Below are 72089 nucleotides of genomic sequence, written 5' to 3' on the forward strand. Positions count from 1 at the left end.
CAGCTAGTATATATTCATTCACAATAGTGTTTGAACTTGTGTCTCTTGCTTCCAAGTCTAGTGTCCATTTTTGCTATCTCATGCTGATGCAGTTTATATTTTATTATCATTGTCATCAAACAAAGCCCGGGATCCAAATAACTAGAACCTTCAATTAGCCAGAATTTTTCTGGATTCAAATTTAAAGAAAATTGTAAAAAATAATAATAATAAATTCTCATCAAGCATCTGGTTAAAACCATCCTCTAAGATATGCCTTGAAATCTAGAGATTCATTTCTTCAGAAAAGAAACTGTTAAGGGCCTTCTACATGTCTTGCACTATATAAGGTAGGGCCTGAAGAAGACACAGAGATAAATCAGAGAATCTCAGAGCCAGAAAAAATCTCAGATATCATCTATTTCAATCTGAACCTGAATATCAAACCCCTGAGTGACAAACATGAGGTCAGGAAGACTCATCTCTCTGAATTCAAAGTCTGGCTATGTGACCCCAGGCAAGTCACTGTTTGCCTTAGTTTTCTTATCTATACAATGTGCTGGAAAAGGAAATGTCAAAACAGCTCTAATGTCATTGTTCCCCAGCTCCCCCCAAACAAACAAACATATTAGATCACAAAGAACCAGACACAACAAATCAAACCCTTCTACAAAATATGGACCAGAGCTCATCCAACATTTACTTGAACCTTTTTTAGCAACGGTCGGCTTACTACAAAAACAAATAGTACAAATATTTATTAAGGGCCTGCTCTATATAGATTGTCAAGTTTCATTCTAGGCAACATGCAAAATTTTTCAATGACATTCTACCTGATAGACCTCCCTTAAGAACCTACTATATGCACTGGGCTATGCTAGGAATACAAAATCAGAACAATTGTTGCCCTTATTGGATTTATGTTTAACTAGAGGTCAGTAGTGATTTGGAAATAACAGAGAGAGCCACATAGACATATAGGTGTTATTGTTGTTATTGTTTATTTGTCCTTTACTCTCCAAGAGAATCATGACATCAGGAAGGAGATGCCATGACATGCAAGTGAGTTGGATTTAAATGAGGGCAGGCTGTGCAAAGTCAACAACCTCACTTTCTCTAATCCAGATCTTTTTAAGGGAGTGGTCCCAGAAGAGATTCTTGGGCTTCCTGAGAAGGACTGTATGAGGGGGACAGATGGGGGATTCCTTGCCCCTGGAGGAGTAGAAAAGAGAGGGACAACTGAGAGGTCAGTGTCTCTCACTCAATTCTTCTCTAGTAGATTTAAAGATAGAAGTGAACTGCCCTATCTTTGCCAAAAGCCTTAGAATTCCTAATCCTTTAGCCCATTGCCTCTGCTATCATCCCAGGGAGGGTGAAAAAGTGGCAAAGGTTCCTTAGTCAATGTGTGGAATGGAAAGATAAAGTGAAGAACTTACAGGAATGTTTAAATTCTTTTTCTGTATTTTTAAAAATTATTTCTATGTCTCTCTGATCTGCCTAAGTACGGTGTGTGCAAACCAAAATTTACTTAAAACTTTAGATATATTTACTTAACCAGAAATGATGACATTTATCCTTGTTCAATGTTATCAATATTTAGATTATTAAATGCTGTCAGCTCAGTAATTTGAAGTTTGAAGGTCTGATGAATGATTTCTCTCAGAACCAAGGAAACTGAAAGCATTCTGTTCTAATCTGACTTTGGCACCAATGTTTAACATTCAATTAGGGGAGAGGATACCTATTTCTCAATAATTCCCAACCTATGATGTAATCCTTTGTAACCAAACCTATAAAAACTTTATATCTTTCCTAAGTCTTTAGCCCTTCTATTGCGAGCTTTCTCTTTTTCCCTCCTTGCAGTGGAGGTCATTCTCATGAGAATTTATTAATAAAACAACTTTTCTGCCTTCTACTGAGTGATCTCTAAGTAGTCATTTTGGGTGAAGATCTTCTACAACCCATCACATCAAGAAGAAACTTTCCCAAGAAATGGCAAGAAATTCCAAGTCCAAGCATCCCTGATCAAGGAAAATTTGCAGAGCATGGAATTCCCAACAACCCAGAAAAGCCTTCCTAGGTGCTTGTGGTATCCCCAGCTATAAGGGTGAAAAGGCCTTACCTTAATAAAGAGGGCATAAATTTGGGGGCCCATATTGGGCACTAAAAATGTTGAGGTGGAAAGTACCCTAACAATATTAGAGTTCTCTGATTGATGTCGAGAGTTTGGCAAATGAATTCACACATTGTTAGTCTCCAAGTTAAGGGGCAAAGATTTATTATATTGTTTGACAGCAGGCTAATTCCAAGGGAATCTAGCAAAGAGTCAAACAAGGAGATAATTTTATAGGAAAGAGAAACGAAGGTTAGTTTGATATACTAATATTATAATTTAGAGGTACCATTGAAGGAATGGTAGAGGTGGAATAGTTCCCGTCATTGAATTCTACTGCTTAGCGATTAACAAGATTGTTTTCTGACAGCTGGATAACCTTAGAGTTTCTCCAAGACTAACTTTCTCACACCTCATCAACTATATGTATACACACACACACACACACACACACACACACACCCCAGTTACTGTCATATCTTATTTATATTGGCTGTTTAGTGTCTATAATTTGATCTTTATTATAAATAGATGGATATACATATACACATATACAAATATTCAAGGGGAGGGGGTGGGGGGGTAAGAGGTGAAAAATTGGAACAAGAGGTTTGGCAATTGTTAATGCTGTAAAGTTACCCATGTATATATCCTGTAAATAAAAGGCTATTAAATAAAAAAAAAAGGTCCAAAGGGATTCAATCAAAAAAATAAAAAACAAATATTCACACACTGTATATGTTTATATCTGATTTTTAATAATAGCCTTTTATTTTTCAAACTACATGCAAAGGTAGTTTTTAACATTCATCCTTGCAAAACCTTGTTTCCAAATTTTTCTTCCTCTCTCCCCATCTCCCCCACTCCCTAGACAGCAAGTAATCCAATATAGATTGTTTATATATATTTTGACATAGAGAGATTATCTTTCCAAACTTCTAGCTGTGGGCTTGAGCTGAACAAAAGAGGATTATTGATTCATATTTTATATCCAGGTACAGAAAAGAAACGGAAAAAGAATCTATAAATCTGTTCCCATACCTCGTTACAAATGAGTCAGCATTCTTGCTGGAAAAGAACTTTGTGGAGTGGAGTTGAACTTTGTTAAGGTAGGGTAAGACTTGAAAGCATTGCCATAGATACTTTCTATTCCTATTGGTCTTCCTAAAGCATGTTTGAAAGTAAAACTATTCTCCTACCAAGAAAGTCACACCTAAAATAAAGAGTTCTTCAAGGTTCTTGTTTGTCCTTCAAAGAAGACCATGATCTGTGAGGTGATATCATGACATGCAGGTGAATTGGATTTCAGTGAGGGAGGGCTGGGCAAGGTTACCTGCCTCACTTTCCCCTCCAGAGCCGTCTGGGTCCAGTGGCAAGATATAGATCAAGACAACTAGAGATGGTCCTGGATGTTCTCTGTGGGCCATTAGAGGTCCTTCCCAATCTGGCTTCAACTCTTTTTTTTTTCAGAATAACTTCATATTACTTGCCCTTCTGTACTCTGTGTTCCACTCAAAATACCCTAGTTGCTGTTCCTCCAATGCAACACTCCATCTCTGTATTTTTGCCCAGGCTTTCCTCCATAACTTGGAATCACTTCCTCCTCATCTCTGCCTCATAGAACCCCCCACTGTCTTCAAGGTTCAGCTCAGTTTCCATCTCCTACATAAGACCTTTTTTGATCCCCCTATTTATTAGTTCTCTCTGATACCTTTCCATTTTTCATTTGTATTTTTATATCTGTGTACACACTATATCCCTTTATAAAATGTGAGCTCTTTGAGTACAGGGAATGTCTCATTTGTCTTTGAATCTCTGCTACTTAGTACAGTGCCATACATAAGTTAGCCCTTAATAAGTACTCAGTGAATTTATTTAAACTTTTTCATTTTGGAGATAAAGATATTGAGATTTAGCAGGTGATAAGAAATGTGAGAAACAATTCATTTGGACTCCCTATTCTATTCCAATCAGTATTAATCAGTTTGATAGTCTACATAAATCATAAAGGGATAGATAGATTTTTATAGGGCACCTCAAACTTTATGTAACATTCACTACTCATTTACAAGAGCTATCTCCATCCTGCTTTGCTCAGATTCCATGTCCAAACCCATCGTAGGTGTGACGTTTTAATGCTTTGGAAAATCCCCCAACTTATTTTTGTACCTCTGGATCATTCTCTCTTGTCCAGGATGGGCAGGTGACCATTTTATGACTGTTTAGCCAGTGGGGATTCCCCATACTTCACCCAACCTATGACCCTACTGTTAATATGTCATTTTGGGCCCTCAAGAGCAAGATCTATTAACAATGAGATTCTGTATTTCCCCTTGCCTCTTTTGTATATTCAAGTATTAAATCTTATAAAAAAACAAGATCCCAGAAGCAGAGGACCTCAGATTATGAGGAAGATTTGAAATCTGCTTTATTAGAGAAGACCATGGATTCTTTAATAAAGTGTCATTGTCTCAGAGTTCTGCCTCAGTCTCTGGTGGGACAATTTTCATCCCCACAGAAGTAATTTTTCTGAGATCACACAACCTTCAGTAGTTGAGACAGCAGTCAAATCCACACTCTGATTCCAAATTCAGAGAGCTTTATATTTTACTGTTTAGTCTCTGTTCTCTAGATCTTTAAATGTGTCCCTGCCTTTGCTGAGGTGATTAGAATGGGGGAAAATCATTCTAAATGTAGAAAGCTGAGGGAAAGGTATCAGGCTGTGATTGTTGCAAGAGGCATGGGGGACAAAATTTAGTTTTGGCTTTCTCTAGCTGACATAGTAAATGTGATATAACACAGAACAGAGGCTGCTGAGCTGAGATAGACTTACCTGCAGGAAAAAGGCCTGTTATTCCCAGAACCTAAGGTAGTAAAGGACTAGTGCTATGATCCTATGATCCCTACCAGCCTCAGTTTACTCATTTGACAAATGGGGATAATAATAGCTCCTGTCATACAGCATTACTGTGAGGATTAATATGAAGAGCTTTGCAAACCTGAAAGCACTATATAAATGCTAGCTATTATTTTTATTACCTACATTTTTCCCATATTAGATAATTCACATGTAATTCTTATACAAGTCTTCTTCTCCCTGAATATGTATGAATCTATGGAAGAATAAATTTAAGGTTTGTGTCTGGTCATGTTTAACTCTTTGGAACCCCATTTGTTTTGTTTGTTTGTTTGTCTTTTGTTTTTTTGGTAAAGATACTGGAGAAGGAGTTTCCTTCTCCAGATCATTTTATGGATGAGGAAACTGAGGCAAGCAAGGTTAAGTATCTTGCCTAGAGTCACACAGCAAGGAAGTCTCTGAGGCCAGATTTGAACTCAGGAAGATGAATATTCCTGACTCCAGGCCCATGACTCTAGTCACTATACCGTCTAGCTGTCCCTTATGGAGATAGGCAAATAGTCTATGATTATTTAACTTATTATTTAATTAAAATACCTTTGTAATTAACTGAATTGTGATTTAGCTGATATTGGCTAAAAAGCAAAACACACCAATGACAGCTCATGTGCTAAGGCTTGGAGAGTTCCCTGATCTATAAAATATCTAGAACCTAGTATCCCATATGGAATCACATAACTGAATATGGAAGTCATGAAATTATGATTTGTTATCAGTAAATATATGATTTGCATCCCTATTTTATATACCTATTTCTCAGGGGAAAAAAAGGTCATGAATGACAAAAATTTTAAGCCCTGACCTGGGATATCTAAATAGGGAAGCCAGGATACAAGTCTCCATAAGCCAAAAGAATAATATTCCTTAAGCATGTCTGGCCATGTCATTCCCCTGTTCAAGAAGTTTGGTGGCTAAGTCCTCACGTGGATATTCATACAGTTCTCTTATTCAAGAGATCTTTTCATGGCCAAGATAGCCACTGTTCTCCAACCTCAACAGTCCACCTTTCATTACCCAGAAGCAACAGTGTAGCCAGAAGGAATGAGGAAGGAAAGAAAGAACTTGAAATAGGCTAAAATCAATGGCACCTCAATGGTAAAATTAATTCAAACCACTTTTATCTTTATTTTTTTTTTGCAAAGCTTTGTGAAAGATTTGTCTTTTTCTGTTCAGTAATTGCTCTCAAAGTAATTAACTTGAAAAGTTCCCTTTATGTGAGTTAAAACGTACAAAAAATTTAGTCGTTTGAAAGATTTTAATTATTACTGTGAGGGTTAGGAGACAAGGATGACAAATTAGAGAGTTATATTTTATAAAGTAGGGATAAAATTTGATTTATAGCATTGTATAGTCAAGAATCTTTTGAGGTGGACTTTTGGGATTATTTTGAATTTGTTTAGCATCTTAAGTAATGAGTTTTTGTCTATATAAGTAAGATGAAATTAACAGCCCCTTAAATTAACTGACTAACTGCATTAAGTTTATCAGGCTTTAAACCCAGTCCCTGAAAGGCAGAGTTTTCCAGCTAACTTACCCACAAAATTTAAATTAACTTTTACAGACACTGCTTTAGAATGCAAGGATTCTTAATCTTGGATCTGTGGACTTGTTTTTTTAAAAATGTATTTTGATGACTTTATTTCACTAAAATTGATTTTCTTTTGTAATTCACTATATTTTACATATTTAAAAACATTATTGCAAGAAGGGATCTATAGGTTTTACCAAACTGGCAAGGAAGACTAGAACAGAAAAGAGCTTAAGAACTCTTGTTGTATGTAATATTTCTCATATCAAGGTAGAAAAGAATCATGATCTATGTGAATGGAGGGGCCTGCTGCACTGATGAAATTGTAGATACTTGAAGCAATGAAGTAGGGTTTTAATTTTATTTGTATATAGTGCAAGAGAGGCAGTGTTACACAGAGGCCTGAAAGCTGGCCTGGGAGGGAAGAAGACCTAAGTGTTAAAATAGCCCCATTGACATACTTAACTAGTGATACCTTCCTGTCTAGGCAACTCTCTGAGACTATAATTGACAGATAAGTTCCAGAACTGCACTAGCAGTTCCTCATCTGGGACTTCCCTAGATCAGTGAAATCACCACTTATGATAGGAACCTTCAGTTCCTATTCCTATTGCTGGTATGCTTTTATGAAATCCCATTGCCTCTGTTTCCAGGCAGAAAGGTACTTTACAATTTGACAAATAACCCACTGTCTGCTGACCTTTATTTACAATAGTTTTGTTCTGTTGTCCTTCTTCCGTGATTTTTTCTTCCTGCTGAAGGTACAATGTGCCACGAATATCATCAGACACAAAGTCATTATCAATCCCACGGCTGTTAAAACGCCTTTTAGGATAAGAAATTCTCGAGCAGGAACAGAAGGAGCAATTCCGGGAATAAACAGGGCTGCTTGTACAATGTTTGACACCTGCCCCTGCAGAGAGGTCTCATCTAGGGCTCGGATGGCTAAGTAGATTTTGTCGGCTTCTCCCATTTCTCCATCGAGCTGCTGCTGTTGCTCTTTGGTCAACAGTGCTGGGGTAAAGACAAACGTCTCTCTGGAGCCAGCTGGTTGAGGAATCATCTTGGAACTATTGACCAAAATAGCGTTCTTAAAGTCATCTGTTATTTTCTGTAGATTTTTACTTATTCTTATTTCATAACTTGCAGCTGAAATTAGAAACATCCACCAATCAATAAACATTTCAAATACTATGGTAAGCACTGGGGATACAAAAAGAGGTAGAAAGTATCTACCATCAGAGAGTTTATAATTTAATGAAATATGGCAATTGCAGTTATTGCACCAATCTGAGTAAATTCTCTATTGAAAAATGTTTTGGTGGAAGGTGCAGGAGGGAGGGAAGAAGGACAGAAGAGAGGGAAGGGGGTGTTCCAGGACCTGGGCGACAGTTCCTTTCCATAGTGAAGTCTGTCTATGCCAATCCTGCCAGCCCCTCTGCTAGTACCCTAACCCCTTAATCCTCATGGCTGGAGTCAACTACCTAGAATCCATGAAAAGAAAATCCAGGCTCTGCAGTAGCAGGCAGATGAGGTGGAGGACCAAGGCCAGAGCCTATAGCGAGAGTTTGACATAGGAAACCCAAAGGCAAGACAAAAATCAGGATGACTGGTGATGGTTGGGCATGCAGTGCCCATCATCCAGGATGTCAGGGAAAAGAGAAGTCTATGACTTTTGCCAAATAAGGAGCAGGAGAAACTCACTCTAACCCTAAGTGAGGCCCACATTGCCAACTCAGGATTGCCATAAACCCCTCTGAAAGCAATTTGGGATTTATTCTGGACTTTACTTCTTGTAGATGTTTGATCACAAATGGATTCTTGTTTATTAGATGGTGACCCTATCTTCAAAATCTTTCTTGGTTGTCCTGGACTAAGTGGATATTCTCATCCTAGTGAGTCACTAGTGCCTGACTTTGGTGGATTGGTATAGAACTACCATATATGACAGTTATGTGACCAACTTTTATTGCAAGTTCAATGTCTACGACACAAAATAAGGTAATTAATCTTTTTCCCTATCCATCCTTCTCATCATGTGATATTTTGGGATGCAGTTTCTTATTGACCAGTCTTGATGACAGCTATAAGATTCCAGCTTTGGAAAATTATTCCTTTATTCCCTTCTATTAATTTTCCCATTTTCCCATGAATCTGGGAATGAATCTACCTTATTTTTCCTCTTTTAATGTGGTAATCTGACTGAAGATGAAAGGGAGCATGGCAGAAAATAGTAGTTTGACAAGCTTGGTCTAGGGACATTTTAGGGGTATTGAGAGTCTTTTTGGAGATATGTAAGGTCAAAACTATTTTTATAATAAAACCAACATGTTCCAGTTTTTAATAGGGCAAATATCTATTTATCCCTATCAAGCACACACAAAGAAAAATCCTTTGAATAATTTTCCTCAATAATTTTAAGAGGATAAAGAGGCCCTGAGACCAAAAAGTTTGAAAACTGCTGATGTAGAAGATAAGAGAATCAGTTTTGAAGTAAAAAAGACCAAAGTCAAGTGCTCTCCCTGAGATATGCTAGATTTTATGAACTTAGGCATTTTGCTTCCCCTCACAGCTAAAGTTGTCAAGCTATAAGTGGTAAAGGAGATGCTCATCTATATGGACAAAGGGAGTCTACCCACTGGCAGGCCTCTATTGCAGTGAACCCATAGATTTGGTCCCATTTTTCTTTTCTTAAATGGTTGGAGATAATGGTAGGCAAGCTGGAGAGACATTTAAACAAATTTCCCCCTACCAAGAGAAGTGTAAACTTTTAATTATTTTTAATATAGTCCTTCATTGAGCTTTCATTACTGCAAGGAAGGAAAAATAAATTGTCTACCTTCTTTTTTTTTATTTAATAGCATTTTATTTACAGGTTATATGTATGGATAACAGCATTGACAATTGCCAAACCTCTTGTTCCAATTTTTCCCCTCTTTCCTCCCACCCCCTCCCCCAGAGGCAGGATGAATTGTCTACCTTCTAAATGGAGATGGGGAGAGAGTCAGGTGGTCACAATACATTCTCCATAACATTAGTAATAGCAATACTGAACTTCAAAACAAGAAACACAAGGCTTCACTACTTATACCTTTGACAGAAACATGAGATTAGGATTATGGAATTTAAGGACAAAACTGCAATCCTGGATGCCTACTCACAGTATGTAATGGAGGCAATCCAAGGTTGCCTTTTCAAAACCATCTAATAAGTAGATTCTACTAGATTATTCCTAAATCCCTTCTAGTTCTATGGTCCTAGGAGCTTGGTTGGTTAATCTGTTTGTTGATATAGTGAGTGGACAGAGGATTTTAGGATTAAAGTAAAGAAGAAAAGTGAAATATAAGATGGGCACAGGTTTGGAAAAGAATGTCTTCTTCATTTATCACTGTCACAAAATATAAAGGAAATAAAAAGTCATTTCAAGTAGAATCAGGAAATAGATCATTTAAAGTATAATGAAAAGAAAACAGATTGGGGGAGAGAGTTGTAAAAGCATTGAGAAATATGGTGCAATAAGGAAGAGTTGATGTAAATGGAAGACTCAAGGTCAACATGGAATCTAGGGAAAAGAGAGTTGGGTGGGTGTAGGGCCGGGAAGAGTAGTGGAATTTATTAGTATTGGTCTAATATAGATCATAAGGAAGAGTTCCCTGATTTAGAAAACTAGTCATGACTTACCAGCAACTCGATAAACTCCACTGGCTTCCTTTTATTTCAAGATCAAATATGAAATCTTCTGTTTGGCATTTAAAGCTCCTCATTATTCAGCCCCATCCTATCTTTCTAATCTTATTACAAATTATTCCTCTCTTTGCCCTTGCTGCTTCTCAAAGATTCTTTCTCCATCCTTTCTCCATCCCGGGCTGTTCCCTATACCTAGAATACACTTTTTCCTTACCTCTGTTGCCTGGAATCCCTGGTTTCCTTCAAGACAGCTCAGATTCCACCTTCTGTATAAGGCTTTCCCTGGTTCCTCACAGCTATTAGTGCCTTTTCTCCAACTCCCCAAGGCTACCTTGGATCTGCATGGTGTGTGTAGTGTATATGTTCATTTACATGTCTCCTCATTAGAAAATCAGTGTCTTGAGGACTGGGACTTTTACCACTTTTGTCTTTGTATCTGCACTATTTCCCAGTGTATCTGGCACACAGTAGAGGCTTAATAAATATCTGTTGATTTGATTGGAAGGAACCATGGTTGCATTCTAACAGAAGCAGTCTCACCTTTCAACTACTGCCTTTTCTCATTAGAATGTAAATTTCTGGTCTTCATGTCATCTCTTTTTATTTTTACCCTGTGCTTATAAGCACAGATCCTAGAACACAGAAAATACTTAATAAATGTTCTATCTACACACCTATCAACCTATCTCTTTCCCTCCTTCCCTCTTTTTTTTCTCTTTCCCTCCTGTGTTCCCTCCCTCCCTTCATGAGTGTGTATGTGTGTGTGTGTGTCTGGTACACAATATATAAACTGAATGGTATCATCTATCTTCCTATGTATGTATCTATACATGTATGTATATATGTATCTATGTATGTATATGTATACATACTATGTATATATCTATGTATCTATTTTCATACCTACATATGAATGAATTATGTATGAATGAATATTTCTCTCTGTCTCTGTCTCTCTTTTTCTGGATCTAAAAGACTGAAGACAAAATTGCAGAATGGAGATATCTATACCTCAGCTACCTGTACAACAACCAAAGTTAGTGAGCATAATAGTAAAATTTCAAATCACAAAGATTTTTTTTAGCCAAATATCAATAGATTTAGTCACAGCAATGCCATTTCACAGAGAAACAAGTATGGAAGTTAAAACATACCCTGGCCTTGATCAAAGTCCTCTCCGGAAGCTGTCCAGGATAAAATAATCTCTTCTTCTTTTCTTATGGCTTCTAAGTTAATGATTCTACAAGGTGGGAACAGATCCAAATGGGGACCTGTTGGTACATCCAGGACTGAAAAGGAACCTCCTGAGGTTGTCCTGTTGAAGCCCCACTTCTGCACTTGAATGTCACCGTCACCTGTAGACTTCTTTGGTGCATTCATCTGAATGTTACCTGACATGGCAAAATCAGATCAAACAGCTTTTGACTCAGTTTCCACTAAAAAGATGTCATTGTGGAATTATAAAGGACTTAATGACTTCTTTGCAGAATGAGTCGGACTGAAGTGGAAAAGCACCCCAAATGGGACCGTGAGAAACATAATCTTGAATCTTTGTAGTTAGAAGTTTGTTACTAGTTCTTCACTTCCTACTGCAGATGGTATTTTTAACAACCCAGATGTACCTGAGACCTTGACACCTGATAAGCTTAAAGAAATACTACTTGCTGCTGCCTGCGAATGACCCCCTTAGAGTGATAACTTTTTTGGCCTCCTGTTTAGAATAGAAATTCCTTTGTTATGATAAATGTATCAAGAAAACATTTTGATATCTCTCTCTTCTTTCTATAAATATATGGCCCTGAGGCTACTCATTACTAACCCCTTCAGTCTTGGTGTTGGGGGAATCAGTCCTGGCCAGTAATAAAACGCTCTTAAAATTTCATTATTTTGGCTGCCCTGTTTTTCTCTCGCCTGGGCACTTCAGGACCATCCTCATCTAATGATTTCTTGTTAGTGTTATTTAAAATTTTTTGTTAATTATTTATGTTATTTTTTCCTAATATGATATTTGATAAGTGCACCGAACATCCAGACTACTTTATTGCATGGAACCCAAGTACATTATCTAAATGATTTGAAGTTAAAGGTTGGCTAAGTGGTGCAGTGGTTAGAGTGCTATGCCTAAAGTCAGGAAAACTTGACTTCAAATCTAGCCTCAGATACTTATTAGCTATATGACCCTGAACTAGTCATTTATTTGCCTCAGTTTCTTCATCTATAAAATGAGCTCCAGTATTTTTGCCAAAAAAACCCCAAATAGGATCACAAAAAATTGAATACAAGTGAACAGCAACAGATATTTGCAAGAAGACATTAATATTGATCTCTCTATCTACCTATGTACATACATATACATATATAACACATATATGTTTGCTATATCTATCTATCTATATCTATATAGATAGATATATGATTAATCTGATCTTCCAAGCAGAACCCAGTGGGCTTAAATTCTTTTACTAATTGATGTAAATCCACCTGAAACTTCATAGTTTTTTGCTAAGAAGCAGTAGGTATTAGAGCATAGGTTCATAGCTAGAAGGAACCTTGGAAACCTTCATTTTTTACATATGAGGAAATTGAGGACAAAAGAGAATAAATAACCTTTTCAAAGTCACACAAATAGTAACAAAAGCAGGATTTGAACCTGTGTCCTTTGAATTCCAATTGATTTCTCTTTTCACTGTACCATGTAGATAGCATATATATATATGTCTGTCTGTCTATGTGATACCCTTCTGGGTGTATACATATGTATGGCATGGGGTTTACTAAATTACCTAAGTAGATATCAAATGCAGAAACAGGTAAAAGATCCATGAATTTGTCAGCATAGGAAAGTAAAACTCAAAGAATCAAAACCTTATAAAGGTTTGTTTAGATTGTTTTAAATTATGATACGAGTGCAAACTAAAACTTTTTTTCTGTGTACCTTGACCAGGAATATTTTAGTGTATTTTTAACAACTAGCCCTCCAGGGGAAAAAATATTCCCTCAATATACTTTTAAGTTTAATTTGCATTTTGTCCATCACTTAGTTTTAGATAATTAACAAAACAATAAAGCAAGCCCTGGTTTTAGCATGTCTCAATTTCCAAGGTATAAATAAATTGTCACATTGAAAATTTAGCAGCTGGTTCTTGAGCTGTTTCTAGCTGTCATATCCTCAATTAACCTATATTTCCAACTAGAAACAATAATGATGATGATGATTTAAAACATATTTCTTATAGTTCCATAGTACTTTTCCTTGAAGGAAAGAACATAGATCAAAGATGTAGTCTTATGAGTCACCTAGATTTTTTACTTAGGAACTGACTTTATAGTTTGTGGCTTATTTATTCATTTAGAAAAAATATTCATTTAATAAACTTTATAAGGGTCTGCTGTGAACAGGGTCCTAGGTGCTGCAGTGGAGGAGATGAAAAATTTAAATATGTTCCTGACTCTTAGTGAGCTGAGAGTCTAGCATACAAACTCAGATAGTTATAATATGTACTATTAGAAGAGGAACGCAACCTGGTATTCTTTTATAAAAAAGCACTCCCCAGATGAAGAAAATTCCTTTACCAATGCAGGTTAGAATTTATTTTCCAAATTCTAGTAATAGAGAGCTACCCATAGCAATGGAGAGGTCCAGTTACTTGATCAGCATCACAGAGCCAACATGTATCAGAGTTGGGAACTTGAGCCTGGGTGATCCTGGCTCCAGCTTCTGACGTATGAGACATCATACAAATGGTTACTAATTAATTATGCTTAAAATGCCAGCATTGTTTCATAGACTCAGCTATCAAGTCCAACTAGTATTTGAAAAAGAATCCCTTTCTATAACATTCCTAACAAGTAGTAATCCACCATTTGCCTAAAGACCTCTTGTTTTCTCCCAAAGCATCTCATTCCCATATGTATGGTTTTAAGGGCTGAATTTCTTACCATTTACTATATAACCTGGAACATATATTGCATGACTCCTTGGAATAGATTTGGACAATCTCCTAATGTGGCTCTCTTGATGGACATGGACTTTCAAGCTATATCTACCATTTACAGTAAAGGAAAAAAAATACCGGGAGTAGATGCCATCATTTTTTATAATATCAGCACCTGCATAGAAAAAAAGCAGAATTAGAACTATAACATCACTGAAAGTCACTGCTAATGATTTGTGACATCAGAGTTATCATAAGGCCAATAGACAGGGCTATTAAATCAGTATATGAACTATTCTGAGTTTATGTTGAATAGAATTTTGCCCTGTCCTTGATGACTTAATGACCAAGTTTTTAAAAAAGGTCTACTTGCAAGGTTTTAGGTAGTGGATCATTAGTAGTAATAATAATGAAGAAGGAGGAGGAAGAAGAAGAAAAGGAAGAGGAGAAGGTAGAGGAAAGAGGAAGGAAAAAAGAAGGAAAAAGAAGCAGCAGCAGCCCTTACATAACATTTAAAGGTTTGGAAAGCACTTTAGGTAACAAGCATTTATTAGATATTGAGTGACTTGCCCAAAGTCACACTGGTCTAAAGCTGTATTTGAACACTGGTCTTCCAGACCCAACACTTAGCTTCCTCTAAGAGGGAAAAGTGATATGTAGCTGAAAAAGACAGCAAACAGTGGTGAGATGGAAAGGGGTAAGGATGGGGGAATGGGGAGAAGAGAGGGAGAACAGAAGTGTAAAGAAGACAAAAAAGGAACAAGTAGAAACAATTGGAAAACCATCCAAGATTGTTTTGACTCCCATCCTTCCTAGGTTATCACAATTTTAGGAAGTTAATTTCTGTTTGCATTGCAAACCTAGTTTTCTGGGGAAATTTTTTCAGCAGATTATAAATTCTCTCAGGAAGGATACTATTTTTCATTTATATTTATAGTTTCAGTGTTCAACATAGAGATTTTGAAACTTATTTAAAAATGCTTATTGAATTGAATCAGAGAGTAGCTTGTTCACATAAAGGCAATTGGGTCTAGTAGCTTTGGAGTTGGTTTTGTACAAGTCCACCAAAATGGTAGGTGTGAATCTGGCTAGCTAAGTTCCAGGAATCTCATGCCCAGGTTATCTGGAGGATCATGACTTTTTGTGACTATAACAATTTCTGAAGGCCAGCCACTATTTCACTGAGGGGTGGTGATCAACATTGATGGAGAGAGTATGTGATTCAGAGTATGGAGGTTGTGTAGCCAAGTGAGCCAGCTTCTAACCCAACTCTGCAGGAACCTTCTCTCAACCCAGATAACCCTATGCCAGGATATAGTGGTAGATGCCAAAATTATACAGATGGCTAATGGAGAAACTGAAATCTGGAATACTGAGCAAGCAGGTCCAAACCAGCTCATTCTGCCACCCTACTCCCCATGTACAAACAGGCAAACTGGAGGCCCAGAGTACCCCCTGTTCTCAATAAATAGTTTGCTTCCCTTGTGTAAATTTAACCTGTAGCTGTTTAATTGGTAGGTAAGGATTGGAAGGCTCAGGAATACTAAAAAGCACAACACAATTTAAACAGTAGAGTAATAAAAGTAAAAATCTTCTCAGTGTTGATCTTCACTTCTTACTTTATTAATTTATGTAATAATGTAAGTTCCTTGAGAATAGGGATCATTTCATTCTTTGAATTTTATCTCTAGTGTCTAGGATATTGTTTGGCACATAGCAAGCATTTAATAAATGCTTGTTGATTCAATTTTTAAAAATTTTATTTTTTTCCAAGAAACATTTATTAAGGACCTACTATGTGCCAAATACTGAGCTTACACACTGGGAATACAAAAAAAAAAGGCAAAACAATCCCTGTTCTCAAAGAACTTACAATCTAATGGACTAATTCACTAGGAAAACTTTTTGAAAAATATGAAAAATAGCATGACATTTCTTTGTTACCTGCCCCATCATCAAATAGTTCCAGCCTGACAGGCTCTCCTATTTCTGGCTCAATAACAGCAATCACATTGGCCTGGAGAATAGGATAAAATCCCTGTTTCACATCTGCATAAATGATCACGGGGTGTGGGAAATGGGTTTCATCTTTATCCACATGGGCTGTCACAGTTACCGGTGGTACAACGTCATCAGAAGCCCGAGAACTCACTGACACTTTGAGAGCTTGTGGAGAGCTGTGAGTATTATTCAGAAGACAAGTCCAGTGGCCAGTCTGAGACACAAAGAGAGCATGGCTTTGAAAACTACAACAAAACCTTGTCCTTTCCCCTTAAAGCACAGACAAAGCCCTACCTACAGGTTGGAGAACAAAAAAAGATGCCACTAAAGATTTTTCTAAATAGAATTTCTGTTAAAGAATAACTAAATTAAATGTTTTCATGATAATCACAGCATAAACCACCTCCTTATTTTTGAGGCTAGCCCATTAGGAACTGCACCCAACATTTGTTTTGGAAAGGTTCCTCATTCATTTGTGATTCTTGCAAATAATGATTTCCTTTATAATAGTTTCCCAAGCACAAAGTAATTCACAAATATGAATTGGATTGTTCAACATTCAATGAAAAAATGAACTTTTAAAAAATTGTTTTTCATAACTGAAAAAAAACCTGAATGATATAAAATTAACAAATGTTTGTTGAATGAATGAATAGAAGGTTATATACTTCAAGCAAAAGAAACCTTAGAGCAGGGCTTCTTTAACTTTTTTCCACTCGCAACCGCTTTTTGCCTGAGAAACTTTTAAGTGATACTGGTTATATAAGTATATCAAATAGGTGTACAAATCAAACATTAATAATTAATACTAATTAAAATATTAATTAATCAAAATATTAATAATATAATTTTGTGACCTTCACATTCAGTTAGAACTATCATATGAAGTTGCAAGTTGCAAGTTAAACACAGTTTAAGAAGCTGGGTTCCAGATAATTAGAACATGGGTGACAAGTGGTAAGGTAAATAAAAGATTAACCTTAGAGTGAGGAAGTTTTGAATTTAAGTTTTGACTCTAACAAACTAGCCATAAGAAGTTACTTGATTTCTCAATACCCATGACAATCCTTTAAAATAATTAATTGCACTCAGTGGCAAGCATGGTTATTGAAGCAGAAGCATGTTGTCCCACTTCTTGACATGGAGCCTGATGACCCCACGCTCCAGAACGAGACTATACATATTTTTGGACATAGTCAATGTAAGAATGATTTCTTTTTGCTTGATTATGCATATTTCCTTACAAAGTTTCTCTTTTTATCTCTCTTACTTCCCCCCAATGGCAAGGGGATGTGGACAAGAAAAAATATATTTTTGTTCATTAAAAATATTTTTTAAATGTTACAGATGAGTTGCAGATCTTCATTGATGCAAGGAGCTTCCACACAAGGACTTCTCAACATTAACAAAATCATAGATTCAGAATCTTTCCAAATAGCTTAGGTCATATCATTTTCCACTTTTATTACCATTTCCTAAGCTGGACTTGTCACAATAATATGAAAAGTACAGTTTAGTCACATAAAAAAAATAAAATCAGAAAAATGATAAAATCATGAACTACTAAATCTAGAAATATTCTTGTCCTGGCTTCATGTTACAGATAAGAGGAGAAAAAGCAAACAAGCATATTAAATGCTGTGCTAAGCTTTACAAGTATTTTCTCATTTGATCCTCACTAGAACACTGACAGGTTCTGTTATTATCCCCATTTTACAGTTGAGGAAACTGAGGCAGGCAGAGGTTATGTGACTTGCCAGGATCATACAGTTAGTATCTGAGGCTGGATTTGAACCCAGGTTTTCTTGACTCCAGACTCAAGGCTTTGGCCATTGTGCCAGCTTGCTACTTGCTAGATGAAAAATGAGAATCCATAGAGATTAAAGTTCATGCTGTGTTTCCTCAGCTAACCTGTGGGACTAGAATCCTAGTGCTTTGGTTTGTAATTCATATAGACAACTCATTCCCTGGTTGTTAGGGGATTTAGATAATTAAACCTCCATCTCCCTCCCAGACTTCTGATCCTTGTTCCCTAGAGCTATATATACCATAAGGCTTTTTCTCCGTGTTTTGTTTTTTTCTGACATTGGGGCAGCTTGAAGCAACCCTTGAATTTTAAATCTGGGATTCAAAACCAAAATTTAGAGCTGGAAAGGACCTTAGCTAATTGAAAATTATGTTACCAAATCAAAGTAAATTAGAACCACAGCAAAGTAAGTCTTATAGGAAGACCTTACTTTATTTTTCATTCCATTTTTAATTCATTGTTTGGAATCCTCATAGGTTTACTTTTCTTCTTCTACAAAACTTCCCCCATAACCAGTTGCCTCAGAATCTAATTAGCTTTGGGCATAGTACAGCCATTGATATTTAACATGAAGATTGGGCTCACTGATTCACACTGGGAATTTGGGAGTGTATGATAAAATCTCAAACTTCATACCAAGTGATTTAGCTCTGAGCCAGTGACAAGAGATAAACTACTGAAGCTTTTTTTTTTTTTTAAACTGCTTTTCAAAACTAACTGTTGTAGTTACATTTCCTCAACAGGCTTTTTACCATTGTTATAAAAGAATTGTGTCCTAGACCAGTATGACCAATCATTGACTTGGAATAATAAACCCAGAAAATTTGACACCTGGGATAGATCTTTGAGATTTAAACCAGTCTATCTGCCTATAAAAGGCAAAAAGTTTTAGCCCATGGAGGTTGAGTGTCTTGCTTGGATCCCAAAGCTAATGGTTGATCCAGGATTAGAACAAATTAAATCTGGATTTTAAGAATTCCACTTCTGGATTATACCCTTGTCTTCTGGCACTGCCATGCAGACATATTTTAAGAGGGAGACATCTGAGAAAAGTAGTGGGATTGCAAATTTCTGAGTGGTGGCCTTCAGGCATTTCAAGGCAATCCACAGCTTTCATGGTCTAGTTAGAGATTCTTAATCTGTGTGTATATGTGTGTGTGTGCGTGTTTGTGTGTGTGTGTGACAGTGTTTGCCAGTGTTCAATGAAACCCATGGACTTCTTCTCAGAAAAATGTTTTTTAACACAGAAAATAAAATACATGTAATTTTAAAAATTGCTTATATTTAAATTGTTAATTATATGTGTGTAGAAATACAGAATAGCTATATATAAATATATATAGCTATTTAAATATATTCTCCTGCAATTGTATACTGATGCATATGTAAACCATATATATACACATACATGTATGCACAATATAATTATATACACAATTATCTGCACATATACATATATATATGCAAATCCAGAGCTCTAAATGTCCTGATGAACTCAGTCAAAAAACTGTACTGAAACTGGACCATTATCATATATCTAACTTTTGTCCACATGACTATATATAACATTGACTTAAAAAAATAAAGAAAAACATTTTTAATTGAAGTTGCCATGACAACTACTCAAAATCTCCAATCTAAATGTAAACAAAAGCTTTCAAAATATAGAAACTTAGAAGAGAGGTTTAAAATAAAATGAGAATAGAGTAAAAGGCAAATCATTCCTATTGTCATGTCTTCCTACACTGCACTAAGGATGTGTTTTTTTTTTTTTTTTTTTTTTTTTTTTTTAGTGAGCTTACATATGGTCATAATCTAGTACTTTTGTTCGGCTAAAAAAAGGTAGCACAAAAGTCACAAAACAGCAAACATATAGGAATAAAAGTAAAATAGTTACTTGTTTTAAACCCATTGAAAAAGAGGACAACAAAATAGTAATGATGATAGTGGTGATCCATATGCTTACAAAGCACTTTCTATACAAAGCTGTTAAACAGAGAAAGTGACTATTTTTCCTCCTTTTTATGGAAAAGAAAACTGAGGCTCAGACACAACTGAGTGGAGAAATTATGACTCAAACATAGATTTTCTGATTCACAGTCCAAATCCTTTTACTTAGGAAGCATTTTGCAATATTTGTGAAATTGAATCATGTTTTAACCACACTATAGAAGTTTCTTTTCCAGTTAATAACATAAATAACTTTGGAATCTTTTTTTAAAAATTAAATTGTATTTTTAAAAAAATTAACATGCATATCTCCCCTATTTCCCTCCTACCTTTCCTCTCTCCACTGGAAAAAGAAAAAAAAGAAAAACAAAGTTCTATTAATAAATATGTCTAGTCAAACAATACAAATTCCCACATTGGCCATATTCAAAAATAAACATCTCATTCTGCATTCTGAGTCTACCTCTCTGTTAGGAGCTATCCTTAACATGCTCATATTGATCATGCGATCCACAGTATCAATTAGATCGTTCAACCCAGTTCAATTCAACAATTATTTATTTATTAATTACATAATACATAAAAAATGTTAGATATATTTATATCTAAGACAAAATGCCAGGCACTTTGACAGGTTCTGGAGCTACAAAGACAATGATTAGTAGCCAGACTCAGCCTAAGGGTAATATTTACCTTTGCTGTCTCTGGAATCCAAAGGTAAGAGCTCTTCAACTCTGGATTGGTATTAAAATCCTCTGTGAAGTATTTTTTCCCACTTGGATCCTGGAGGACTATGTCAGGAGGTCCATGGGTCTCCCAGGTGACTAAAAACACAGTATCATTTCCCAGGCCTTCATCAATAGTCACTGTTCTATTAAAGTGCTGATGAATGTCAATAATTTCACCAGCACTGTCAAGCTATTAATGAAGAAAACACTGTGTTAATTAAAAATCACTGACCCAGATATATTCTATTTTTCCTTCTTGCCACTATAGCTAGTGAAAGTATGATGATAGAGACCAATTGATATTAGGAAGAACATGAGTCCAACCTGATATATGTGAATAACACATAAGAAAAAGCCTGCTTTAAGGGCAACCTGGGATGGCTTATTGTGCAGTATCAGAAGCTATTATTAATTTTCTGACTATTTATATTCATAAAGAACCACACTGAGGGAATAGTCAATCAGTCAGCATTCTATTAAGCTCCTATTGTGTGTCAGGTGCTGTGCTAAGCACTGGGGATAAAAAGAAAGGCAAAAATAGTCCTGCTCTCAAAAATAATCAAGGTCAATCTTTTGATAACCCAGAAGAATTTAGGCAGGGGACAAGAAAGCTGTGAGGAGAGGGGTTCATGAGACTCTCCTAGAGGCCCAGCTCCAGATGAAAGAGAAATAGCAATAACAACTGATCTGATGGGGCTAATGGCCCATAGGATGCCTCAGAAAGGAAACATGTTCCTCCACCATCATCCTGGGCAATGTGAAGCTGAGCCCCAGGCAACTCACTGTACTCTGAGCTCTTAGTAATTGAGTTCCTCTATTTCTTGGCTCTGGGACAGTCCCTTCTCTAGGCTTGTTGAACTTTGATTTTTTTTTCCTAAAACTAATCTCAAATGCTACCACTTCCAGGAAGTCTTTCTTGGTCACTCTGATTGCAAATTTATTCCCACTCATACCTCACTCAGCCTTTTCTTTTGTGGTTCATTAATGTACTTGTTGTAATATTGTGCACTATGGCTTCTAAGTAACTTTATTCATTGTAACTTTGTCAATGTCTTATCTCTCCAATGGACTATAAAATTCTTGAATGTTGTCTTCTTTAAACTTTGTAACTCCCTCAGCACCTACCACTAGAAAGAATTCAATAAATGTGTATTGATTACAGGCTATTGAAGATCATTAGTTAATGATGAGTTAGCTTCCAAAGAAGTGAACTTCTTGTGAGGAGGAAATACTGACCTGGACAGGTTGGCGAAAGATGTCTCCAGTACCTGATGAAATTCTGCTAAACGCATCAATTAGGCCATTGGAACTTGATTTGTCTGATGCAAAGAACTTTAATCCTCCTGAAACAGATGATTGCAATATTAATTCAAGAGCTTTATAAAATATTTAATCTTTTATCTGTAACCTTTGATCATCAGAGAATGTGAAATTCCTTAAGGGCAAGGCCCATGTTTAATTTGCTTTGCCACGTTTAACTATTCTTGCATGCATGTGTGTTTATATATAGATGATAGCAAGCCCCTCCAATTGATTTTTTTTCTCCTTATAATTATGGAAAAATTCATATGGCTGGGTCTATAGTGACAAAAGCAAGTTAGAAGCAAAGAAATTAATTATTAGAGGTGATCATGGTACAATCAATCAATTTGGACAATTCATCCCATACTCTTAGTAAAGTTTTACTTCTGATGAGATGAAGGTGGATAGATAGAATTTGGGCAGGCATAGGTAAAGTTAATTACCTGTCCTGAGACAAAATTGTCAAGGTTTCAAATCTTTGGTATCTCATCCCTTTTCTTCATCAATGCCCATAATTATTTTCCCACCTTTATCCAACCCAGAAATTTTGTGCCTTCTAAACTCTTTCTAACAAAGGTGGAGTCAACCTTATTTATTCAGCAAGTGTTTTCTCTAGTATGTCTTTATACCTTTAAGGCATTTATCTCCTTGTTACCCATGTCTCTCTCTCTCTCTCTCTCTCTCTCTCTCTCTCTCTCTCTCTCTCTCTCTTTCTCTCTCTCTCTCTCTCTCTCTATATATATATATATGCATATATATGCATATGTTATATGTATTTATATAAATCTGCACACAAGATACACATACATATGTGTAAATATGTATACTTTATGTAAACACATATTCAAGTCACATACATACACACACACTCACATGAAATCTGTTAGAAAAATGTTCAAACTATGCAGGTGAGGAAAATACTGTAGAGGATCCACTTCCTTACATTGAAAGTATATTTTATTTAAAGCTGTCTTGAAGATAAAATCACTTTATCTACTGCAGAAAAGATAGGTCAGAAGATATTATATGTCCAAGGCTTTCTTATCCCGTGTTGCCTCTATTTTTTTATCTGTATAATGGGGATAATAATAGCATCTATCTCCCAAGGTTGTTGCGAGAATCAAATGAGATAATAATTGCAAAGTGCCTTTCACATAGTAAGTATACTTAAATGTTAGCTATCATCATCAACAACATCATCATCATCATCAACATCATCATCATTATCATCATTTCCTTTTTAACTATTGTCCCTCATGAGAAGAATCACAGACTTTCAAGATCTTAGAGATTCCAGGGAACTTAGAGGTCATTTGGTAAAAATATAGACCTAAACAGCCAGTAATAAATATAGAAATAGAAATAAAGTTGTCAAACTTCTCCTATGGTTTAATGTGTCTTTAAATGCCCCTCCCCAATTTTTTCCTATTAATGCAAAATCTTTTATATATCTCTGAACAGAATGGTGAGATTGGGTTATGTATCTTCAACATCTAGAAGTCTGGGGCGAGCAGAGAAATGGAGGAATGTAACAGCTGTCTTTAAGGGATTACATTTACTATGCTCAGTCCCAGAAGACAGAAGTAAGAGCAAAGAGAAGAAGCAGCAAGGAGATACATTGGAACTTGCTATCAGGAAAAAACCCTTAAAACTTCCAATTCCCTCCTAATGATTAGATCAATGGGAAGTTTTGTCAACCTCAAAGAGCCATGGAAAGGGAAGCCATTATTAGCCATGACTTTTTTCACATGTGAGCATCAGTATATATGATGATGATGATAATGAAATATATAGCATACAAACCATAACAACTGTATCCTAGAATCAAAGAACTGGAGGGCTGAAAGGGACCTCAGCAGCCATTTGGTCCAACTCATCCATGAAAGGAAGAGCCATTATAACATACTCAACCAGTGGCGTCCAGTTTCTGCTTGAAGACCTCCACGGAAGAAGAACCCATCACCTCTTGCAGCAAACTATTCCATTTTTGGATTGCACAGAATTTTTGTAAGTTTTTCCTGACATCTAACCTCAATTAGATTCTTCAAAGCTTCTAACCATTGTTTGTGGTTCTGCTTTCTGGGGACAACAGAATCTCTCCTATACATAGCAGTCTTTCAAATACTAGATGAAAGCTATTCCCTACCCCTGTTCCTCAGTCTCCAAGTCTCCTCTTCTCTAAAATAACTATGAAGAACTCCTTCAACTGATCCTCATATGTTACAGACTAAAGGCTCTTTAGGATATCCTTCCTCTGGGTACCTTGCAGTTTATCAATCATTCTGTCATTCAAAACTGAATACAATATTCCAAATGAAGTCAGACAAAGGCAGAATAGAATGATGATAGTCTCCAATTGATAGTCTCAGCTTCTTATAGTGTAACCCAAGATCATATTAATTTTTTTTGGACACAAAGAGAAATTGTATTCTTTACTTATTTCAATCAATTGTGTGATGGTAAAGCTGTGTACTATGGAATATCATTAATTAAAAACTATTACTGAGAATGTCTTGCATGAATATGTGGATAAATCTCTTAAAAATTTATTGATTGGAAAGTAGATAAATAAATCAACAGTTGATGTTCTAAACATAGTGTTTCAGATTTTTTTTCTACATCTTTGGCATTTTTCCCTTCTCAAATATCAATCAGTTAATGATGTCACAATTGGGTCACCCTCCACAGGGAACTTCTCTAAGTTTCTAATCTAGTGACTTTTCCTATTTTTGTTAATGCCAGTTTAACATCTTCTTTAAGTACATCTGGCATTGTGATGTTCCAGTGTCTGGGTCCAAGTATGGTAAATCTAAAATGCTTAATGCTGAAAACAGTTAGTTATAAAATCTTTGCAGATCTTTTCCATTTTCTTTTGTTTTGTTTGTTTTCACTTCATCACTAAATGTCTTTACTTATTTGGATCTTTTACCCTGCTTTTTAAAAAACTACTTTAACCTTCCAATGATTTTTTCTGTGTTTGTTTCAAGGTTATACTGTTCACAATCTTTGATCATTCTTTCCCAGGAGGTTTTACAAATGAGTTTATATTCGAAATAAGTATTGTTTTTGGCTTGTCACATGGTAAATAAGTTGAGTGTTCATTATGTAAAATGCTTTAGCCTCTTGGTTTCCTTTTTATAGCCAACTGGTTAACAATATTTAAACTTTTACATTATTAAAATCAACTTATTCTTTCTTTTATGCATTCACCTATTTTCATCATCAATAACTATTTGAGTATATCAATATTGATTTGTTTCAACTGTATGCTATATATTTTTCTCATTTTTATTATTTTGTAATATTTGTACTAATTGTACTAAATTGTACTAAAAATTGCTTTGTACTAATTTTTGTCTTCCACTGACAAGCTGGTAGTCTGCTGAACATAGACAATTTGTTAAGGAATGACTCTTGTCAGTAACAAGTAAGTTTCTGCCTGTTAAAAAATATAACCACTTTATTTTTATGTTTTTCAAGGCATAGCAAGTCTAATAATTCTTTTCTTGATCAAAGTATTCTTAATGTAGAAACCTAAGCCTTTTGTGTAATCTTTAAATAGTCATTGTCCTCTCTCACTTCATCTGTCTTTCCTACCTTTACATAGATATTACCAACTATCAAACTATATATACAGATTTAATTTAGGGAGTTTATTGCATTCTTGATAAAATCACCTTCCCTTTTCATCCCCTGTCACAAAGATTGGTGCATGAGCTGAAATTATTTTTATGATAATCTTTTTTGCAGTACTAATCATGAACAGCATAATATAAAATGACAAATTCTCCCATAAAATAATGTTGCTGATTTTTTGTGAGTATGCAGTAAAATAATATAAAAATAACACAAACTTCTTCCTTTGTCTCTTCACAGTGTAATGAACCATCCTTTCAATTAACTACAATTTCTTTTTTTCTTATTGTTTTATTTACAATGATAATGTAAGAAATAATGTTCTTCTCTCCAGTAGAAAGTTTACTTGTTCATTGGACATTGGTCTCATACTTCTAGAACCAATTCAATCAAAGCTTAAAGATGTTTTAAAAATACAAGAAATATAGTAAAACAACAACTACAAACTTTTGTCATGTTGTCTCTCTTTTTGAAGAAGTATAATGGAGTCCCATAAAATTGGGAGTCATCTTGCATTCTGCTTTGTTTCATAGATTGCCAAGGCCAAAAATGAATTGCAGGTGGCTAGCCTCCTTGTACTTATCTTGGCTGGTTCTCAGAAAGTAGACTTGGTCTATTGCTGGGACTACACTCAAATGCTTTCAGGAATCATAAAACTTGCAAGGAAGTGCTTGCATTCTGTTGTTATAGCTTCAAAGAACCAGAGAGAAAGCAGAAATCTTATAACTATACCATGATAAATAAGGCAGCATAATAAGACTTTATGTAGAGTTTCCACATTATCTGTATAATTTAAAGGGAGAACTTCTCAAAGAAGAAAACCATCATCAAAACACATACCTGTCAGTATGGACAATTCTTCAAGATTTTCAGCTACAAATGGACCCAGAGCAATAGTATGAATAGTTGAACCACTGTTGATCATGGTAGACAAACAATTACTGATATCCCCATCTCCTCCACTGGTTGCTAATATTATCACAGATCCAAATGCATTTCCATGAAGACTTTCAATCACCTGGAAATAGATTATCCATTATTAGATTCTAATTAAATTATGATAGGGCAATTAAATGATGAAGTGGATAGAGTCCCCGGTCTGAAATTGAGAAAATTCATCTTGGACATTATTGGACAAGACTGAAATGATTAAACAGAAAATTAAAAAATATATGCACATAGATACATATATGTACACATACATATATAATATATACATAATAAATGTATACATATATGTATCTATTACATAAAACTCGCTGACATAAAAATATAATCATATGTGTGTGTGTGTGTGTGTGTGTGTGTGTAGACATACATATACTGTATAGGGGTATGTTAAGGGTAAAGATGTGACCTCAAGATTCACAAAGAACACAAACTACCTTGAATAAGGTAATAATAATAAGGTAAACAGCAATAATAATTGCTAATAATAAATAGTAATAATAAAATAATTTAAATCAAATAAATAAAAATTTAAATAAATAATAAAAATTAATAATAAAAGCAAAAAAATAATAAGGTAAGCAGCAAAAGAAGCTCCAAATATCTTATAGGAGTACTTACAGGGGATCTGGCACTATGCTTTCTTTTTTCCTGTTTCTCTTTAATATCTGACCTGATCTAGGGATGGGTAGGGAGATCCATTACAACATTCTGTCTTCCTGCCACTAAGAATTGGGGCTCATAAATAAATTCCATTAAGCAATCCAACCAAACTAAATGAACAGGTACTAATAAAAGTATTATGAAACCAAGTGAACATGCGCCTCCTATAATATCTCATTATTCTCTCAGCAGGTCCATGTCCCTACAATTGACGTATCAGAGTAGAGCAGATCATCCCCATTACATTTGGCCTTACAATTGGTGTAGCTGGCAGTATAGTGTGACCCCCCCCCACATAAATCTTGTGTCTTTACACACATATATACCCCCTACATACCCACACACAGATACACACACATTCATTGTGAATGTAAAAATTGCTTTTCAAATTATGAAAAATCATCAGCATCTACCTATCCTGTGAACAAGGTCCTTGACCTGATTTTTCTGACTTAAGTCAGATACTCGTCAAATCAAGAGGCATTTATATTAGTATGTTCAGTACTGAGGAAGCAAAGAAGGTGAAAAATAATCCTTTCTCTCAAGGAATGTATAGACGAAATCCCAGCTTCTTAAACTGTTGGTCACAACCCTATATGGGGTCTCACAACTGAATGTGGGGATTGAAAAATTATAATTTATTGTCAGTAAATGTTTGATTTGTATACCTATTTTATATATTTATATAATTGGAGTCACATAAAAATTTCCTGGGGCAAAAAGGGATCGTGGATGGAAAAAGTTTAAGAAGTCTTGGTCTTAACTTCTTGGTCTAAACAGCTAGGTATATGCAAGATATATGCAGGATAAATTGGAGACAATTCTGCTGGTCTCCATGCCCAGCTTTCTGGACAAGCTATGGGTATTTATTCTGGTCTATGATGGCTTTCTTGGATCCTCATCTCTAGAGTTCTGTACTTGGCTAGTGAGAGCTTAAAAAGCAGAAGATGCAGAGATATCAAGGACCCAGTTATTCGACTCATAAACCATTTTTGTTTCCAGATCTCTGCCTTGAAACCAGTTCCCAAATTTTGATTTGATCCATTCTCTGGCCCAAACTATTGATTGGTTTTACTTTGTAGGGGATCCATAAACTTGGAAAAAACCTCTTTTTCTTTAATTTTTGTTAATCTCTAAACTGAGTTTTAGCTTTTCCTTTAATTATGAATGTAGGCAACAAAACCTTAATTTTGTTTTCTTAGTTTTCAGTAGGCTGCCAAAGGGATTCATGATAAAAAGGGGGACCGAGAGCCCCCACTCTAGACTGTCCCAGAAGCCTATGTTCTCCAGAGTCACACTTTGTCCTACTGATCTTGCTTAGGGATCATCCCAAGTAACAACAATAATGGTGATGATGATAACTGACACCTTACATTTGGCAAATCACTTTATAACCATTGCTGCATAACTACTGGTAGATATTCCAGCTGGTATAATTCCCATTTTAAAGATGAGGAAATTGAGGTTCAGAGGAATTACGTAAGTTACCCACAGTCATTCAGCTATGGATAGGAGATGTGATATGAACTCATGTCTTCCTGTTTCCACATTTAAATACTCATACAATTCAGCAGTAGGAATGCCTAATGATCTAGTGGGGAAAAGGAAAGGAACAGCATTTATTAAGTGCCTACTATGTGCTGTGTTGGGTGCTGTGCTAAGTGCTTTCAGAGATGATTTCATTTTATCCATATAACAATTGTGGGTAATAGGTACTGTTATGAACTCCATTCTAATTGAGAATACTGACACAGGCAGAAATTAAGTGACTTAACCAGCGTCATCCAGCTAGTGACAGTCTGAAGCTGTAGTTGATATAAGATTTCCCTCATTTCAGGCCCAGTATCCTTTGGGACATCTAGTTACCTGAGTGGGAACAATAGTGGATGATACTTTACTACTAAATAAAGCCCTCTGGCTTGGAGCACTGCATTTTTTTCAGCTATTCAACAGAACACAAGAAATATTAGGCTGTAGATCTAGGAAACTTTTTGTGTGTATCATGTATTGCCTGTTTATCAGGACCATCCTCAGGACATCAGAGACTCTAAGGAGGGAGTAGGATATGGTCATGTAGATATAGGAGATATAGTGAGTGGGATGACTTTTGTTACCTGAAGCCCCGTCCGTAGGCCTGAACATATATTGGCACCTACACCAGCTATCACAGTGGTAGGAAGAGTTGATGATAGTTGCTTTCGGTCTCTGGGATTCTTTATCTGGCGTGGCAGAGTTCTGACCAATCCTTTGCTGCTGAAGCTTACAATGCCCACATATGTATGAATTTCAACCACTTGCAGCAGGTAAAATTCAGCAGCTTGATGCAGTCGGAGGAGTCTGTCAGCCTGTGTAACAAACCCCCCACCAAATAAAAACAAAAATTATGAAAATATTGATCAGACTACTCAAAGATGAGATACCTGAAATACAGGCTGTCCCCAAAGTCTTAGTGCAATTTAAAGTTTTAATATGAAGTGCCACACATTGGGAATATTAGTAATACTACCCTATGATAAGATGCATCAGAAATGATTTGTAAGAACTCAAACATAAGTATCATCCCTGAATTCTGGGAAATCACAAATAATTTCATGAACATATGGAGGTGACATTTAAACTTTAAAGGATAGATATAATTGCAACAAGTGGTGAGAAGTAAGGTCCTTCTAGGATAAAGAAATAGCATGAAAAAACTAAGGAGAATAAGTAAGAATTTACTAAGACCTACTATGTGCCAGGCACTATGCTAAGCAAAAGGATTACTTCATTTGATTCTATAACAATTCTGAGAAGTAGGTATTGTTATGATTCCCCATTTTACTCTGAAGGAAACTGAGGCAGATGGATACTAAATGATTTACCCAGTGTCACACACCTAATAAGTATCTGAGACCAGATTTGAACCAAAGTTTTAGTGATTTCAGATCTAACCCTCTATCCACTATGCTTTCTACCTGCCTAGGCAGGTTTCCTCAAGTACAATCTAACCTCTTAGAGGAAAGGAACAGTTTCACTTTTTCTATTTCTATCTCTAGCATGTTTGTCTGGCACATAAAAAGCAACTATCAAATGCCCATTGACTGACTGATCAACTAACCTAGTAAACACTTGATAAATTCTTGCTGGATAAAATAGAATGAGAAAAGGCAGAAACATTAACTTCTTGTACCCTAGCATGAAAAATTGTACTCCAACTTAATAATGAAGTTCTTTGTTCCTTTCTACTCAAATAATTTTAACTTAAATAAATTTTAACATTTTCTTTGATGTTATTCCTCTTGCCTAGAATGACCTTGCTTCTCACCATTGTTGAAATTTTATCTTTAGCTTTAAAGGCTCAAATGTGACCTCCACGTATTCATGAAACCATTGGTGATTTCCTCCAATCAGGTGATAAAATTTATTCTTGAGTTCTCACAAATTATTTCATTCCTTTCTAAGGCAATTTAGTATATGGTACTTTGTATTCCTAATTTCCCCAGTGTATGGAACTTTATTTTAAAACTTAAGTTGTTGGAGAGCAGATAAAAGAGTTTTCAGGCATTTTACCTCAGCCATCTTTCCAGAAACATCCAGAACTAAGCAGATGATTCTGTCCCCAGTCTGGAGCAAGGAAAATGTGGGTGGAGGTGGAAGGGCAGCAGCATCCAAGGGGATGCTCTTTCTCAAGTCAACAGAGTCCATGATTACATCCCAAGTGCTTCTCAGGCTGCACATTTGGTTCTGAAGGTTGGGTGCTTCTTGGTTGTGAGTGCTGGAATTACAAAATTCAACCACCTAAGAAATAAAAAGAATATAATATTGCAAGGAGAAATAATGGCAAGATCTTGGAAGTCCAAAATGGCCAAGTGGTTCTTTTTCTTAAGCTTCTGCATCTCCCTAAGCTCCCCCAATAGAAATGATTGAGGTGTAACATAGACTAACCAAAGCTAGATCACATGAACAAAGAAACCCCATGACATGTGAAAACCTCATAAAATAACACTAGAGAATTTAAATATTTTGAGCTTAGAGAATATTTAGGGAATTAAATACTCAGTGTTCTTACTCCTGAATTATTCTATGAATGGGGAGAAAGGTGACCACAGTCTTGCAGCTGTATGCCATAGAGTTCAGCTGTGGGGGTCTCTGGACATTCCCACTGTGGACTCAGAGGGAACCTTGCTTTTCTCACTGTGCAGGAAAGGATACTGATGGCAGCTAACCACTTGAAGGAAAGGGAGAACTGGTGGAAAGGAGGACGTCTAAAGATGTGGGAAGAATAAAATGGGGCACAAAGCTTCAAGCTAAAGAGTTAAAAAAAAGAATTTTTGCTCAAAGGAAAAGGAAAATGGTAACACAGTGGGTCAGTAGTCTTTCCACTATGGTCAGAGACCCAGGCCAAGCTCCAATTCTTTCAATATACAAATACTGACCCCTAGCCTTAGTGGAAAAAAAAAAGACAAAGAGTAAGAACAAATTTTAGACAAATACCTGAAAATAAATGAGAATAAATCATTTTTACTATTAGAAATACCCAAACTAACCACATAGGACATATGAAGAAAAATGCTATCTGCACTTAGAGAAAGAACTGATAAGTAGAAGTATGTGTGCATATATATATATATATATATATACACACATATGTGTGTATACATATATATTCCATTTCTAGGGTGAGGAAGGGAAGAAAAAGGGGGAAAGAAATTTATAAGACAACTTTATTATATATTTAATATAAAAATAGTAAATATATTTAAAAGTTGAGATAAATATATATTTTCTAAATAATCTCTATTTAAAAGGAATAATAAGTTGCATATGATAGATTTTCAATTTCATGTACAATCATTTAAATTATATATGATATTATGGAAATACTTGTTTTATTCCATAAATTAAAAAGAAAATAAATTTTAAAATTTTTAAAAAGGAAATAAATGAGAAAGGATGTGGGATCAAAAGGATATGGGCAAATGCTTAAATTTAAAATCAAAACAAAACAAAACAAACAAACAAAAAAAAAAAAAACCCCAGCGCACAAATAGAGAGAATTAGTAAAAGTTTAAAGAGAATACAGAACAACACAAACAACTATAATACTACGCAGGAAAATGAAGTAAATTCTCCAAGCAAAAAAGATAATTCCTCTAATTCTCCAGAAATCATAGACAAGCAGTAAGAAACTCCAAAATAAGAGAAATAAGACAATAGAATATATTAGAAATTAAATTAAGTTGAAAATCAGAGGACTCAATAAAGAGAAACGATAGCAGAGTTCAGATATTGAACAATACAATGTACATTTTCTCTGAAGCAGAGGCTTTATAAGACAAAACTGACAGTTTTGGATGACAGAAATGCAGAAGGAGAAGGAAATTTAACAGATGATAAAGAAAAGAAAATGACATTAAATAAACATAGAAATTCTATTGAAGCCTAAGCAATTAATCTTGCAGCCAGGATGTGCAGAAATAACGTAAGTATCATAAGTCTTCCAGAAAAGCATGATGAAAAATAATGGCCCCCCTCCAAATTGAGTGCCACATTGCAGGTTTTCTGGACAAAAACACTGTCTAGGGCTTTTGAATTTTGACAAAAAACACTGATCATATGAATTCAAGGACTGTTAGCAGGGGGAAATATATCTTGGTTATATTTCACAGTTTTAATAGCAAAGATAAATGACAAATTTAAATAACAAATAGCAAATTAAAGCAGTCGGAAGAAACAATCTGAAATATAAAGACATGCCTATTTGAACAGCCTTGAATTACTTCACAGTCAGGAGAAAGTGAAGAGAAGACTAGAATATTATGTTCTAAAAAGCAAAAGAGCTTTAGCTACAGTCAAGTAATAGCATATCCTACAAAGCTAAACCTAATCACCAAGGAGAAAAGTTGGATTATCAATAAATGAGAGGCATTTGGGATATTCCCAATGAATGAACAAATAAAAACAAAAAAAATTTGACTTGCAAAATCCTATAAAATGTAAACAAAAGAAAGTTCATATAATTATTACTGATTATAAATTATTACTGATTATTATCTAATTATTGAAAAAAGGCTAAGTAACTAAACTAATTCTTTTATGTTTCTAAGCATTATTTAAAAGAAATAAGCAAATTAAGGAGTAAAAGAAGGGGGAAAGATGAATTGATGAAGGTCAAGGACCTAAGAAATTAAAAATGTAAGGGTACTATAAACAGTGAAAAGAAGGGAAGAATAAAAAGCTAAATGATATTTCACAAAATGAATCTCATGATTTCCTTTTATTAAAAGAATAATAAAGTCAGAAAAAGGGAGAGAGGAGGTAAAAGGTAAAAAGAGATCTTGTGGTAAAGCTTTATCAATTTCATATGAGAAGAGGGCTTATAGGAAAAGTAGGAGAAAAACAATGGATAGGGAAGGAAAGATGAAGTGATGTTAGTTCTCAGAACAGAAAAGGGAAGTGTGTCACTAAAGAACTATGGAGAGTGAGGAATATGAATGTGGTAAAAAGTGAGAACCTTTTGATGGGTTTTGTCAATGGCAAAATTCACATATTAGGATAACAACTTTTCTAAGGAAGATTTTTCTCCGGGATTGTATCTTGTTCAGGAAATAATGTATATGAGTCTTCAAGATCAATCAATACCCAGAATATTGGAGAAACAGAATCAAAGATAAAATTAATTAGTGGGAGAGTGAATAATATAAGGTTTAGCAGAAGAGCTATGTCCATGATCAAAGGGCATTTCTTTTATCTTAGTTTCTTTTGCGATTTGCTATTTCTAAACATGAATAACTAGAAAAATATAGATAGTAGAGTGAGATCTCCAAATGCAATAGTTATAGAAATGCAACAGAAGATGGGATTCAAATTTGGTCCTTCTGAAGCTCTTCTATCATGAAAGGCTTTCCTTCTAAGGTGGTCTTTCGACTACATAGTAAATATCTTGTATGTATTTATTTACATTATCATTTTCCCCATTTCTGTGAAAACTTCTAGAATAAAGGTTATTTTTTCCTCCATTTTTAACTCAGTGCTCATGACAGCAAATGATACAATGTAGCCATTTGATAAGTACTATTAATGCTGACTGATTAGAGATATCAAAAGAATAAAGAAGAAACAAATAAGGGTATATAGTTTAAGAACTGGAAAATAGAATTCAGAAATATAATATATTATAATATAATAAAATATAATAGAAATATAATAACAAATATCATAAAAAAGAAATCAGAATTGGCTGAGAATAGAAGAAATGTAATCAGGAGGACAAAGCAAAGGAAAATTTCTTGGAAAAAGACACAGGAAAAGAATATTACTTAAAATAAAAGATTGGGAAAGATGGGAAAGAGAGAAGAATTTGAACCATATTCCAAACTGGATGGGAAAAGAGAAAGATAAAAAGGGGCAAGGAAAAAAATAGATAGATAGATAGATAGATATTACAAAAGCCAGTACAAAGAACTTATGTTAAAGTGTAAGTAGAGCTTGTGGGAATGGATGACCTTCAAAGTGGTATATGTAAAACTAACCTGAGTGACAATTATTGACTTTAAAAACAACGTGGGGGAAGGATGTAGAAATCAATACAAAAGAAACAAATGGTAGGAAATACAAAGCTTAAAATATATAACTTTATTGTGAATGGTTTAAACAATCTAATAACATTGAAAGTGACAAAATGGATAGAAAACAAAGCACATAAATTGTATACAAAAAGCGTATAACAAAGAACAAAAATGAAAAATTGGAACAAAATTGATTATTAGCTAGATGATTCTAAAAAGCAGGCATTAAAATTGTGCTATTATACTTAGCATAAATAAAATTCACCTTGTCAAAACAGATAAGCAGAACAAGCACATATTATATAATATGTTAAAGGAACTTTAAACAATTAAACCATATCAATACTAAAGGCATATTCACCAGATGGCATAGCATCTAAATTCATGAAGAAAAAATTAACTAATTTATATAAGGATATTTAGACCATAATATAATAATTGTAGACTTTTATGTTCCTCTTTAAGAGAGGAAAATAAAGAATTAAAATTGTTGAAGTTAGACCTGAAAGACCTATGCTATTTACTGAATGTGAATGTTAAAAATATACGTATTTCTCAACATGACCTTTACAAAAATAGATTCTGTGTAAGGGCACAGAGATTTATAAACAAACAAAAGACAAAAATACTAAACACATTCTTTATAGATCAAAATGCTATAAAAATAGTAGTACAGAGAATAACAAAAAAAATATAGACCTAAAGAGAGACAACAATGATGTTGTAAATAATTAATTGATCAAAGACCATATCATAGAAGTTATTAATAATAACAAAAAAGAAAGAATGATAACATGCAATCACATATCAAGATTTCTGTATACAGTTCAATAATCCTTAGGAAAAAATATAACATCTCTGAAAGCAAAAATTAATAAGATAGAAAAAAAGAGAAGAATAATGAACAGGGCCTATAGTATAAAGAACTAGGAATAAACAAGTAAACAAACCCTAATTAAGCACAATAAAGGGAATTTTGATGGAGGAGGAATAGACACAATGTTGCTGTATAATTGTAACAACCAAGATTGGTTCTGGAGAAAAATTGAGATACTATACCTCCTTCCTTTCATGGCAGAAAAGAGCTACAGTGAGTAGGGAATATTTAATTAATCTTGCCATTGGTTTTGCTGAACTGCTTTTTTCTGTTTATTTTTAATCTTTGTTATAATATATATTTTCCTGGGTAGAAGAAGGAAAAATGGATGTGATCCCAAAACAAAAGAGATCAATAAAAATAAATCTTTAAAAAAATTTTTTTAAAAATTTAGTTTTCCCCACTTACATACAAAATTTTTTTTTAAGATTTGTTTTTAAAATTTTGAGCTCTAGATTCTCCCTGCTTCCTCTCCATCCCTCCCTTCCATGTGAGGTTGTGCAAAACATTTCCGTAATTAAATGTCACTTTGCAAAAGAAAACATAGATCACTCCTCCACCCCAAGAAAAACCCTCAAGAAAAATAAAATAAGATAGGTATGCATCAGTCATATTCAGACACAATCAGTTCTTTCTCAAATATGGATAACATTTTTTCATTCTAAGTCCTTCAAAGGAGTCTTGGATCATTGTATAGCAAAATCATTCAGAGCTGATCATCCCACAACTTTCCTATTACTTTGTACATAGTACATTTCACTTTGCTTAAGCTCATGGAGGACTTTCCAGGTTGCTCAGTACTTCTTATAGAATAATAATATTTCTTCATAATCACATAGCACAATTTATTCAGCTATTCCCCAATTGATGGGCATCCCCTCAATTTCCAATTCTTTGCCCTGAGAAAAGAACTAATATATATATTTTGTTCTTTATTTTTTAAAAGCTCTTTTGGGATTCATGCCAATAGTAGTACTGTTAGATAAAAGGATTGCATGCATGATTTATATTCCTTTAGGCAGAGATCATATATATTTTTTATTATTTATGAATTGGGGAAATGGCTCTTTTTAAAAAAATAATTTTGACTCAGTTCCCTATATATTTAAGAAATGAGTCCTTCATCAGAAAAATTCGCTTCAAAATTCTTTTCATGATTACTGTTGCTATTTCTATCCATTTGTTTCATTCTATTCTTTCTTTCCCTTCACTATATCCTTCTCAAGAGTGATTTGCTTCTGATCAGCCCTTTCCCAATGTGCTCTCTCTTCCATCACACTTTCTTCTTCTCTTATCCCTTTCCCCTCCTACTTTCCTGCAAGGTAAGATAGATTTCTATACCCATATTGAGTGTGTATGTTATTTCCTCTTTGAGCCAGTTTTGATGAGAATAAAATCACTCATTCCCTCCTTTCCTTACATTGTAAAAGCTCTTCCTTGCCTCTTTTACTGCAGATAATTTATGCCATTTCACTTCCCCCTTTCTCTTCTTCTAGTACATTTCTTTCTCACTCCTTGATTTTATTTTATTTTTCAGATATTATCCCTTCATATTCAATTCATTCCTGTGCCCTCTGTCTATATACACTTCTTCTAAATGTCCTAATAATGAGTTACAAATATTATTCACTCATGTAGGAACATAAACAGATAAATCTTGTTAAGCCCCTTATGATTTTCCTTTCCTGATCACCTCCTTATATTTCTCCTGAGTCCAATACTTGAAAACAAAATTTTCTATTCAGCTCTGGTCTTTTCATTATGAATGCTTAAAATCCTCTATTTCATTGAATATCCACCTTTTCCTGTGAAGGCTTATACTCAGTATCAATGGATAAGTGATTCTTGGTTATAAATCTAGCTCCATCAGTCTCTGAAATATTATATTCCACGGCATCCTATTTCTTAACAAAGAAGCTGCTAAATCTTTGTGTTATCCTGACTGTGGCTCCATTATACTTATTATTTTTTTTTATTTTTTTGGATGCTTGCAATATTTTCTCCTTGACCTGGGAGTTCTGGAAGTTGGCCATAATATTCCTGGGAGTTTTCCTCTTAGGATTTATTTTAGATGACAATGGATTTTTTCAATTTATAATTTACTCTCTGGTTCTAGAATATTAGACCAGTTTTCTTTGATAATTTCTTGGAAAATGATGTCCAGCTCTTTTTATGATCATGACTTTCAATTAGACTAATAATTTTAAAATTATCTTTCCTGGATCTATTTTCCAAATCAGTTGTTTTATTCAATGAGATACTTCACATTTAAAAATTTTTTTCATTCTTTTGGAGGTTTTATTTTTATTATATCTTGATTTCTCATAAAGTCAATTAACTTCCATTTGCTCAATTCTAAATTTTAAGGAATTATTTTTTCTCAGTGAACTTTCTTACCTTCTTGCCCATTTGACCAATTTATAAGCATTCTCCTCATAAATTTTTTGTATTTTCTTCTACCTAACTCTCATTTCTCTTTCCAATTTCCTCTATCTCTCTTACTTGATTTTCAGTGTCCCTTTTTAGCTCTTCCATAGACTAAGAACAATTCTTATTTTTTCTTGGAGGCTTTGGATGTAATAGATTTGATTTTACTATCATCTTCTGAATGTGTATATTGATCTTCCTTGTCACTATAGTAGCTTTCTATGGTCAGAATCTTTTTCTATTGTTTACTCATTTCCCCAGCCTGTAAGTCTCTGTTTCCAGGATGGATAGTACATGTCTCAAGCTTCAGGGCAGCAGTTTGTGCAACTGTTTTCAGAGCTCCTTCTAAGGCCAGCATTGTGAAGCAGCACTGCCACTCAGATCTGAGTATGAACAAAACAAAAGAGTTCTGCCACAGTGCCAGTAAAGAGGCCCCTCTGCGATCTCCCTCTGACTAGCTGTCCATCTCCCCTTACTTGTGAGCTGAGATCTCTGGAAATCTCCACTGTCTCTGCTGTGGTCACTACTGCTAGCAGCATTGCTGCAGCCATTGTTGATTGAGTGGCTCCCAAAGACTGATCTTATGCTGAGGCTTCTCTCACAACCTAGAGCACCAAACCTTTCTTGCTGAGTTATCCTTGACCTCTGTGGGGTGAGGGGACTGGAGATTGCTGCCACTTCTTCCTTTCTTAAACCTGGGGTTGTGCTGGGGTGGCCTTTGCTTGCATTATACTTCAAATCCACCCCAATGCAATAGATCCCTCCTGCAGACCTTCCAAGTTGCCTTTGGCTGAAAAATTGTTCCATTCTGCTTTTTGTCAGTTCTGACATGCTACAATTTGTTTAGAGTCATTATTTACAGGTATTTGGATGGGTCTGGGGGAGAACTTGGGTGAGTCCCTACCTTCATTTTGCCATCCTGGTTCTATCTCCCCAAATAATATAAATCTTAAGGGAAAAAAGTCAATTTTCTTATACTAACACCACTGGATGAAATGGGAAAGGAAATTGGCAAGTTGGAAGACCAAGTTATTTCCTTAAGTTATGAATAAATCTTATTTTTACAAAAATCAAAAAACCCCAATACTTCAACACATCAGGGATCACAGTATGGGATACAAGGGAAGCTCAGTACTTAAATTTATTTCTTTTCATTCCCTATTTGCATGGAAATTGACAGATAGCTGTATTATACATCAAAGTTATAAAAACTAATTGATACTGTTATCACCTTCATTGTTATCAACCCACTAGCAAATGGTAAGGTAACATCCCCATAACCAAACATTTCCATAGAAAGTGTTATCTTGCTGAACCCATTTCCTGAACACACATATATAACAGCATGTTTTAAAAATTGCTCTACCTCAAATATTATCATTATCCAACAAAGGAGAAGGGTAGCAGAAAAACCATAAGCTGCTGTTTGCTGATCTTTTTATCATAAGGAAGTCAGGGGTTAGAGTAGTATTCATAATTATGTTATCGATCTAATGACATAAACCAATCTCAGAACCCTGAGTGTAGGCATGGGGTAAGTACACAACATAGGGATTTCCTGTTGACAGATGACACTTGAAAATCAAAAAGATCTGCTAACAGATCTGCCAGCTCAAACTCTTTGTAAAGATGAGGAAACTGAGACTGCAACAAATTAAATGGTTTGTCTGAAGGATCCTGGACAAATATAATTTTACAGATGCACAAAATGAGGCTAAGACAAATTAAGTGACTCATCTAAAGCATTATGATCAATGAGGCTTGCAGGTGACAGTATCAGAATTTGAAACCAAGTTCTCTGAAATCTTTTAAGTTCTCCCCAAATCTTTTCATTTAATTCACCTTTCATCATATCCCCATTGGAAAGATAAGGCATTGCAATTGCAGAATATCTGGGACTTTCCCAAAGCTAATAAATGACAGAGTGGGGAAAAACCTGCATTAATAAACTTCCCTTCAGTGATATTCTTGCCATTAAACCCTACTGTTAGGGTTTAATAGTTAATTGAGCTTCCCAAGTCCAGAGACTATTAAAGTTTTCTGACTAGCATCAAAGAATTCTCCAAAGATTCTCAAAGTAACTCAGATATGGTGCCTTCCTAGTTAGAACAATGGAAAGGGGGTTGTAAATTGTTGTGCCTACATTTTATTATTGGGCTAATAATCCCAAGTACATGCTAGGAGAAATCTAGCTTCTTTTTTTTCTCACCCCAAAATCTGAATGGGAAGGCACCATAAAAGACATCTAGTCCAACCAAAACCTGAAAATCATTCTCTTCTATCAGATCCCAAATGAGTGGTCCTCCAATCTCTGGAAACCTCCAGCAAAAGAAAGCTCACTACCTTTTGAGGCAGCCCATTCTACTTTATCCATATTTTGACTTGTAGGTTAGTTTTGTGGGAAAAAAAACTATGGTTTTCATATTAATCAACATGATAAGTTTAATGAATACATTAATAATTTAGATTGTTCAGACCTACCATTTTCCCAGCAGATTCTGACTTGGGAGTCAGAGTCTTACAATGCAGCTTGAAATGATCAATCAATTCTTGACAATGCTCTCCTGTGTATGGTAACTGAAGTGAATCAAAGATTATACAACCTGTTCCCGTCACAGAACACTAGTCCTGTCCTATATCAATTAATGACCCTACATGTTCAGATTTGAAACAATTACTTAAGAATTGTGCCCACAGGACTTGAGAGCATCCATATGTCCTCCACTCATGGGCTTGTCATGGGAAACCATGGAGGTCCTGAAAATGATTGTATTGTAATCTACCTTCTCTCTTCCTTCTTTCTTATGATTTATACATAAATCTCTGCCTTTACTTCAGCATGAAAGGTCTCCTTCCCAAGAGACCTTCTGACTTGCAAACTCTATTCTTTACTCTGAAAGTGATTTATTAAACCACCACTTGATCTCTAAAAATCTGTCTCTGAGCCTGCTTTGTGTGGCTCCAGCTATTCACAGTTTAGACAACAATAGAGTAAAATTATATTAACTTTTTTTTACCTGACATCTTTCCTTCTTACAATGTCTATCTACTTCAAAACTTTAGTTTTATTTACCAAAGAGTTCTCCAAGTAAAGTATATGGAACAAGGTGATATTGAAATCTTGTCTATGGCAGCCAGGTTAAGGACAATAATCCTTAAGAATATTATTCTCTTGCACATATTTAACATATGTGGACTACTTGCTATCTAGGGGAGAGAATGGGGAGAAGGGAGAGAGAAAAAATTAGAACACAAGGTTTTGCAAGGGTGAATGTTGAAAACAATCTTTGTATGTATTTTGAAAATAAAAAGTTTTATCAAAAAATAAAGTTAAAAATTTTTTTATAAAGTTTTTATTTTCAAAACATATGCATGGATAATTTGACATTGACCCTTGCATAACCTTGTGTTTCAGATTTTCTCCTTGAAAAAAATTGTAAAAACCTCAATAATATTCTCAGAGACAGAAAATAAAGTAGAGAGAATTTTATCTTTATAGAGCATGAGGTTCCTCATATTCTTTCCTGGGTATTAATTCCTTCCTAAAGGATTCCATTGACTGTTGTTTTTCAGTAACAGTAATTGATATAAACTGTGTCCCCTTTAATCTCTGGGGGAGGGAAGGGTCAGAAAGGAATCTTTGGGAGAAAGGTGATCTGGGGTCTCCCACCTTCCAGGCTTCTTGGAAGCATACCCTTCGGCCCATAAGAGAAACTCCCAGATAAGTAACCTCATTCAATTGGAAATCTTGGCCTGGAGATTGGCCTGGAGTCTATGCCCTATTGAGTTGAAAATTAGTCTCTCAAATTTATCCAGGGATTGCCCCCACCCCCTGCTTTGGGCCAAAGACCAAAGAAGTTCCAATAGCACTGACATTTTGCAGAAGTTCTAACTGGATTTTGCCTACTGATGAAGATATTGCTTTTCAATATCTTTGCAATAGTCCTAACAGGATCTTGTCCACTAAGAAAGTTGTCTTCTTAGCCTACTGTTTTCTTAGAGTCAATAAACCCATTCTTGCCACAAACCTTGAGCCTGTATTCATTGGGGTTTGTGAATTCTTTCACAAAGCCTGCCACTGGCCAAGGGGATCCCATTGCTGTTAAGAGATCTCTCAATACTCAATTCTCACACCTCAACATAATCAAACTCTCTGAACCTTAGAAAGCAGATAATCTCTAATATTCCCTTCCATTTATATTCTAGGCTGCTGAGAAATGAACATATCCTTTCAAATACCCTAATGATTCATTCTAGTGTTACAGGGACAAACCAGTGGTTCTAAATGAAAATGTTCTCTGAAGGCCATACTTACTGAAGATAGGCTTTGCATGTACATTATTGACGCTGTGGCATTTTGTGTATTGTTATGGATAAACATGCATCCTTCTTTGAAAAGATTGTGAATAATGCAATTTTCTTGGGTACAAGTATTTTTTTCACATACAAAAATACCCGTGAGGTCTGATGAGCATCTAAAAGAAAAAACATCAGAAAGAAAACAGTTCAGCTCTAGAATTATACCCGTTTCTTTTTTTGTGGCTCACAAACTAATTGTTCATTAAACGTTTTATCCACCTCACAGGCTTGCTGTCTGGAAAGCAATTTTTGAAAACCTGTATTGATGTCAATTATTTTAATTGTTAATCATTATTCTAATCTACCTTCTACAGTCAAATCAACAAGAATTAATGAAGCACCTGTGCTGGGGCTAGAAAAAAAGGCAAAAACAAAACAAAATAAAAATACAAATCCTTGCCCTCAAGGAGATTATATTTGATTGGAGGAGATAACCTACAAATAGCTAAATACATACAGGATATATAAAAAAAACAGACTGGAGATAATTTCAGAGGAGAGACACTAAGATTATGGAAGAAAGGGAAAGACTTCTTATAAAAGATAGGATTTTTACTGAAACTTAAAGGAATCCAGAGACAGAGGACAAAATAAAGATAGAAAAGGAATGTTCAAAAACTAAAGGAAAAAAGAACACTTTTAGTCTCCTCCATCGGACAGTATTACCCACAAAAATAATCAGAGACTCCCAAAGTAAGAAAAAGCAAAAAGGGTTTTATTATAATCTTGCAAGAAAGGGAATCTTACATCTGACAAAGTGTTTGTCCGCAAAGAAGTGCAAAGTGTGAACTGTGAAACACAAGATTAAATAGCTCCCTGAATGCAGAAGCTCCTGAAGCCCCCACCCACCAAGGCTGGCCTTTTCTCCCATTGCTTGGGGGAGTCCAGGTTTTCATTCTAATCCCAGAAATCTAACCCAGAAATAAAAGAATACAAGTTAAAAACTCTTAAGAGAATTCAAAGCCATCATCACCTTTAAAAGAAGTACTTAAATACTAATTAAGAGGTGGTGGGAAAACAGGAGGGAACAACACCTGCACTTTTTAGCTATTGCTCTATTTGTTATTATAAAGTCTCAAGTCACAATTAAAGTATAATTTAAAGTTATATTCCCATGAAAGTTTCTTCACACAATTAAATCCACACAAGTATCTTCTCTAGTACTGTTGCATTTGATAGCTACAACAAATTATAAGGAAGGAGATGAATTTTTATACTAAAATCACGGGTCCAATACCCCTTTCTTGGTTAGGATGGTATAGGGGAAGTGTGCAAACAGAGTTATGTTGGGGGCAGCTCATGTTAGCTCTCCAGTTTTTAAAATGGATTGTTAAATTTTCAGTGTGAGCATTTACATATGAGAAATCAGAAAATGCTACAAGTCAGGGCTTAATTTTTGTTGTTGCTATTTGTCTAGAATTAAGCTGAAAAAATGGTAATAGTACAGATTAAATTTAAAGATTGGTTGTGGGTACATTTTTTTTAGGGTGCCAATACTTGTTTGTCCTTTCTTCTTGAAGAGGAGCTTGACATCAGGGAGGAGACCTTTTTAAGCTAAATCTGTTTGATTATGGTACCACCCATTCAGTAATTAAAGTTAGTGAAGAAGTGAGGCCAAAAATGGACTTTTTAACCTAAAATCCTAAATCCAGGAGGGCATGACTCTCAGAATTTTTAGCCAAAACAAAATCTACTGCTATTTACATTTGATCTGAGCCAAAGTCTTAGCAATGATCAACTGGAGTTTGGCCTGGGACCTATTTTTGGCTAAATTACTGAGAGCCAGAGTGATTTGGGTTTAAGGCATGGTCCTTAAGAAAAAAGTCTAGCCTGTAAACCTCAACATATCTTGGGAGATTTCATTGATCAAAAAAGAGCCAGTAATTAAATATACTCCAGTACGTCCATGGGTGATGTCCTGTGTCAGATCTTCTCTCAGCTTCTTTGCCTTCTGTCAGGTTAGAAAGAAAAGAATAAAAGGGAGTGGAAAAAACTACAAGGTATCTTCCATTAAGTGGAAAACCTTTAACTTAATAAATATCTTTTACCAAAAATAATAACTGACATTTTGGCATTGAATAAACTGAAGAACTAGATGAAGATAGATCAGAAATACTTAGAGGGGATTCTGGCATTAGGTCAGAAGGTCGTTTAGATGGCCTTTTTTTTGGCAATCTAATTTTTAGATCTAGACCTTCCCAGGACAGGCTGTCTATAGAATTTTTCCCTGAAAATTTCTAGACTTACAGATTTTGGGGGTAATAATTAAAAAATATATTAATTAAAATTTTTAAAAAGGGATATTAAAAATTAGATATTAAAAAGGGATACAAATTAGTTGCACCTAAACATGATTTTCCTTCCAACTATGCCCCCCAACACACAGAATCCTCCTTATAAAACATTTAGGCTTCATAAAGTAATCCTGTTAGATTGGCCAGACCCTAGTTATGATCACACAAATGGCAAGAGCCTAGAATCATCTGGCTAAAAGTCATTAGGCCTGCCTCCTGGAGGGTCATTGCATCTTCTTCCTCTTCTTCTCATATCCTAAAGACCATCTCATCCTAAGCATCTAGTAGTACAATGGATAAAGATCTAGGCTTAAAATCAGTATGATAATAATAGGATGTAGGGGTGCAGAAGCACTGAACCCTCCAAAATATGTTGAGGTTCCTGGACTCTCCCCATATGGGTCACCAAATGTTGGGGAATGGGGTTGAACTTCAAAAATATACTGGAGTTTCAGGCCAGTATCATGAGGTATCTCAAAAGAATTTGTAGGGTTAGACCATCTCCAAATCAAGAAGCAAAAATTTTATTATTACTCCATTGATTGGTGGACTAAGTTCCAAAGGGGAAGTAGCTATTCACAAGATGAAAGATGCTGGCTAAATTCTCCAGTGGAACTCACCATTAACAAGAAAGATGGCGGGCAGTTCCTAATGAATCAGTCATTGTGACACTTGATAAGGGGCCTAAAAGGAATTAGAGAAGTGTGGTACCTATAGGTTCTTGGGTTCAAAATTTGGCCTCAGTTTCTTATTAGCTATATGACCTTGTACAATTCACTTAACCCATTTACCTCAGCTTCCTGAACTATAAACTGGGACTAAAAATACCTTACTGGGTAGCTGTGAGGATCAAATGAGAAAATATTTGTAAGTTACTTAGCACAGCGCTGGTACATGGTAAGTGCTTAATAAATATTTGTTTTATTAAAGCATTAATAAATGTATCCTTGGGTCTCTAGTAACTATAATCTGGGTATATTCTTGCCTGCCTCCTCTCTTCCCTTGCCTTAGACCCAAGAGAATCTCAAGTTAAAAGCTTTCTTTTGAATAAATAGAAGCACATTGTCCCAAAAGTCCTATTATTTTTATCAGAATTGGAGAAATCTAAAATTCTCTTCCACAAAAGGAAACTTTACAACTTCCAGGCCCTTTCACACTCTCAGTTTCCAATGATTTTGTGAAACTCTGGCTTGAAAACCAGATAGAAAATACCAACCTGGTGACTTTCACCTGATTGTGGCCTGCCATGTAGAAAGGTTTCTCATTATTATACTCATCAAACACACCCCAGCGAAGATGGGCCCATTCATGTACAAAAACTCTGCCTGTGGAGAAAAAAAAAAGTCTCTTCTTTTAATTCCTGATAATCAGCTTAAATGTCAGTCATTGCGCAAAAAGCCCTTACTAATCAGTTAGAAGGACAAAGCATTTAGCTCTCACTGTCTCTGTTGTGCCTTGAGCTGCTCTCAGACTTTGAGCATCTGTTGAGTCCAGAGGATTCAGACTGACTAGCACCAGTTACTTTGAGCATTTATTATTCACATCCTCCTAATGGAGGAGGAGCCAGAGACCTTGGGTTCAAATTCTTCCTCTGATTTTTATTACCTTTTCCTCTTTCCTCAACAGTAAAAATGAGGAGATTGGACTAAATGACATCTGAGATCCTTTCCACTTCTAGGCCTGTGATCTTATGATCAGGTTATTGAGTTCAACACTTACCTTGTAAATCCATACTGATTTATCTAATGCATGATTATTGGAGGGGAAAGACAATGAATCTACCAACCACTTTTTGGACCCTTTGAATTTATATATCACAAAATAACATCTCTTCAACAAAAACCATTACTTTCCTCCCTCTTAAGCTTCCCCTTTTTGCCAGATTTTCTATTACTATGGAAGATATCCCTATCTTCCCTCACTTACCCCACATATTTAACCTCTTGTCAAATATCATGATTTCTACCTTCCCAACATTTTTTATATAGATCCCCTTCTCTCTACTCATATAGCCACCCCCCCCTCATCACCTTTGGCCTAGACTGTTTCAGTAGCCTTCTAATCAATCTCTTTGACTCATATCTCCACTCCCATTTCCCAAAGTGATTTTCCTTTGATACACTTTTGACCAAGTTAAATATGCCCCTATTCAATAAACTCCAGTGACTATGAACTTTAGGAACAATATACAGTGTTCCACTTGGCATTTGAAGGGACCAGTCCCTTCCTTATTTCTGATCTCTCCATCCATCTCTGGACTCCCTGCATCTTCACTGACCATCCCACCATGTTTGGAATGCCTCCTTTCTTACTTAGACCTCTAAGTTCTTTGACTTTCTTCAAGGAGCAGCTCAAATCCTGCCTTCTACAGGAAGCTGTTATCAGTCCTCACCTCCTTTCCCCACCTACTCCAGCCTTGCCTTGAGAGATAATCTTTCACTCATTCCAAAAGTTCCAGTATCTTGTGTATACCTAATTATTTGCTTGGTCTCTTCCCCATTAAAACATGAGCTCCTCTGAGATCAGGGGCTGTGTTTTTGCCTGCCTTTGTACACCAGGGTTTGGTATACTTCCTGACCTATGGTGCTTTATAAGTACTTATTGGTAGATTGACTGAAAGATATTTAATAATCAAGTTCTTTGTGTTTCCCCTTCATAATCACCTTTATATTTTACAGTTCTAAAGCCACCACTTTAGTTTGAGGCTCATGCTAAGATTACTACTTAACTCCCTTAATTGGTCTTCCTATGTCCTACATTGTTGCCAGATTAACCTGCTTAAGATATCAGTGATGTCATACTTCTGCCAAAAACTTCCTGACAGCCTATAGAGATAGTATAAAATGAGATAATATTTATAAAGCACTTTATAAATCTTAAAGAGCTATGGGAATGTCATTATTGTTATTATTTATTATTATTATTTTTCTGAGGCAATTGGGGATAAGTGACTTGCCCAGAGCCACACAGCTAGGAAGTATCTGAGGTCAGATTTGAACTCAGGTCCTTCTGACTTAAGGGCTGATGCTCTATCCACTGTGCCACCTAGCTGCCCTATTATAATAATAATAATTATTATTATTAAACAAAGTTGGAACTCTTTATGCCAGCATTCAAGGTTAGCTACAATTTAATTCCAACCAAATTTTTCTACTTTTAGCAACTAGTGCTTCTTTAGTTTAGTTCCTCAGCACCAGTTAAATTGGCCCATTTATTATCTCTACAAAACTCTTCACACTCTTCCAGCTCTGTTCCAGAACTGCACAAGAAACTCTGGTCACAAAAAAAGGTTGCCCACTATCACTATTGCTATTCAATATTGTATTAGAAATGCTAGCTTTGGCAATAAGAGTTGAGAAAGAGATTAAAGGAATTAAAGTAGGTTAATGAGGAAACCAAATTATCACTTTTTGCTGATAATATGATGGTATACTTAGAGAACCCCAGAGATTCTACTAAAAAGCTATTATAAATAATCCACAACTTTAGCAAAGTTGCAGGATACAAAATAAGCTCACATAAGTCATCAGCATATCACTAACAAAATCCAACAGAGTTACAAAGAGAAATTCCATTTAAAGTAACTACTGATTGTATAAAATATTTGGGAATCTATATGCTAAGGGAAAATCAGAAACTTTATGAGCAAAACTACAAAACACGTTCCACACAAATGAAGTCAGATCTAACCAATTGGAAAAATATTACGTGCTCTTGGATAGGGCGAGCAAATATAATAAAGATGACGATACTACCTAAACTAATCTATTTATTTAGTGCTATACCAATCAGACTCCCAAAAATTATTTTAATGACCTAGAAAAAATAATAACGAAATTCATCTGGAAGAACAAAAGGTCAAGACTTTCAAGGGAACTAATGAAAAAACCCAAATGAAGGTGGCCTAGCTGTACCAGATCTAAAACTATATTATAAAAAGCAGCGGTTACCAAAACCATTTAATATTGGCTAAGAAATAGACTACTTGATCAGTAGAATAGGTTAAGTTCATAGGACAAAATAGTCAATAACTTTAATAATCTAGTGTTTGACAAGCCCAAAGACCCCAGCTTTTGAGATAAGAATTCACTATATGACAAAAACTGCTGGGAATATTGGAAATTAGTATGGCAGAAACTAGGCATTGACCCACACTTAATATTGTAACCAAGATAAGGTCAAAATTGGTTCATGACCTAGGCATAAAAAATGAGATTATAAGTAAATTAGAAGAACATAGGATCATTTACCTCTCAGACCTGTGGAAGAGGAAGGAATTTATGACCAAAGAAGAACTAGAGATCATTATTGACTACAAAATAGAAAATTTTGATTATATCATATTAAAAAGCTTTTGTACAGCAAACCTAAAGCAGACAAGATTAGAAGGGAAGCAATAAACTGGGAAAACATTTTTACAGTCAAAGGTTCTGATAAAGGACTCATTTCCAAAATATATAGAGAATCGACTCTAATTTATAAGAAATCAAGCCATTCTCCAATTGATGAATGGTCAAAGGATATGAACAGACAATTTTCAGATGAAATTGAAACTATTTCTAGCCATGAAAAGATGCTCCAAGTCATTATTAATCAGAGAAATGCAAATTAAGACAACTCTGTGATACCACTACACACCTGTCAGATTGGCTAGAATGACAGGAAAAGATAATGCTGAATGTTGGAGGGGATGTGGGAAAACTGGGACACTGATACATTGTTGGTAGAATTGTGAATACATCCAACCATTCTGGAGAGCAATTTGGAACTATGCTCAAAAAGTTATCAAACTATGCCTACACCTTTGATCCAGAAATGTTACTACTGGGCTTATATTCCAAAGAGATTTTAAAGAGGGGAAAGCAACCTGCATGTGCAAGAATGTTTGTGGCAACCCTCTTTGTAGTGGCCAGAAACTGGAAATTGAGTGGATGCTCATCAATTGGAGAATGGCTGAATAAATTGTGGTATATGAATGTTTTGGAATATTATTGTTCTGTAAGAAATAACCAACAGGATGAATATAGAGAGGCTTAGAGAGATTTACATGAACTGATGCTGAGTGAAATGAGCAGGACCAGGAGATCATTATATACTTCAACAACAATACTATGATGATCAATTCTGCAGGACGTGTCTCTCTTCAACAATGGGATAAACCAAATAAGTTCCATTTGTTTAATAGTGAAGAGAACCAGCTACACCCAGTGAAAGAACTCTGGGAAATGAGTATGAACCACAACATAACATTTCCACTCCCTCTGTTTTTGTCCGCTTGCATTTTTTATTTCCTTTTCAGGTTATTTTTACCTTATTTCTAAGTCCAATTTTTCGTGAGCAGCAAAATAACCGTATGGATATGTATACATATATTGAATTTAACATATACTTTAACATATTTAACATGTATGGGTCTACCTGCCATCTCGGGGAGGGGATGGGGGAAAGGAGGGGAAAAGTTGGAACAGAAGGTTTTACAAGGGTCAGTGCTGAAAAATTACCCATGCATGTATTTTGTAAATAAAAAGCTATAATAAAAAAAAGTCCTAACTTTCACTTTGGGACTTTTAAAAATATATGTCCAGTGGCTCTCTTCAACAATGAGATGATTCAAACCAGTTCCAATTGTTCAGTGATGAAGAGAGTCATCTACATCCAGAAAGAGGACCATGGGAACCGAATATGATTCACAACATAGCATTTTTACTCTTTTCATTGTTGCTTGCTTGCATTTTATTCTGCTGCTTCTTCTTTTTTTTTTTACTGGTTTGATTTGATTTTTCTTGTGCAGCACAATAACTGTAAAAATATTTATACATATATTGGATTTAACATATATTTCTACCATGTCTAACATATATTGGACTACTTGCCATCTAGGGGAGGGCACGGGGGAAAGGAGGGAAAATTGAAACACAAGGTTTTGCAAGGGCTAATGTTAAAGAATTGTCCATGCATATGGTTTGAAAAATAAAAAGCTTTAATAAAAAAAGAAAGAAAGAAAGAAACTCTGGTCACAAATGATAACTGTGAACCAGGAGTTCTTAATGTAAGATCTATGGACCCCCATTGTGGGCCTATGATTTAAAAAAAAAGATAATTGTATTTGAACATAATTTTTTTTCGTAAACTTATGTACTGTATTTTAGATATTTAAAAACATAATTCTGAGAAGTGGTCCACAGGTATTAGCAGACTCCTAGAGGGATCCAGGACACACACACACATACATGAGAAGCTCTGTTCTCACTGCAGTTTGAACAAGGTACAGGCCACTGGAACCTTCATATTCCTGAGAACTCTGTAGCACCTCATGCAGCCTAAGACTGTTTTCTTGGGTTCCATACCACATCACTGCCTCACATTTAAGTTTGCAGCTTAAAATCCCCATATATTTTTTGTACAAACTGCTTTCTAGCCTAGCTGTCTCCATCTTATACTTATAAAACTATATATATGAAATTTTTTGAATCCAATGTAAAATTTTACATTTTTTACTGATTTTTTGGGGGGTGGGGAGAGGGGATTGAGGCAATTTTGATTTCTTAAATGTCTGAAGCTGGATTTGAACTCAGATCCTCATGATTCCAAGTTGCTCTACCACTGTGCCACCTAGTTACCCCCTTCTACGCCCTTTTTATAAAATTCAAAATTTATTTGGTGATATAATCACAGAAAAACAGCCATGTATAGTGAAAAGAGTCCTGGGTTTGGAATAATAGAATGCTAAGCACAGTGCCCTTCATATAGGAGATGCCTAATATTTATTGAATTTACTGACTTGAACTGAAGGATACAATCCCAGCCCTGACAATCTGGATTTATATCTCATCTCAAACACTTACTAGCTGTGTTACCCTGGGGCAGTCACTTAATCTAAAGATCTATGTTGCTGTTCAGTCATGTCTGACTCTTCATGACCCCATTTGGTGCTCTCCTGGCAGAGATAATGGAGTGATTTTTCATTTCCTTTTCCAGATCATTTTACTGATTAGGAAAATGAAACAAAAAGGGTTAAGTGACTTGCCCGGGGTCATATAGCTAATAATTGTTTAAGAGTAATTGCATAAGGGTAATTCTCTATATTTCTCTGTGAGAATATTTATCAATCAAATCTTTTAAATGTTTTGCATTAAACTGTAAGCTTTTTGAGGGCAGGGACCACTTTTTCTCTGTTTTTGTACCCTCAGTACATATTAGGAGTTTAATATAGACTGAACACTGACTGATCGATTGATGGTCAGAACTTACCTCGTGATCCATAAATGGCAGTTAGGTTATCATTTAGTAGGAAGTTAGGGGTGAAATGTATATATTGACCTTCTTCTCCACACCCTCTATACTGTAGGGTATATGGGTCATCTCGATGTTTCCTATACCAATCAGCTATGATGATATTTGCCTAAAACAACAGCAAGACCACATGAATACATGGATACTAAAATCTTACCAGAATACCTTTCCACAATATTTAACTGTACTTTAAAATGTTTAGTGAAAGTAATATGAAATCACATTATGACCATGTGACCTTTATCATTTCCCTGCTTAAAAATAAATAAAAATTCCCTCCCATCAATTTCATTTCTTCTAGGTTATAGGGATTAGACACATCATTTTTAAAATTATATATTCTCTTTACCAATATAGGTTGGCACCTTCTCTTCAATTTATCCTAATATGTAGGTTAATTCTAATTCTAATTTGTAGAACTACCCCAACTTCTGTTTTGTTTAACTATAACAAAGGGATTTTCTCTCTGTGATGTTTTTTAATGTAACCAAGATGTGATGGAAAGGGACCAAGTTGGCTGGTGTCAGCTGAGGGCTATGTCCACCCCCTGCCCTTACTCCCTCCAGTTAAAGATTAGTTACCAAGGAGATACTCAAAATCATTCCTTTAAATGAGCAGTATTTAAGGAAGAATCAAGAGATACAATTCTATCATGAAACTCTCAGAAATAGGAATAAGAAAGAGCAAGGAATCAATCATAGCCTTTCCTCACCTTATCTCAAGGAGGAAACCAGTTTTCCCTGGAGAGGGGTGAGCCAAATTCCAGATCATATCTATTCATGTCTCTTCACAAGCCATGTATAAAAATGTGCATTTCTTTCTGCATCTTGAATCCATCACCTCTTTTAGGAGATGGGTAGGATGTTCTATTATTAGATCTCTGGAGACATGATTGGTCATTGCATCGATCAGACTTCTGAAGTCTCTTTCAAAGTTGTTTTTCTTAACAATGTTGTCATCTTTGAACACAATCTTCCAGTTCTACTCACTATACTCTCCATCAATTTGAACCATCTAGGATTCTCTGAAATAGTTTCTTTCATCTTTTCTTATGTCACAACAATTTTTCATTTAACTACCATTTTCTCATTCATTCCTCAACTCATGAGCACTCTCTCATATTCTACTTCTTTGCTCCCCCTGTCCGCCCCTTTAATTCCTCCCTTAGGAATCAAGAATTTTGTTTTGTTTTTTTACCTTCACTTGATATATCCTCCCTCTTAACCTAGTTTAATATTTTACTACACCATACTATTTGTATGTTTATTTGTGTGTGTGTAATGTATTCATTCAACCTTCCTTTTTCCATTCCAGATAAAAGTGAAGTTCATTTCATGCCCACTTCATGTCTTCCTCCATGTTTTTATACTCTTCTCATAATTCTAATTATGAGATATAGCAAGCCATCCACCCCTTTTTTGTCTCCTTTCTATTTACTCTTCCTTCTCTTTCCTCTTTTAAAACAGAACTAACATATACCCAGGTCCTCTGCTTTTCTTATATAGCTTCCTTAATACCCTTTTAATATATTAAAGTTCTGAAGAGACATTTCTTTATTCTCCCTCTATTAATCTGGCCAGTGTTTCTATGGCCAGTGTTTCTACCCTTCCAACACCTCTCTCCAACCCCCAACCTCTCTGTAGTCCAGTAACACTGGTTTTTCTTGCTCTTCCACAACATATTCCATTTCCCAAATTCCTGAATTTGTTGTCTTCCATGCTTGGAATTATTTTTCTCTTCTTCTCCACTTCCTGGCTTCCTGTAAGTCTCAGTAAAACTACCACTTTCTGAAAGAAGGCTTTCTAACAGTCCAGAAAGTTAATTCTACATTATCATACAACCCCCTTTCAGTCGTTCACATCATGTTACCTTTCAAGGTTTCTCATGACTCTTGTGTTTTCAATTTAGCATTTGTACTTAGCTTTGGTCTTTCCATTAGAAGTGTTTGCAAGTTCTCAATTCTATTAAAAATTTACTTTCCCTTCTTGCTTTATTATAATCAACTTTATAGCATAATTTATTTCTTGTTGTAAACCTACATCATTTTCCTTTTAAGATACTGTACTACAGAGTCTCTTCTTGTATAATAATGGCAGTTGCCAGACCTTAGATGATCCTGACTTTAGATCCTTGGCATATAGACAACTTTTTTGATGTAGGACCTTTGGATTTTGACTTTGACATTACTGGGACTTTACTTTTTCTTTCTTCTCCCCTTACCTCTCTGTCCCCAAGAGATGACCAGTGCATTAATTTATCTTCAATTTCCTCTCTTGGTTAAATAGATCTGGACAGTTTTCACTTGTGATTTCCTGAAATATCATTTCTAATTTTTTTAAATGATGATTTTCAGAGTCCAGTGATTTCAAATTACATCTTTTTAAAATTTTTAAAATTTTAAATTACATTGATTTCTGAATCAATTGTTTTTGATAACTTAGTTTTTTTATATTGTTCTCTCTTTTTTTCCTTTTTTCTTTTCTTTTTTTTTGTATTTTGCTTTATTTCTCCTGCTTCAGGTCTCTTAGGAGACCTTGGAGACCATACAGTCCTTGAAGAAAATACTTTTTTCCCTAAAATTAAATCATTGCTTGCAGTTGTTACAGAGTTACTTATACCTTCATTTTAGGGATCTCTGGATCTATTATAGTTTTTATACTTGGATTTGTTCATCTCTCTACCACTAGCCACCAAACTGCTTCTCTAGATTCTTAGTCTCACCCTGATTCCTGGGGATTCTGTCACTGACCTTTACTTTCCAAGATTTAATGCTCTGGATTTTTAAGATTCAGAGCACTGAATCCTTGAAGCTTTCTTTGTCATCTTAGGGTAGATTTGCTAGGGATCTCAGAAGCCTTCAGTGTCTTGGCCAGAGTGCTACCATCTCAAGATCCTTATCTTGGAGTTTTCTGACCTTCTTAGCTCTTTCCCAAAGGGATCTATGGTCTTCCTTACTCTAGACCAGGACTCTGCAAGCTACATATGTCTCTGATTCATTGTCAGTTGTGCTGGGAGGCTTGGCATGTGTTCTGGTGTTGATTTTGCTAGAGGTCCCCATTTTTATTAACTGACCTTATGCAATTTAGGGTAGAGGGAAGTCACTTTCTATGGTTTTTCCTTGGATTGCTAGATCACTATTTGGTCTGAAGCTATTTTTTGGTTTTTGCTGGACTAAGTATGTAAGATCTGGACAATCTGCCTCCCTCTGTTACCTATCTTGGTTAAAAGTAGCATAATTTCATATTATTTTTCAAAAATAGTTGGACCAAGTTTATCTTTCAGCAGTCTGTAGGGTGTCTTCATTCAGAATAAGTAGACAAATCAAGAAAATTATATTGTAATATTTAATCAGGAAATAAATGAAAAGTAAAGCATTAGAAAACCAATATTATGCATATGCTTATTCCCTTTTCTAGAGTTGTCTCTAAAAAGCTCCTTTCATACTTCTGGAATATGGAAAGTGTAGCCAAATCTCTATCATGTCCAGATCAAAGAGTAAGAAGTTTCATCTGTTTTAGTGGGTTGGATTTCCACTGATAACATCTACTGGTCACTATAATTTCAGTTGCACAAAAGAAACATCAGAGGGAGAATTCAAATCCAGATCTTCCCTAACCTCTCTCCAGGTTCCATATTCTTTCCAGTCTATCAACTTGGTTTTAAAACACAACAACATATTTTGATGACTGTATTCAATATAATTAGTTTTCTTTATAATCCTGTTAATTTTATTCTTACAATGGGGATATAGACTTTGCTAAGAAGCATATAATACAAAAAAAATTAAGGGCCTTGTCTTACATGATACTGTCTATTCAATGTATGAGGGATGTAGAAGACCTTTACCCAAAAATGACTACTCAGAGATCACTCAGTAGAAAGCAGAAAAGTTGTTTATTAAAACCTCCAGAGGATGAGCCGTCCCATCATGAGATAAGAAAGAGAAAGCTCATGGTAGGAGGGCTAAAGAAGTAGTAAAGATACACAGCTTTTATACAAAAGATTACATCACAAGAGAGCATTGAGAGGGGAGAGGGGGGCATCTAATTGGTTGTTGTTATTCGGAGAGATTGGAATGAAAGGTTTCTATTTCCCTCAAATCACCTGATTTCTAGGAAACAGAAAATCAGGCCTTCTGACTTTAGATAGACAGTGGTCAAACTAATAGACTAAATATCGATAAATGTCAAATACTGATAAATGTCATCAGCTCAGGTTAAGTAAATATGTTTATAGCTGGCCAAGGCTCAATTAAATATGGGTCTGCACATATTATACAAGTCATAGGGGAAACACAGAAATAATTAAAATAAAATACAGAAAAAGAATTTACATATTCCTCTAAATTCTTCACCTTGTCTCTCTATTCTATACAAATGGAAGAATGAGGATGAAATTTGTCTTTCTGAAGGAAAAATAGACAGAATCATACAGAGGAAAGAATGCTGTGCTTGCAAGGCAGAGAACCTGGTTTAAAATCCTTATTTTGTCTGATATGACATTGTGTAAGGAACTTCAACTTCCAAATCCTCAGTTTCTCATTTGACAAATAAGGAGCTGGACCTTCAAAGTCCCTTCTACGTATTCTAAATATATGAGCCCTTAACCTCTCTTTCTGTCTATCAGACCCACATTCATTGAAGTTGTTCATAACAAAGAACAGTGGTTTGTATTTGCCAAAAGCTCTTTCTTATTAAAAAATTACATATATATGTGTGTGTGTGTGTGTGTGTGTGTGTGTACATTATATATAGTATATCACTTACGTAGGGTTTTTAAATTAACTTTTAGGGTTTTATTTAAGGAAAGGAAAAAAGCCTTTATTCTCCATTTTTGTTCCCTTTTATCTCCATATCCAACTAAAATATGATTCTAGATTTATAAAAATGTGAAAGCTTCCCAATTAGAGTCTCAGGAATCACAATGCATCATATTGGTATATATGTGGGCAGTGTCTTTGTTTATACATGCATACATTTCTCCAGATTAATTGGGAGATATAAGGACATACATGTTTCTCTTTATAATTGACAATCAGTAGGTAATATTAAACTCTGGGCTCCCAACCAAAAATTCCAGGAAGGACCCTCCCTCTGCCCTTGGGAGCTAGTTTGAATTACAGAATTGTGCTATTTTCTTTTGTTTCGTTTTTATGAATCTTCTCTTTCATAATCTTCCTTAATTCATGCTCATTTATCCTCTAAACCATTTTTGGACATCAGTCTATCCAAAGAGGATATTTATTTATTCAATTTAGTGACCTTATATTTTTAGAAATCATTAAAATTTTTGATTTCTGCAGTTAAGAATATAGAACTAGAGCAAAAAGGATCACAGAAGCCATTTAGCACAATCCCTGTTATTTTACAAATAAGGAAATTGAGTCCCAGTGAGATTGAGACACTCATCCAGGATCGCATAAGTAATGACACTGGTGGGATTTGAATTCAAGTCCTTTGCCTCCAGAAACAATTCACTTTCACTATAACAAACTATGTTCCTAGGTTATTAAAATTATCAACAATCCCAAACTATATTTCATTAAATTCAATTATTTTCTTGGGGAAAAGGGGAAGAGAAGGGAATAAACATTTATATAGCACCTTCCAAGCATGTGCTAGGAACTTTATAGTTTTTCAGATTGCTTTTAAAGAATAGAACACTTTTTAAATTCATGTTCTTTTGTATTGTGAATTTTTATAATTTAATGTAAAGGTTTAATGCAACTTTTTTGCTGTCTGGTGAAGTGGAAGAAAAGAAGGGAGGAAGGGAAGGAAGGAAGGAAGGAAGGAAGGAAAGGGGAGAGAGAGGGAGGGAAGGAGGAAGGAAGGGAAGGAGGTAAGGAAGTGGAAGAAAGAAAGAAAAAGAAAAAAAAAGAAATCCTAAGTTTAGATTAGAGGTTAGTAAAAATAAAGATGTAAGAACCCTTGATATAATGTAATCAAATTTATTTACTGGGAACCTAGGCTTTTTCTTACCTTTTCATAGTTCTCCCATTTGGGTTGACTGTAATTGTGAGTTTTCCATGTGTCTGGTATTAAGATTTTGACATGCCCAAAATACACTCTTCGTTTTGTAGCATTGAACAAGTAAGAGGAAGCTTCAGTTATCATTCCCTGCATGTAAACACAAGCAGAGCATATTTTATCATTCAGAGCTCCCCAGGGCTTTGTTTCATGGGCTGACCCGACAGACTTGTTAGCCTAAGCTGAGTGACTAATGACAAATCTGACTTTCTACTTTTAAGAAGCTATAGAAGTTTGGAAGAACTAGTTCTAAAGCACATTTTTCATGTTGCTTCCTTAAAAGTGGTTTTGGGGAAAGGAGAGGTGTCTTGACTTGTCTTCTCACCCTTTCAATGCCATAGAGGAGTTTTAATGGACTCTAAAGTGTTCTTTAAGAAATCCTTTTGTCTTACCTGTGAACATGTTGGAGCCCATGCCTTCTGGGACTATGCTGAAATCAGCTAATTTTACCTTTCCAGGAAGCACTAGATAATGCAGTCCTGATCCTATGCAATATTGCTTAGACTAAGAACACCACCCGATTGACAGCAGGTGCAGAAGAAGAAAACTAATGCCCTTCTTTCTGACTCCCTTCTAATTTCAGCATTTAGTTGACAGCCCCTTCTCATGCTCAAGTACAACCTTTCTGGCAAGATTCACTACTAAGTTGAAATACATCTGCATTCAGGGAAGTGGGCAGATGAACAAAGAGGCAATGGGATCAGCACCAAGAAAAGCTTCCTAATAATAAGAACAATCCCCTAATAATAAGAACAATAAGAACAAGGGGGTTTGTGCTGCCCCCTTGGAGAATTCCATGCAGAGATTAGATAACCATTTTTGGGGACAATGTAGATTCTTCTTCATGGACATATTGGATGAGATGGTAATATAGAAGGGCATCTTAGACTTAGGACTAAAAAAAACGTTCAAGTCATCTGGTACAACTCTCTTGTATTAGAGATAAAGAAACTGAGAAATTAAGAAAGCCATGCAAAGCCCCAATGCTAGTGAGAAACAGCCAGAATTTGAACCTAGATCTCGTAGGTCCAAATCTATGTCTCCTTCCACTGTGTTACATGGATCTTGAGGATGTTCCATCTCTAGGATCATGTGATTTTAATAAACACTCTCAAAATCACCTTATTTTCTCACTGAAATAGATTTGAATACTTCAGAGAGATAGATTATTTAGCACCATAATATGATAATTTTTCTAAAATTGTTACTATATGATGGTATTTAAAAAAAATTCCACCCAAAGACTTCCATTTAATGGAGGAAAGAGGAAAGTCCAGTGGTCAGTCATAGGGTGATAGATATCTTTCCAATTTTTGTTGTAATAAAAGTTATTTCTTTTAATTATAGCATAAGAATTTAATTACAAGGAGAAACCCAACGCTCTAATAACTGATGATAAAAAAAGTGGCTTTGTAGACAATAAAAGGAGCTGAATCAGTTTGAAGTAAACTGAAAGGAGCCAAGCTTTACCGTAAATGACTTTGCTCTCTCTGACATGGCAGTTGATTTTTTTTTTGAGAAAGCATCAGGGCTAGTCTGTTCCAGTGATGTCTCTCCCACTCACCGTAATCTTTGGTATGAGGTCCTGATCTTCTGTCACCCTCGGATGAATGGCAACAAGTAACCCTTCGTAGGCATTGTCTTGTAGCTGTAGGCTGGTCCCCAGCAACAGGAGTTCTGGGCTTAGGACCACCAAGAGAACCAGAGATTTGGGGCTGCAAACAACGAGCAAATGATTTCTCTCTGGCATGATGTAAAGAATGCCTGGGGATCCCAGTTCACTCAGAGGCTCTCCACTGTCTTCATGATGCCAGGAAGTTAATATTACCTTCCTGAACCTGGGAAAGTTGGAGAGCCCTTCCTTTGTAGACACCCAGGGTGGTTCTCTTTGGACCTGCCTCAGCAGATTCCTTTTCTGTAGGCAGTGCTGTATCTGCCCAGCCCTGTAACTGGGCTTCCTCTCAATCATGCTTAGGCAGCTACACCGAGTCTGCCAGCCTTCTTACTCATTTACTATCTTCTCTTTAGAGGAGAGAAAGAAATGGAGATAAAGACATTCTCAGAATGAAGTGTCAGAACTTGCCTGACACCCTTGGTCCAGTTGGGATGGAGACCAGACCTCCTAGAGGGCCTGACCTGCCTTTGTTGGAGTAAGAAGGCAAAACTTGAGAATGATTTCCCTTTAACCAAGCCTCCTACCCTCCTTAAGGGCCTCCCCCACCCCTTCCCATCACTCCTTTCCCTTCCTCTGGGTCATTTTTCTTTCTCAGCTTCAAATTACCTGCTTCTTTGGAAGTTTCTGGAAGAAGGCTGTGGTTTTATCCCCTAGGGAAAGAACTCTCTTCTTATTGCGAAGCCAATAGCTATCAGGTAACCCCCAGAAACATCATCTTGTCAGCAGCAAGGTGGTAGGGTCAGGCAACAAAAGCCTTCCATAACCTCTCTGTTATGCCTCCCTGGTAGGGTATAAGAATAGCCTCACTCCTCAACCCCATCTCTACAGCCAGTGGATTACAGTGTATTATCTTTCTTCTGATGCCCAGGAATCCCATCAAATATAGACACATTTTATGGCAGAGTAAAGTTTGCTTTATTTGCAAGGTTCTTGCTACCAATCTTCATCTTAATAGATCTCTTTGTTTAGAATAAAAAAAAAGGAATCCTACAATGGGCTCTACAAATAGAACTCTGCCTTACCCAGGAGATGTCCAAGCCAGATGCTGCTGTTCAGTGACCTTCCTACTGGCTTATTCCGTCTCCCCTGTTCCCCCACCACTTGTATTTCAAGTGAGATGGGGAATACAGCTCACAGTAGTGTCTCTTTCCTATAAAGCTTAAAGCTTCTACTATAAAAATATAACCCTGGGGGTGAAATTTAGTCCTGTACCAAGTCATCAAATAGCACTGATTCAGTGCCTACTATGTTTTAGGCACTGTGCTAAATGTTGAGTTATATCAAGGTAACTACAGAAATGATGGTGCTTTTCCGGGGTCATACTAGCCACTGAGGTCATGAACTATATGAAGGCTTCTTGGATTATTCTGGGTGGGAAATGCAGGAAGGAGGAGAAATAAATAGCATTTGAGTATCTTTCATCTTGGGGGTTTATGGTAGTGATGTTGGTTTCCAAGCTTTTTCATTCAAAGAAATGATGATGACTAGTTGTTCATCCCTGCAATGTGGCTAGTGACAAAATACAGTAAATTCCAGAGTGAGATCAAGGAAATTCTGTGTTGCTAAATGAACCTGGTTAGGTTAGACTAACCTCCTCAGACACATTTTCCCTCCTCCTCAGCTCTCTAATCCAAAGAAGAAGTCACAACATCAATTGTTTCCCTCTCTGGTCTTAAGAAGGAAATGCTATTTACTTTACTAAGTCACAAGTTTAGTATTGGTTGTAACATTTCCAATAATCTCTGCTGGCCAGTCAGCAGCTATCAGCACAGCTAACTAACATCAGATATGAAAAAGGCTTAGCAATCATTACTATATTTGATATAACACCAAAGTAAATTATAGAGAAGGAATGGATAGAAGCCTCAGCAGGAAAAAAGGAAATAGAAAGGAGCTAGCAAGTAGAACGTATTAGAAATATCACAGCAAAGGTAAATATTTTCCGACTGAAGAAAATGGCTTTTCCTGCTTAGACATAGGGGAGAGAGGTAGTCAGAGTCTGAGCAGAGATGAGGGAGGCCAGTCTCCATTTGGTACAAAAATGATTCCTCGCTCATTTCCCAATACCAAGAACAATCGGGTAGTCAGCCTGGTCTCAGAATGATTGATTTAGAAGTGGATAATAGAAAAGCATCTCATCCACCATGGTTGCTCTAATAATGGACTGGGTTCTTACACGGGGTTATAGGTACATTCACAACGATAGTCTCTGACAATTGTTCTCTAATAAAGAACAGCATAACAGATTAGGAAAGAGTTCTATTTTTAGAGTCAGGAAAATGGGATGTAAAGTCTACTTTAGAGTTGCCAGTAATTTCTTTTTATTTATTATTAATTAGTTACTTTATTTAAGTTTATTTTATTTTCAATTCAGGGAACTAAACAAGCATAACCCAGTACACTAAAAAAGATGATTGTAAACTGGGAAAACATTTTCACATTCAAAGGTTCTGATAAAGGCCTCATTTCTAAAATATATAGAAAATTGGCTCAAATTTATAAGTAATCAAGCCATTTTCCAAATGATAAATGGTCATATGAACAGATAACTTTCAGATGAAGAAATTAAAACTATTTGAAGTCACATGAAAACGTGCTCTAAATCACTACTGATCAGAGAAATGCAAATTAAGACAACTCTGAGATGCCACTACATACCTTTCAGATTGGCTAAGATGACAGGAAAAGATAATGACAAATGTTGGAGGGGATGTGGGAAAACTGGGACACTGATACATTGTTGGTGGAACTGAACAGATCCAATCATTCTGGAGAGCAATTTGGAACTATGCTCAAAAAGTTATCAAACTGTGCATACCCTTTGATCCAGCAGTGTTTCTACTGAGCCTGTATCCCAAAGAGATCATAAAGGAGGGAAAAGGACCCACCTGTGCAAAAATGTTTGTGGCAGCCCTTTTTGTAGTGGCAAGAAACTGAAAATTGAGTGGATGCCCATCAGTTGGAGAATGGCTGAATAAGTCATGATATATGAATGCTATGGAATACTATTGTTCTATAAAAAACAACCAACAGGATGATTTCGGAGAGGGCTGGATAGACTTACATGAACTGATGCTAAGTGAAATGAGCAGAACCAGGAGATCCTTGTAGATGGCAACAAGATTATATGATGAGATATTCTGAGGGACATGATTTTCTTGAACAATGAGATGATTCAAATCAGTTCTTAATTCAGTTCTCAAATCAGTGATTAAGAGAGCCACCTATACCCAGAGAGAGGCCTGTGGGAACTGAGTGTGGCACAAAACATAGCATTTTCACTCTTTCTGTTGTTGTTTGCTTGCATTTTCTTTTCTTTCTCAGGTTTTTTTTTCATCCAATTTTTGTTGTGCAGCAAGATAACTGTATAAATATGCATACATATACTGGATTTAACATATATTTTTGGACTACCTACCATTTAGAGGAGGGGATAAGGAAAAAAAGAAAAAAATTTGGCATAAAAGGGTCAATGTTGAAAAATTACCCATGCATATGTTTTATAAATAAAAAACTATAATAAAATAAAAAAGGTGAATGCACATAAAATTATAAATTTACCATATACAACTTGCTATTCCCTCCAAATATACAACAAAGTTAACCGTGTAAATTTCTTTTCTTTTCTTTTTTTCCTTCCCACCCTTCACTTGCTCCAGAAATGACTACCATTACACACACACGCACACACACAGACACACACATTCACACACACATTATTCTCTCTATATTTTTATTTATCAGTTCTTTTTCTGGATACAGATAGCATCTGTCTTCATGTCCTTTATGTATTTATAATAGTCAAAATGACATTCACTCAAAGTCATTCTTAAAATGATGTTACTTAAAATGATAATATAAAATGATGATAATCAATGAACTTATCATTTCTTATAGCACAGTAGATTTCCATCACAACTTTACACCACAATTGATTCAGCCATTCCAAAATTGATGGGCATCCCTGCAATTCCCTGTTCTTTGTCACCACTGAGCTACTGTAAGCATTTCATTCTTATTCAAAGTTATAATTATGATTTGTGAATTTCCCTCCATCTGATTTTTACTCATTATTTTCTTTCTCAGCATCTCCTTTTACCCTATCCCTGTTACCTTATCTTCTCTCCCCTCAAATACTTCATCCATCTCTCCCAGAATTCCCTCATCTCTTCCCAGTACTAAGGGAATCTCAATCCGTACATTCTCCACATCTCTTCATCTTCTCCCCCAGCATCCCAAACGGCCAAAAGGCCATCTCCCACCCTGTCCTGCAATTTTTCCATCTCTACATTTTCAGAAAACTTCTCCTTTCCAGATGTACATGTTGTTTTTTCTTCAATCCAGATTCCAACATTACCAGTCCTCCAACCTCACCAGCTTCCTCCACATAAGTTCTTCCTTTCATGCCCCAATTTTGAAATATAATTAATGCCTCTTTCCTTCGCCTAAACAATTTTTTAAAATTATCCCATCATACTTGACTCAGCCCCAATCTTTCTTTCAAACTACCTTAGCAATGATACCAGTTTTAAAAACACTGATAACATTTGCACATATACAATTTATAAACAGTTTGATCTTAATGAATGCCTTATAATTAGTCTTTAATGTTTTCCTTATATTTATTCTGGATCTTTTATGATGAATTTTCCAATGACTTCTGATCTTTTTGTTATAAATACTTGAAACTTTTCTGTTCATCAAATATCCATTTTTTTCCCATTCAGGATTACACTCAGTTTTGCTGAGTAAGTTATTCTTGGACACAGCCTTAGCTCTTTTGCTAATTTCTTTTTAAAAATAAATTTTATTGATGTCTTTTATTTCATATGGTCTAAATTTTCCTCTGGCATCTTGCCTTCCATCCTCTCCTAGAGATCCAACCCATAGAACAAAGAATATACTGTAAGAGAAAAGAGAGTAAGAGGAGAAAACAGCAAAACTGATTGATAGTTTAAAAATGTTTTACATAATGTTCCACATCAATGGCCCTTCTGTTTCTGCAATAGAACAGAAGGAGGGGTCTTCTCTTATCTCCTTTGCTTATTCTTTGTAATTTTAAAGGATTAATTTTTTTTTGTTTTATGGTTGTTCTTTCCATTTATACTATGGTAGTAATTGAATAAATTAAGGCTTCTTAAACTTTTTCCACTCATAACTCCTTTTCACCCAAGAAGTGTTTATGTGACTCCAGCTATCTGAGTATATAAAATAGATACACATATCAAACATGTCCTAATAATATAATAAACAATAATTTCCTGACCCTCACATTCAATTACATGACCCCATATGGGGGCCACAATTCACAGTTTAAGAAACTTTAGCATATATTGTTTTCTTGACATTTATTTCACTCTGTATCAATTCATGTATATCTTTCCTTGCTTCTCTGTAATTATCACTTCAGTTCTTAAACAAAGTAACATCCCATTACATCCTTTCTTAGCAATTCTCCAATTAATGGGCATCTATTTTGTTTCTACTTCTTTGCTATCCCAAAAAGTGTTGCTACAAATATTGTGATGTATGTAGGAATTTTCTTTAAATTAATGGCTCTCTTAGGTTATAGACCCAATAATGTAATTGCTGGGTTAAAGGGAATGGACATTTTAGTTGCATAATTCCAGATCGCCTTGCAAAATAATTATTAATTTATAATTTCACCAAAAGTACAATAGTTTGCCCACCTTTCTACAATCCCACTCATCCCATCTTTTATCATTTTTGTTAAAAGTTCTGAAACCTTGTAGCTGTTTTGACTTACATTTCTGTTCATTTTAGTTATAGACCATTAGAAAGTCTGAATACTTACTCAGGCTTTTTCAGTGTGTTGAGAGCCTAGGGAAGTCGCTTTGTGTCATGGCTAATCAATTTAAACTGAGTAGGAGTAAGTGGCAGCTGGTGCTACAAATCTGTGCAATTTGGGATTAGGGACAATTGAGTCAGTCTTTCTTCTGGAGCTGGCCTTCACTTCTGTCAAAAAATTTTGGAAGGCAATTTAGTAGTAATGATTTGAGTGTTAAGTTTGAAATCAGCAAGATCCAAGTATAAATCTTCCCTCAGATGCTTACTAGCTGAGTGAAGTTGGCAAATCACTTCATCTCTCAACATCAGTTTATCTCATATAGAAAACTGGGATAACAATGGTACCTGCCCCATGGAGTTCTTAGTTGTGTGATCCTTTAGAATCATATTCAGGGTTAGACTCTTTACCTGCACAATAAGAATAATATTATTATCTACTTTGTAGTTATCAAATGAGATAACATACCAAATGTTTTGCAAATCTTAAAGCATTATATGTTACTATTATTATTTTAAGAAAAAGAGTTGTTTGTCTTGTTTTTCATTGGTGCTCAACATAATGTAAGATGAAGCACAATTGTTCCCATCATCTTCTATTTACTATTTCAAATAAATTTTTTAAAAATATAAACTTAAAAAAAAAAGCAACAGAAGTCAAAATATAAGATCTAACATTCTCTCTGATCCAAGTGGATTTCTGATGAGTCTGTTATTGGAGAATGTGTATTTCTGGGGTCACCATCTACCTAACATTGGGAAATGGAACTATTCATTCAGCCTGGTATCCCATAGCTCTACACAAGAAAAGGATTGTAAGGCTGGAATCCTGCTGTTACTGTTCTACTCTGAGACTTATTTTTAGAGTCACTGACTCAAAGCTGGAGAGTGAAATCTGTGTTTATTGAGAGGTAGATTTGGAAGATCAAGAAAACAGATGTGAAGGCTTTGTAGTCTCCAGTTGGCTCCAACAAAATTCTTCCCAAAGGTGATTAGGCAGTTGGCAACATATCCAAAGGATTAATTTTCCACAGACAACTTTATGAAAACAAAACTGATTTCCTCCTAACTTCTAAGATGGGATGGAAAAATGAAATTTTAGTAAGTCTCTCCAATCCCTCTCTCTTGGTCTCACTTTACCAACGGCCAGAAATAAACATGAGTTGCTAGAAAGGTAAAGATCCCCAAACTCAGAAGATTTGTTTTGGCAGATGCTGTCCAAGAGGATATAACAGAACTAGTATAGTTTCCTATCATATTTCAGGTACCATCCTCTCCCACCTTTTGTTGTTTTGTCATTTTTCAGTCATGTCTGACTTTTCTTGACCCCACTTAGGGTGTTCTTGGCAAAGAAATTGGTATGGTTTGCCATTTCCTTTATTTTACAGAGGAAAAACTAAGGCAGATAGGGTTAAGTGATTTGCTCAGGGCCACACAGCTAATAAATGCCTGAGGCTGGATTTGAATTTAGGTCTTTTTGACTTTGGGTCTGGGGCTCTGCCTACTATAACATCTAGCTATCCTTCTCTAATTGTTCCCAATATTCATCTTTTCCTCTGTAAATTACTTTATACTGTTTTACTTTGTATATATTTGTAATTTATTCATCTGTATGTTTTTTTCCCCCTAGAAGAATGGAAACTTGCCCTCCTCCCTTTTTTCTCCCCACCTACATATTGCCTGCTTTATCTTTTCTTCTGTGTGGTCAAAAGATATAAATATATGGTTCAAAAAAGAATTCCAAACCATTAGCAACTATATGAAAGAATGATACAAATTTAAAATAATAATAATAGAAATGCAAATCAAAACAACCCCAAGATTTCACCTCATCTCTAAAAAAATTGGCAACATTGGCCAAAATCCAGGAATAGTCATGTAGCAGGAGTTCTATAGAGACAATGTAGATAGAACAATGAAATGATTAAAACTAACTGTTGATATAAAGATTTTTTGCCAATTGACCACTTCCTTTTGCTAGTGAGATAAATAGTTAAATAATCATTAAATTCTTCCTATCTACCAAGCATTATGCTAAGGGCAAGGAATAAAAAACCCAAATAAACAAACAATGCTTAAAAATGCTTGTTGACTGACTGGCTGACCCTCTCTCAGATAGTGAAATCCAATCCATTTTATTCTCATCTTTTTCATTCTTGAATCATCTTCTGTACACAGCTAAGAAGGAAAAAATAGGACCACGAGTGAAGCAACCAATCCATGACTTTCATCAATGAAAGTATGCCGTAAATACATACTTTCAACTATCAGCTTGACAGAAAGCTGAATACTAGATTTGGGATCTGGAAGACTTGGGTTGGAAATCTGTTTCAAATACATACGACTGTATGATCCCAGGAGTACCTCTTAATCTCTTGGACCCTCAGTTTCTTCATCTATACATGGCAACTGACTCATTAGATTGTTGTGAGGATCAAATGAAATGTTTATAAAGCACTTTGAGAGTGCTATATAAATGGGGGCCATTTTTATTGTAGTTGCTATTAGTATTAGTCATTGTAATTACAGTTAAGGATCACCATAGTGCATTGAGTACTGAGTCTGGAGTTGGAAAGATTCATTTTCCTGAGTTCAAATCCATTCCTAGACACTTACTACCTGTCTAACTTGAGCAAATCACTTATGTTTCCCTCAGTTTCCTCATCTGTAAAATAAGCTAAAGAAGAAAATGGCAAACCTCTGTAGTATTTATGCCAAGAAAACCCTAAATGGGGTCAGGAAGAGTTGGACATGACTGAAATGATTGAAAAACAACAATTTTAATTATTATCATTTTACCCAGATCTTTGATTTCATTAGTGTAGGAAAAGATCCTGATAAGGAAACACATTCTACCAATGCTTATCAACAAAAATTCTACAAACACTTTGTCTTAGAATATTAGAGATTAAGTGACGGGTTAAATTTGTCACAGGGTGGTTTTGAACCCTGCTCTTCTTGGATTTTTATCTAAGCTGTTCCTCATCTTTATTATCTTTAACTCCAGTTATAGTTGCAATAAATGAAAACTCTTATTACCTCTGGTTCAGAGCTGAGGGACTATTGCTATGGGAGAACATAGAAATCAGGGGCATTATGGAACAATTTCCTGATAAGATCAGGGGCAACTGGCAAATGATTGGACAGAGTAACAGTACAGTGCCATCGGTAGAACACTGGTTTTGGAATAAGAGATTATGAATTAGAATCCACAATTTGTCATTTACCTTTGTGTATCCCTGGACAAATCACCTGAGTTTCCTGAGCTTGTTTCCTTATCTGTGGAATTTGGGGATTGACTTAGTTGAACCCTGAGGTCTCTCCCACGTTTGGATATATGATCTTATGACTTCAGATAAGATAGAACTCTCCCCCACCTTTCATTAGCCCTTTATAAATGGCTACCCAAGTGTTTCCTCTTTCCATTCTTCTAATAGGATGTATGTTCTTTGAAGGAAGACACTATTTAATTTTTGTTTTTGTATGACTAATGTATAGCAAAGTGTCTTGCATGTAGCAACTAGTTAAAAATGCTTGTTCATTCATTTTACTCTTGGTTCCCATGATGGCAGGGGAAGGATTGTGTCAAAGATGATTGGTCATTAAGTAGGAAGAGATGTCCACTTAGTAGATTTTAAGAGGAGAAATTATTTTGCCATCATTCTCTCTCTGAATTTATCAAGTGTTAGGATTCTTTTAAGTCATTTTCTTAGACCTCCATGGAAGTGGAAGAAGAGGAGATATTCTGCACATCCTCTTGTAGCTGGGACAGTTACGCACACATGGCAGGCAACAAGAGCATTTGCTCGTCTAAGTGAGCATTAGAATGGATTTCCACACCCTGGCTAACTCATCTTCTATGTGTTTTTTCCCCAGAGCATCAGTGACTAAACAATGATCCTTAAATGGGCGTTTCTAGCCCTGACAGTAAGTTGTGAGTTCCAGAGGTCAAGAGCTCTTGAGTCGGAATACTGACTGGTAAAAGGAGGTTCTTCCAATTATTATACTACTTCTTGGAGGAGAAAATGGTCATTAGCAAGATGATAAGTCATACTCTAACTTATTCCAAATGGACTTTGAAAGGCTTGCTCAGACAGGACAGACTTGAGGTGAAGCTGAAATGGTTGTTCAACAGTCTCATGAGTCTGGCTCTTTACCTCTTCCCAGAAATGTCTAATGGAGTTTGGGATATCTATTTCATTAGCAAATAAAATACTGTGTTTAGTCTTTGTCAAAGTACTGTCTTGAATCTCCCATGTTTTAAATATTCTTTTGGAGTGGAGAAAGTAAATGCCTGCTCTTTATGTGATTTACTTTGCATTTTGGGAGCTTTTCTAGAAGGGACGCTATTTAAATTCCTTTGGAGGAGACCTGAGCTATTCTTAACCTTTGTTTAAAAGACACTTCCTGAAGTTCTACTCTGGGATAGAACCAGGTAATAATAATAATAATAAGGGTTGCTAGGTGGCACAGTGGTTCCAAGTCTGGAGTCAGAAAGATTCATTTTCCTGAGTTCAAATCTGACCTCAGATACTAGCTGTGTCACTGAGCAAGTCATTTCACCCTGTGTGCCTCAGTTTCTTCATCTTTAAAATGAGCAGGAGAAGGAAATAGTGAACCACTCCAGTATCTTTGCCAACAAAACCCACGAATCATGAAGAATTGGGCACAACTAAAAGTAACTGAGCAATAAAAAATGATGATAACAAATAGCATTTATGTAGCACTTTAAGATTTGCAAAATATTGTACATATATTAACTCACTTGATCATCACAATAACAGTAGAAGGTAAATGTCATTATTATCTCCATTTTACAGATAAGAGATTACATGTCTTGCATGGGATCATCTAGCTAGGAGGTTTGAAACAGGATTCCAGTTTAGATTAACAGGTAATCAACACTATCCACTGTACCATCTATCTTTCACCTGATAGAGTGGGCAATCTCAAATGAGGTAATATTTTTAAAGCACTTAGCACAGTAACACATAGAAGGCACTAAATAAATGTTTATCCCCTTTCTTCCTTTCCCCTTTCCAAGGAGAACCTAATCCCCTTGCTTTAAAGATTAGGTTCTCCAAACACTGAACCTGGATTTCTGTGAGTGTCAAACTATGTTCCCTCTCAAGTGCTGCTGTTAACTCCTCAATCCCATCTCACTGCCACCAGTCCCACTATTTCCTTCTCTATTGTTGTTTCAAGACATCAAGGATGTCTATCTCTTCCTATTAGTTTGAAAAGCTGAATTGATTTCAACAGAATCCATTCTTTCCCCACAAAAAAAAAAAAGAAATAGGAAATTTTTGTTTTCCTTTAAAGAACCAGAAATTAAATCCTTTATTTTAAGCAATTAAAAAGCAATCCATTGTCTTTTCTTGGCTGGACACTTCAGCAACTGAGTTTCATTTGTGAAGTTTTTGTTGTTGTTGTTGTTGTTGTCATTGTTTTGTTTTATTCTGTTTGTTCATTCTGAGGCAGCTCAGTTATTCAAACAGATGAGTCCATCATGTCTTTCCTTGGGGTTAAATCCTCACAGGGCCAAGGACTCCTCCTCTTATTCTATTGCTATTTTCTCCCTTGAATATAGTCTAAAATTATAGGGTGTAGCTACTCCACCTTCTCAGCCTCCCAGAAAATGGTATAAATAATTATCTTGTAATCAAGAGTCATCTAGCCTGCTCCAGGTATTACTGACTTGTCAGTGTGCCTACAATAATTCTGGCTCTATTATCTTTTTGTATTGCCAGGTAGAATAAAGAACAGATGGTGAGAAGTTTTGTTCTCTCTTAATGATGTCTTCAATTCAATTTAACAAACATTTATGGAGCACCCAGTATATGCAAAGTGCTATGTTAAATGAAATAAATGCAAATTTACAAAAAGTGGCCTTGTGTGTGTTGTTATAATTTGCATGCAAATGTAGAAAGAAAACTTATTTTAATTTTAAAATTTTTGAACTAAACCAACACAAATAGGGTGAGAATTTCCATATACTAAGTAGAAGAGAAAAAGACTCTGCATGAAGTTAGGAATCTGCATTCTGAACAGCTTGTTTTTGTTTTTAAATATGCAACAAATTTAACAAAGTTATTTTCAAAGCTATCTGTCTTCCATATTTCCTACTGGCTCTCATTCTCTTCTAGCATTTAAAAAATATTTCAAGAACCCTCTTTTCTTACTTTTCTTTCTAGGCACTCCATCACTGACTGATCTTGTAATTAAAAAAACTTTTTTTTGTTAATAGTTCAGAGATTTTACTCTAATAGCTTTAATTATATTATACTACATATATATTTGACAATTTATTTTCAAAGATACCTGTTTTCCATGTTTCCTACTTACTCTCATTTTCTTCAATGCATTTAAAAAAATTTCAAGAATCCTCTTTTCTTACTTTTCTTTCTGGTCATCCTATCTGGTCTTTTAATTACCCTTTTTTCTCCTCATCTAATTTCTTTTACTTTAATAGTTCAGAGATTTTATTCTGATAGATTTCATTACAATGTTTTCATTTCAAAGTAAAAACTGAAAACAAATATACAAAGTATTGATTATTAATTACATATTGAAAATGGTAAGTTTCTACACC

At 35.4% G+C, this 72089-nt stretch overlaps 1 protein-coding gene across 1 annotated transcript; it reads right to left on the bottom strand.

The window, feature by feature from the left end:
* Positions 1-6087: 6087 nt before the first annotated feature.
* Positions 6088-59898, bottom strand: CLCA2 (chloride channel accessory 2). The gene is made up of 14 exons (XM_003767325.2): positions 59582-59898; positions 57970-58107; positions 51950-52100; positions 45915-46023; positions 42361-42520; positions 30744-30971; positions 29309-29539; positions 26424-26601; positions 21882-21988; positions 20611-20835; positions 16104-16374; positions 14164-14334; positions 11379-11615; positions 6088-7686 (listed from the first exon to the last, which is right to left on the bottom strand). Exons 1-14 carry the CDS (start codon positions 59765-59767, stop codon positions 7244-7246), a joined length of 2835 nt encoding a protein of 944 aa, XP_003767373.1. The 5' UTR covers positions 59768-59898; the 3' UTR covers positions 6088-7243.
* Positions 59899-72089: the final 12191 nt, after the last annotated feature.

The sequence above is a fragment of the Sarcophilus harrisii genome, chromosome 4 (genome assembly GCF_902635505.1).
Source record: "Sarcophilus harrisii chromosome 4, mSarHar1.11, whole genome shotgun sequence".
NCBI lineage: Eukaryota > Metazoa > Chordata > Mammalia > Dasyuromorphia > Dasyuridae > Sarcophilus > Sarcophilus harrisii.

Coding starts and splice junctions, on each gene's coding strand:
- CLCA2 (XM_003767325.2), bottom strand. CDS start 59,767: ATGCCAGAGAGAAATCATTTGCTCGTTGTTTGCAGCCCCAAATCTCTG. Junction 14,335..16,103: donor ACTATTTGATGATGGGGCAG/GTAACAAAGAAA, acceptor TTTTCTATGCAG/GTGCTGATATTATAAAAAAT. Junction 7,687..11,378: donor GGACTTTGATCAAGGCCAGG/GTATGTTTTAAC, acceptor TTCTAATTTCAG/CTGCAAGTTATGAAATAAGA.